The 57,045-nt window shown below is 38.9% G+C and overlaps 1 protein-coding gene across 3 annotated transcripts; it reads right to left on the bottom strand.

Moving 5' to 3' along the window:
• Positions 1-8,620: 8,620 nt before the first annotated feature.
• On the bottom strand, positions 8,621-42,092 carry spats2 (spermatogenesis associated serine rich 2). 3 transcript variants are annotated; one of them, XM_039747331.1, is made up of 13 exons: positions 41,990-42,092; positions 36,550-36,900; positions 33,217-33,296; positions 32,106-32,214; positions 31,946-32,010; positions 27,700-27,958; positions 27,387-27,572; positions 26,344-26,479; positions 20,505-20,563; positions 15,533-15,642; positions 15,226-15,328; positions 14,928-15,100; positions 8,621-10,408 (listed from the first exon to the last, which is right to left on the bottom strand). In XM_039747331.1, exons 2-13 carry the CDS (start codon positions 36,572-36,574, stop codon positions 10,175-10,177), a joined length of 1,539 nt encoding a protein of 512 aa, XP_039603265.1. In that variant the 5' UTR covers positions 36,575-36,900; positions 41,990-42,092; the 3' UTR covers positions 8,621-10,174. The 3 variants fall into 3 exon arrangements, with proteins under 3 accessions (XP_039603265.1, XP_039603264.1, XP_039603266.1); XM_039747330.1 differs by having other exon boundaries at positions 41,924-42,077; XM_039747332.1 differs by having other exon boundaries at positions 31,961-32,010; positions 41,924-42,077.
• Between the last annotated feature and the right edge of the window lie 14,953 nt (positions 42,093-57,045).

Here is a 57,045-nt window from a genome sequence, read left to right as displayed (position 1 = left end):
ACATTTCATAACTAATAGTTAAACCCCTATGAACGATGAAAAACTTTAAATTATTTAAATGAGACACCCTGCACAGAAACAGAAGATAATTTCTTCTTCTTTCGGCTGCTTTCATTAGGGGTTGTAACAGCAGATCATCTTCCTCCACATCCCTTTGTCCTCTGCATCTTGTTCTGTCACATCCATCACCTGCATGTCCTCTCTCACCACATCCATAAACCTTCAGTTAGACCTTTGTGTTTTCCTCTCGCTTGGCAGCTCCATCCATAGCATCCTTCTCCCAATATACCCAGCATCTCTCCTCTGCACATGTCCAAACCAACGCAATCTTGCCTCTCTGACTTTGTCTCCCAACCGTCCAACTTGAGCTGACCCTCTAATGTACTCATTTCTAATCCTATCCATCCTGGTCACACCCCGTGCAAATCCTAGCATCTTTAACTCTGCTACCTCCAGCTCTGTCTCCTGCTTTCTGGTCAGTGCCACCGTCTCCAACCCATATAACATAGCTGGTCTCACTACCATCCTGTAGACCTTCCCTTTCACTCTTGCTGATGCCCGTCTGTCACAAATTACTCCTGACACTCTTCTCCACCCATTCCACCTGCCTGCAGTCTCTTTCACAATCCCCATTGCTGTGTACTGTTGATCCCAAGTATTTTAACTAATCCATCTTTGCCAACTCTACTCTTTGCATCCTCGCCATTCCACTGACCTCCCTCTCATTTACACACATGTATTCGGTCTTGTTCCTACTGACCTTGATTCCTCTCCAGAGCATAAGGATCAAATTCTCTGGAATTGTTGTGTTTATTATGTGTCTTTTAAGAAGTTGTTTTAGTGGTAAGTGAAATAATGTCACAGACTTCGTCTTTAATGTTTTCTGTTTAGGAAGTGGGTGCATATGGGGCAGGAGTCAGTCATAGATGCACTCTGAAGTGCCCAGCCCCTGCGTATTTCAGCGGACATGAACTGCAGGTACCCAGTATCAGGATGGCTGTCCTTTCCTCCTTAACCAGTGTGGGTGTGCGTTGCATTGCTGCTCCTCAAAGGCTTCTGTGCATATGGTTTGCCGCACATGAACACTCAGCGCTGAGGCAAAATAATAGAGGCTCATGGGTAGCTCTCCAAATGCTTTTATTTTCTCACATGGTAGCTTTGAAACATCAAGTGCATCATTGCCTGCGAGTTTGTCTTAGTCATTACATACCACCAATTATCAGAAACACACACAGAACTGTCTTATTAGTCTCCATGTCTGCATGGCCGCAGTTAGCTTCTCGACAAGGCTGTCAGCCGTGTGTCTTGCTGGAAAGTGTTGGGTCTGTAGAACCCTTCCCCACACTCAATATTTTATAAGGATTAAGTGAAAAGATGTTATTCATAAAGGTTTGCAAATTTATTCAAAGTCAAAAACTGAAATCCTCATTCCTATAAGTATCCAGGCCCTTTGCTGTGGTGCTACAAATTGTGCTGAAGTGCATCCTGCTTGCTGTAATTCCCCCTGACTTGTCTTGAACTTGATTGAAGTTCCCCTGTGGCAAGCTAAACTGATTGGACGCTTTAGAAAGGCACACACCTGTGTATATAAGAGCCCATGCTTCATTCATGTCAGGGCAAAAATGGAGCAAGGATGGCCAAGGCAATTTATGTAGACCACTGTGATAAAATGGTGGTGAGGTGTAGATAAGGGAAGGGTACAAGTCCATTTCTAAACCTGTGAGTGTTCCCAGGAGCTGGCCATCCTTTCCGAGAGGGGCCTTATTCAGGGAGGGGGATTGTGGACCAGGAACCTAGTAGTCACCCAAACTGAGATTTAGAAGCCCTCTGCTGAGATGAGAGAACATGTCAGCTGGAAAACCATCTCAGCAGCACACCACCAATTAAGTGTTTACGGAAGAATGAAACCCATATGATGTTGCCTTTAAGAGACTCAGTGAGTATAAGGAAAAAGACTATCTGGTCGGACTACACAAAAATTGAACTCTTTAGGCAGAACTCCCAAGTAAAGGGCGAGTCAAAATTATGTTAACAATTGAAACAATTTATTCACAAAACATGCTTCATATGTGCAAGATGATTTACAGGAATGTCACAACCTGTTCACCATCATGTGCAACACACAAAAACCAACGAGCAACAGTACCATGTAAAGCCCAGACACACATTTTGCGGGGAATAGATGATACCACAGTCCATATTCTGTCCTTCAGGTCATTGATATCACAAACTTTCCTACTATCTATGTGATCCTTCACCATACCCCATAACCAGAAATCACAGGGTGACAAATCAGGGGAGTGTGGAGGCCATGGCAATGGTCCACCAAGACCTATCCATTGTTCTGTGAAGGTGTGGTCGAGATAAAAATAATCCATTAGTGTTGACAGACTTTTGACTCACTCTGTACTAAATATAGAGAAGAAGAGGCACTGCTCATCGCCTTCTTCATAGCATCCTCCCAGTGAACTGTGGTGGTGGCAGCAGCATTATGCTATGGGGTTGCTTCTCAGCGGCAGGGACAGACAGACTGCCCAGAATGGAGGGAAAGGTAACTGTGATCAACTACAGACAGGTCCATGAAGAAAGCCTGCTGCAGTGTGCATGTAACCTCAGACTGGGGTGACGGTTCACCATTCTGCACGACGATGACCCAAAGCTTCCAACCAAGACTGCACTGGGGTGGATCTGGGACAAGTCTCCAAGTGGCCCAGCCAAACCCCATGGAACAGGGGTGGGCAGCATAATTCCTGGAGGGTTTCAGTGGCTGCAGGTTTTCATTCCAAGCCAATTACTTGATTAGAAACCAATCCTTGTCCATTTCAGAGCTTATTTAATCTGATGGCATGTTAGTTTGCAATGTAATATTCTTATATTGTAGATTTATTTTTCCTTTCCAAGGATATCATCCAAAAGACCTGAAACTTGAAATGGATCATCTCATTCCTCTTAAGTGTGTGAGTGTGATGAATCCACACAGGAGTAAATGGAACCAAGTTAGATGGAGAACTGCTGGCCCCATTGTCATTTGATAGATAGATAGATAGATAGATAGATAGATAGATTTATTAATCCCAAGGGGAAATTCACATACTCCAGCAGCAGCATACTGATAAAAAAACAATATTAATTTAAATAGTGATAAAAATGCAGGTAAAACAGACAATAACTTTATAATGTTAACGTTTACCCCCCCCCAGGTGGAATTGAAGTGTTGCATAGTGTTTGGGAGGAACGATCTCCTCAGTCTGTCAGTGGAGCAGGACGGTGACAAAAGTCTGTCGCTGAAGCTGCTCCTCTGTCTGGAGATGATCCTGTTCAGTGGATGCAGTGTATTCTCCATGATTGACAGGAGACTGCTCAGCTCCCGTTGCTCTGCTACTGATGTCAAACTGTCCACTCCGTGCCTAAAATAGAGCCTGCCTTCCTCACCAGTTTGTCCAGGTGTGAGGTGTCCCTCTTCTTTATGCTGCCTCCCCAGCACACCACCGCGTAGAAGAGGGCGCTCGCCACACCGTCTGGTAGAACATCTGCAGCATCTTATTGCAGATGTTGAAGGACACCAGCCTTCTAAGGAAGTATAGTATAGTATTGTTGCTAATATGAAGCCATTAAAACAGTGAGTGCAGCTGTTTAAGACTGAAATAAGCAAATAAGGGTGAGGACCCTTAACAAGCAACCACTTAAATGTCACTTGAGCAATAATTGACTTCTCATTAATCAACTTGTCTGGAGCACAAACCTGCAGCCACAGCTGACCACCCTTGCCATAGGCCATCTTTTTTGTGAGGCCTGAAGGTGGCAGTTTACGGACGCTTTCCCTCCAATCTAATGGAGCTTGAGAGGATCTGCCAGGAATAATGGGATAACCCATCCAAATCCAGGAATGCTAAGCTTGTGGAGGCTTATCCAGGCAGACGTGAAGCTGTGATTGCTGCCAAAGGGGGTTCTACAAAGTGCTGAATGAAGGGTTTGAATACTTACATGAATGAGAGATTGTGCCGTTTTTGATTTTTAAGAAGTTTGCAAACCTTTCATGTTTTCACTTTGTCATATTGAGTGTAGATTGATTGGAAATTTAAAATTAAATCCACAACCCAAAATGTGCAGAAAGTGAAGGGATCTGGATACTTTGTGAATCCACTGTGTATGGAAATAGTGGTAATGTTAGTCATTATGATATTCATTAGGTGTGATGTAAAATAAACATTACCTTCACAACATTCAAGATGTTTCCAATTTAAATTCATATTTAGATTAAGACCAACTATGTCCCACCCTGCACGGGGTGTTTTTCCTGCCTTGTGCCCTGTGCTGGTTGGGATTGGCTCCAGCAGACCCCCGTGACCCTGTAGTTAGGATATAGCGGGTTGGATAATGGACAGATGGATGGACAACTCTGTCCAGTATAAACTCGTGGCTGTGTTAAAACAGCAGTGGGTTTCAATCGCAAATGAATTTGTACACCTTGTGCTTTCCAAAAGTTCAAAAGCCCTTCATTAATTGTCCTTGAATTCTCTGGAAGACATTTGTGATTAAAGCAAGCGGCCTGTGCTCACCTCGTAAGCCACTTACTCCAGTATGGCACGTGAAACGTGACCCATCCTTGGATGTGCAGCCAGTCCGCCACTTTAGGCCAGTGGACCCAACCCAACATGGCCGCAGCGTTTCTTAATCTGGTCCTCATTCTTTCTTTCTGCCTGACCTCACTGTTTAGAGAGCAGTGCTTTTAAGACAGGGTTGTCAACAGACCTTTTAAAAGCTCACATTTTCTTTGCCATTTTTGTTTTAATCCTCCCTTCTTCCTTACTTGTAGCCAAATGCTGACAACTCTACACTCTAAAGGAGAGCGGTGACATTGCTGCCATATTCAGTGGTCTTGTCCAGCTTCAGAAACATCAATAAGCAGAGAAGTGACAATGGCAGTCAAGTCAAATGCCCCCGGTTTGGTATTCATTGTTGTCAAAATTTGAAAACACTTTATTGAAAGAGCAATGTTAAAAATAAAGCAAAAGAAGCTTACGTATTTAAATATATGGCAAATAAAACAAATATTTAGGGTTTTCTTCAAATAAAAGAACCAAAAAAATGGGCAGCTCAATAAACAGTTAAAAGTGAGAATAACACACCACTTCGTAAAATGGACTCGAGTCACAGGGGCCTCCTCGGACTGAACTCTGGAAGCCCCACACTGGGCCACATAATCAACTTAAGGAGATCACATGCCAGGACTTTTTATTTTTCAGTTGCAGGACCTCACTTATATAATCGCGGTACGTCCGAGACAGTCGTGGCACACCTCAGTCTGCAACGTGCTCGGTCTAAAGCCGATGTCCTGTTAACATGACGTCAGATGAGGTGTCAATTTATTCAAGAAAATCACTGGGTAGATCGAATTACCCAACGGGGTGAGGACTTCTCTGCACAGTTTCCCATTTCCAAAGTACCTCAAGCTCGTCCATGTTTCTGCCGGACAGCCAATTAGCAGTACGGCCCGTCCAAAGGGTTCAAATGTACGGTGAGTTTAGCCACAAGCTCTGCCCCCCTTTTTTTGGTATATAAAATGAGACAATGGCCAAGCTTCTCTTCTGTTTGTGAGGTCCAACATACCCACGTTCCTTATTCATCATCGCTACATTTTATGAATTGTATTTGTGGATGAGCATACATTGGTTGTTTGCACTATGACTAAAGGTAAAATAAAGCCAAGCCTGATGGATTTTGTGGGGACAAGTCATGGACTTCCTGGATTGGAGTTGCTGGGTATGTCGGACTATGGGACTGCCTTCAGGGGAGTGGGCCGCGACCATCACGCCTCTCAAAGATGATGGGACTGGTCGTCTAATGAGACACAGTGTTAAATCAGGCTCTTAAGTCATAGTGGTGGGCTCCGTGTATGTGTGTGTACAAATGCAAGAGTTGACAACCAACAGGCACTCGGCCAAAAGCACAATACAGATAATGCAGGTCCAAGGAACATGGATGTTTTGGAGCCGTTAAGAGGTGAGCGTAGCTGCAGCCTCATCTTTTACAAATGGAATAAAGAAGGGCCAACTCATGGTACCTGGACAGCAGCAGCAAGCAAGCATACAGCAATGGCCCTGTCAGGCAGCACACTACGACGTGTAAAAAGAGGGGACACGGCGGAGATATTTCAAAAAGGTGAAACTGTTCTGGAAAGGCATTACTTTTGTCACCCCAACAAGATTTCTAGTTCGGATGGTCTGATCAGCAACCACAATTGTCAAGTTTGACATCAATGTCGTGTAACGTGCCACTGACTTTACACATGCCAGGCATTTTTAAGAAATCTCAAGGCAGCCATAAGGAAAAGAACAAAAGATTCCATAAAGTTGGGACCGGGTATGCTAATTAACCAACGGAGCGACAGAGAGCGAGCCCCCCACGTCAGATTGGTGGCTTGCTTTTGTCAGGCCAGTGCTGTCAAGGTGGGCTTCAGCACCTGAAAATCCTCTAATCGAAAAGGCAGGTGGACCGCCTGAAAGAATGAGAGACACTTACTTGCATTAACTGTTGAGATGGTAGATGTTTCACAGGAAGGATGTTCTGCACACTAATTATGGTGCTGACATGTTGATTACCTTAGCGCGTGACAAGAATGAGCCGATAAACCGCCCACTTAAGGCCATGTCACACTACACACATTTTGCAGTGATTTTCAGTTACTTACGCAGGCAGTCGGTGTTTGCTCCCATGAAGCCCATCACATAATGCGACATGCTCATCAACTCGGGGTCGGTTTACACACGCATCATGGCTGCCATATGTTCCCAGCATTCTTTTGACACGTCCTCGAATCACATAGTCAGAAATGAACATGACGCGTTATGAAATGAGTGTGCCATGCGCGTGTTCAAGTTGTGTTACGCGACGTCAGCATCGTGGTTTACTATCAACATGTGACGGCTGGCTTACTGCTACGACAGGCTCAATCTGCGTGCTTCGATGTTTGATGAATGGCTCAATGCGCTGAAGCAAATTATCAAACTTAAATGCTGACATGCGGATGTATTCACGGTGCTCTTCTTCATCATTTCTCACACAGGCAATGCAAGCACCGCCTATCCCCCCCATCATCATGGTGTGACACATTTCAAGGTCTCACATACCATCTTCGGTGTCACGGTTCCCATCTTCATTTTTTTTCTTGCACCTTTGCAATAGCATCAGGATGCAAAGAATGTTTATTATTCACACCTTTCTTCCCTTAACTCGCAATGCAGTGAAACTGGATGTCGTTTTCTCACCGTGATGAACTCTCACACTGCCACCTGGTGGAATCCTCCAGATTTACTTAAAGTACGAGCACGAGTATAGAGAGTACACCATTTGCGTAATCACGCGGACGCATCGCGTATCGTTAAATAAAGTCCGAGACACAAGTTTGATTGTCTTTAGTCGTCATGGTGGGGGGCTCTGTGTGCATGAGAGCTGACAACCACCAAATGCTCATCGGAAAGTAAAATGCAGTGACGAGGACTAAGGAACGTGGGCGATTAGGACCTCGCAAACCAAAGCGGCTTGTCCGTCAGATGACACACCACAATGCAAAAAAAGAAGAAAAAGAAAAAAGCAGAGATTGCGGCTGAACTCAGTGTAGTGGTTAACACTTCATACAGTGCCAGCTGTGTCAGGCAGCACATTACTGCCCATCAGCAAAAAGGGGTGCACACAACTGCACTGCACGGTTGGCACACGATGGCTAAACGGGACATCTCTGGTGAATTTCGGTCGTTTAAATGGATATGGTCTGGCAACAAGGTCAACAAATCTGACTAGAAATGGCATAATGAGACATCGGCTTTAAGAGTGAGGACCTGAAGAAGACTACTTTTTAGGGTTTGGGACTGTTTATTTGAGCCAATCAGTGACGCCGTTTCATTTGGGTTGTGGCGGGTGGTCAAGATCCTTACCGAGAGAGAGAGAATTTGTGGGACACTTTCTCCCCCAGGCCGATAGAGGGCAGTCCCCTTGGTTTGCAGTGGGGCCACAGGTTAGGAGTGAGGTAGCTCAGCCCTGTTGGAATCCGTGGCCACTGCCAGGAGGCGCATAGACCTTTTCAGGGCCTTCTTTGGCCACACTTCCACCACCCTCAGTGGTGTGGCAGGAAGCAGCTTTTTAAGAACCTGGAGTCCTTCTGGATGCCCTATAAAAAAAGGCACCAGTCCCACCATACAGGGGCCAGATTTAGGAGGAAGGAGTGGACAAAGCCAGAGGAAGGGAATGGACTGTGCATTGTGGTGTTAGTGATTGGGCGACAAACTGTAAATAAGCACGGGTGTTGAGCTGAACCTGTGTCCTGCATTAGGGCGACAGTAGCCCCCTTGTGGCTTCTTCCAAAGCAGTACCAACATTTTACTGCGACTACTTAACCTCATTTAGAAGTGCCAATTCCTACAGATTAAACAAATCGTGACAGGTAACCTCAACATCCAAACCCGACTTCTGGGTACATTTCTACTTGAAAGCGACTCTCCCTTCCCACTTCATTTCCTTCTGAAATGCGATTGTAGGTTACGCACGTTCAGCCACCACCAACACTGCAAACCAAATCTCTTTACACCCTCCGCGCCCCACAATAAAGACCACATAGCAAAGGTTATCTGCTACTTTCATTTTATTAATAAACAAATCACATAGGAGGAGGACTGACTGACTGACTGACTGACCCAATTAATCTGGCACCGGCCCAGTTTTCTGGAAAACTCTTTGCAACACTAAAGGTCTTTTGAAGGGGGAAATAGGGGTCTTTGGTCCATGATTAAGGACATAAGGGCCAAGAAGACAAAAAAAATAAAAAAAATAAGAGAGACAGACAGACAAAAAGACTAAAGGCACTTTGAAAGTGAACGCTGGACCTGGTTTTGAGACAGTTCAGCTTCCTCCAAAATGGCATGCAGTATAGTATCTTCTGTCCAGTTACAGGATGAAGGCCAAGTAGTGCTGAAGAAGCTGCAGAGGACCCTGGACACTGCAGCTCTGCCTCACTGAGCCAACATGTACAGAGACAGGCTCATATTGAAATTCTCAAAATAAGGTGGAAGTTTCACATGGGAGCACAGAATGTAAACATGGAGAAAAATTAAAAATAAAAAAATACGCATAAGCAAGCAGTTGGTGATGAATGACAATGGCACCTGCAGCAGCCCTTTTAGACGTGGCCCGCCATGTACCAAAAAAAACAGCTGACCACCGGCTGGAAAGTTCCACTGAACCTCGCCAAGCAAGGCCATAGGATCCAGTAGAATTTTTTTTTTTTGCTGCCTCTGGAAACATTGAGGGGGCTTTCAGAATATTCTGTCATGAAGTGTCAGCTTCCAATATAGCATTTAATAAGCTGAAAATTAAATCAAGAAAACTGAAGGAAAAAAAAAAAAACCACAAACAAAAGTTTACAGGTGAAAGGAGAGCACAAAAACCAGTTTGGTTCCCATCCCCAAATGGGCAGGCCACAAACTGGAGGGTAGAGGTTCACCATTTTCAGGGTCAGTCTACCAGAGTTACGCCAACAACTGGTGCTCGATACCTGTAATAGACAAGGCACAGAGAAAGAGGCGGCGTCCACCCAATTCATTCACAAAGGCCATGCCCTCTAGCTAATGCAGCAGTAGAGAGAGGCTGGAGGGGCATCAGGAGGCAGGCTGTTCTTTTACAGAAGACAATGGGCTCTCAGCATCAGGGACGATATCACAAGCACTTGTTCCACTGGCAAGTTTGAAAGTCGAGCTTCCAAAATCAAAATTCGGCTAAAAATCGCTTCTCATTTTAAGCAAGATCCCAAAATTTTGTCGAGTGCTTTCCGCCTGGCAGACATCTGTACATTCACTTTGTCATTGTAGTGTGGCACCTCAAGGAGAGAAGTGAAGGAAGTGCTGGCACAGCCATCATCCTCTCAGAGCAGATTTCTCCCAGTACAGATTAGAGAGCAAAAAAATAAAATAAAAATAGATCAGTCTTCAGAAATCCAAAACTCTTCATGCAAACTAATCTGGAGGAGTTTGGGACAACCAGGCCAACCCAGGATAGCCCAGCTGGTGCGGTTTTCTTCATTTCTAGGTTTCACTTTTCTCTAGACAGCACCAGTAACGATACAGGTTGGGGGGGGAATAGAAGAGAAGGGGCAGCGGCAGCTGACAGATCAAGCAGCAGGATCTCAGGGGTCAGAGGCGGAACAGTTTGTTTGGACAGGACGTGGTGGGAGCCCATTGGGCTGATCTGGTTTGGATGAAGACACTGCAGTTCTGTTGGTAGGACTGTTGTGGGCTTGACTAGGGAAGCGGTTGCTAGTCCGGTTCTGGTAATCGGGACGGCCCTGGTAATGCGAGCCACTAGGCCGTGGACCGCGGGGCTGGTAGCCTTGACCTGGTCTCCTGTTGCCTTGGTAGCCCTGAAGAAAGCCAGAAGGAAGTATGGTCTGTTAGATGCAAAAGGTTACAGCCATTAAAACATTTAGCACTCACCCCTCTTCACTCATTATGGTAGGACTCGTGGGGTGCACAGAGAAGTACAAAGGACAAATCCTCATCCATTTTAATAGTGTATGATAATTTACACCATGTCTACAGTCTTCAGAAGGTTCATAAACCTTTCAGATATGAAGACAAGTAACAACAGGGAAAAAAAAAAAAAAAACAGCAGCCTGTTTCAAATAATAAAAAAAAAAATCTGTAGCAGTAGTTCAGCTTCATTCAATTGGGCTTTACGCTGAAAACAAATCCTAGAAAAAAGCATCTAGTTAGTGCCTCTCACAAAGGCAGGCTATACCTCATCAAGCGACATTTTGAAGCAACACATCCTGGAAGATTCTGGCAAAATACCCAGCTGTTCCTCAGGTTAAAACCCAATAAGTTTTTTTAGTAATTTACCACTTCAGTCGGTCTCTCTGTATAAAAGAGCAGTAAAACCACCAGGGCCGCATTTCCCAGAAGTATGATGGATCTTGGCAATTAAACAAGTAACCCTATGATGATGATGAAGCATGTACAGTGTGTATGGAAAGTATTCAAACGTTGTTGCGACTTATAACAGCCAAGTTAAATAGAGAATAGCAACAGTTCAAAAAGATTTAAAGGATTTCCCCCTCTCCTAAAAATATTGGTAAACTCAATCCAGTGTCAAGTAATCACCTTCTCCATTGCACACCAAGCTAACGGACTTCCACCTGATTTGTTTGGCTATTCTTAGAGAATTCCAGTGCTTGGTAGTGCAGCTGAAATCAAACAATCAACTATGGATGGCAAGGCACTGGCAAAAGATCTCAGGAATAAAGTTGTGTATAGGCACAAGTCAGGAGATGGATACAAAAAAAAAACTGCAAAGGCTTTATCATCAATCTCCAGAAGCACAGTGAAGTCCATAATCAAGAGGTGGAATGTGTCTGGTACTACTAGGACCCTTTCCGAATCAGGCAGGCCCCCAAAAATGGATGGAAGAGTCAAGAGGAAACTGGTCAGAGGGGCTACCAAGAGGCCTACGGCAACTCTGTAAACATGAGTGGCTAAATATTACTCTTGTCTAGATGGGCAAAGTTGGTAGAGGAGGATCCCAACAGTCGCAAGGTTCTATTCAAAGCTAAAGGTGGTTCCACAAAGAACTGACATGTTGGGGGCTATTCCTTTAAGCATATCAGTGATTCTGGTTGAGGTTTTATTTTTTCTGAACTGTTGCTATTTTATCTTTCACTTGGCTATTCTAAGTTGCATTGAGTAAATACAGCTGGAGATTTTTTTTTGTGTGTGTGTCTTCATTTCAGGCTGTAAACCAACAAAATGTGAATATTTTGTAGAGGGGGAATTCTTTTCTATACACACACTAGTAGCTGCTTTTTTGCACATTTCTGAGAATCCCTCTTAAGCATCCACTTATTATGAACGGGTATAAAAGTACTACTTTGTTAACTTGCCACCCTGAAAAAAAAAAAGAAAAAAAAAAAACGCAAAGTCAATTGAAAAACAAACCAATCTACTGACAGTAATACGATGATAGGTTTTCATTATTAGTCTTTCAGTGGAATGAAATAAACTTGTCAAAAAGTTATGAGGTTAACTTGACATTATAATGCTAAGAGTATGACAAAGCAGAAGTATATGTACAAAGTCTGATATGTACGGTTTCCAAGACAAACTGGAAAGACAAGAAAAATTGTGGACACACCATTATAAAGAGATAAAAACAACAAAAAAAAAAAAAAAGACACAATACTTTTACAAAGAAGTCAGCATAGTGTTGTGGGAGAGGATGCTGCTTGCCTTAAACAACGAGAAAAACAAAAGTTGTATGATACAAGGAGAAAAATAAATAAATAACTAAATAAATACCACCTGGACAGCCTGCTGGCAGTTTGTAAATTCATTGCGTATACAGTAAACCTAATTCTTATACCCTAACCCCCACCTAACAATTAAAGTAAATTCAGTTATAGATTAGACATTTCCCCCCACTCCTTTGGAGAGTATATTAAAATTGTTTATTTCTAATATTATACATTACATGGAATAACGAGTATAATACAATATAAAAAACCCACAATAGTACTTCTAAAGACAGTGGAAGCCCATTTTCCACATACAGAAGCTGTGCGTATGCCTTGCATTCCACCACACTACGTGTTTGCAGATGTGCTGTGTTGTATTGTTCTTCAGACACCACCATAGGGTTGGTTACAGGTGTCACCAGGCATGCACAAAAGCCATACCGACTACAGAAGGACTTGTCTTTCAACATACCTGTCAAATTGGCTTAGATGAAGACACCACTGATACTCCAGGGCATTTGGCCACACAATTTTGAAATCACAGCCATGTTCAATGCAGAGAACCTTTATGGCAGGTGTAACGAGACTACAAGAGGCTGAATGTATGAATGGGTTTCAGTTATATTCCACTGGCTTCATTTACATAATGTGTAAGTGTGGAGTTTGAGAGATGGTATTTAGAGACAAATACACAGAATTCAATGGATATTTTTCTTATTACAGCTACAATTAAGACCTAGTAGCTCTGTCCAAATGAATCGCCTCCAGTTTGTCTATAAGTATATAAGCATATAAGTATATGTCAGTCAGTATATATATATATATATATATATAAAAAAATGAATTGCAACACAGAAAAGGTTTCTGGGAAAGTAAAACTAGTTGCTATCTATCTTATAACACCAAAAACGTTTAAAGAACACAGAAATATCATCACCTTTAAACTTTAATTATTATTATATATTATTATAATTAGTATAAATTATTTAAATTCATATATCTATAAAATGTAATACTATGAATGAATTAGTGCATCTCACCATGAAAATGAGATCATCTCAAGTACAAATGTGTTCCAAGAGCCGTCATAATGTCGAGTTTAATGCATTGTGTGTGGCGCCCACTGCCTGGGCCTACAGACAGTACAAGAAGTAGCCAGTTTAAAAACGATAAGTTTGGTGTTTTTCAGGTCAAAGTTATTTCTCCACAAACATGTTATATATGCATGTACCAAGCAAATTGTGTTCTAAAATTAATATTTTTCTATCTTTTTAAAAAAAAAAATTTGCAATCTATGGGACATCTGCCACATAGTTGGTTTTGTTTCGATTTACTTCCGCATTTACATGAGAATTCGCACAGGTAAATAAAAAGAACCATATACTTTACCACATGGGGGGAAAAAAAAAAATAAAATATCAGGAATATGCAATACACAGCTGTCTTAGCTTCAAAAACAGACAGATTTTCCTCTGTGCCCCATGACCTCCACTGTATAAGCACCAGAGCAGGCAAGATATGCATTTTTTTTTAATTTATAGAAAGCACTTAGCTTTAGAACACAACTTCGAGTGGCAAATGTATAGTTAGCATGTTTATGAAGAAGTAACTTCAACTTGGAAAAATACCAAATTTCTCCTTTAAGAAGCACTGTGTGATTAACGATTAGGTTGGCGAGCACATAAAGCACGTTAAATCCTGCATAATCTATGTATGGTCGGTTTTGAGAAACTCTCAGTCGTAAGTTGGAGTTGACAATGTTATTTGTGTTAAAATGCCCAGATCAAGTGCACACAAAATCTCCCAATGGTCTCCTGTAGAATATACAAAGCGACAGTAAAAGCGAACATAAGCAGCTCGGGTGGTGAAATACAAGACTAGAACTTGCTTGACGATAATTTGATAAACTATAAAAAGTTGTCTTTTTGCCAAGTGGCAATCATAAACATATAAAAACCTAAGGAACCATAAAATAAGGGTGCTACTTTCTATTTATACCAAGAAGAAAAATGTTAAGTCCATTTCTCGCCAAATCAGCATTTATATTAGTAAACAAGAGGCAATTTCCAATAAAGACAACATCTCACCGTTGTTCTGGTGAAATAAGAGTCCTTAGAGGTCACCCAGTAGAAATAGCTCTGTGCAAAATTAAGGAATTGTAAAATGCAGTGGCAACCTTCTTCACATCTTCTGCTTTTTTCAGTGCCGTAATCATATAAATTATTGAAAAATTGAATCTATGATCTCAAACCCTGTGGCAAAGCATTCAAAGCAGAACCGATAGGACAAACATGGCACTTGATGTTTAAGACTGCTTTTTCTCTTTGATTACAATTGCTCTGTCTGATTTTAACTTTTGTACTTTACTTTTGTTCGTGGTCATTGAGTGTTTAGAAAGGTGCCTACAAGTAAATAAAATGTATTTTTATTAGCCTTTTTCCTTTACTTTTGTCAATAAAAATGTGACACTGGCGGCAATGGCCAGTTTATGCAACTTTTAGGTTTCTACCAACTTACTTGTGTTAATGCTACAGACCAGGAATTAAGTGGGTCATCTTGTTACTTCTGTTTGAACTAACAATTCAAAAACTTTATAAGATGGTTAACCCAGGAATTGTCTTGTCCTGTGTGCGAGATGATGCTTTTAACTCACCTGTCTCTGGTTATGCTCAGACCGCGGCCCAGCACTGCGGGGGCTGTATCCCAGGCCCTGGGGTGCAGGGGTAGGTTGTGGATGCAATTCTGGTATGCTGGGACTGGTCAGAGAGGTGGAAGAGGCTGAACTGCAGCGGGAACGACTGGAGTAGCTGGTGTTTGGGTGATAGACTACAGAAATAGACACAAAGTTGGACAGGTGGTTTAGAAGCTGAGAAAGATGGGGAAAATAATAATAATAATAATAATAAATTTCCAACCAGCCAGTAACTTTGCTCAATCAATCTTTAGCTCACCTTGTCCAAACCCCACAATTGCTTCCTTGACTGGCTCCAATTTGTACGTAAACTTGACAGCTCGACCCAATTCTTCATCGTATTTGCGTTCACTGACAAAATGCTAAAAGGAAAGTTCAATAAAAAAAAAAAAATTTAAAAACACAAGTAAAAACATTTTATAGAGGCATGACAAGTCTAAAGGGAATAAAATGACAAAACTGATCAACCAATGAAAAAAGAGCATAATGAACTATGGGAACTCTGAAATTAGCTACCCCTGAGGGCAAACTGGATTCACACTCTAAATCCATAACCCTTCACCAACCTTAATATCAGCCCTCAGCTCGGACAGCTGTTCCTCAGACATGGTACCCACTTTATCAGTGAGTCTCCTCAACTCCTCAGCCTTCTTTTGGCGGCCATTGAGAATTGCCACTAGAAAACAAGGAGGTAAAAACAGGTCTGAAATACAGCAACACAATGAAAGACAACTAGTCTTGCTCAGGAATATCTTCATTAATGGTCACTTCACATTATCACTACTATGTAATCTACAGGCATGTATTCGTTTTACCATTTTAATTAGAAATTCATACAGATAACGGGTAGTGCAGAAGAAAAAGGAAAAAAAAAAAAACTGTCAGATTATAGTCAAATATGGAAAGCACATGGTTGTGTGGAACTGTGGAATTATGGATCACCCAGATTAGCAGATATCTGGTGTTAAGTGAAATGTAATAAATGAGTAAATGCAAAAGAAAAACTAGATAATGGCCAAGAGCTGAAGTCTGGGTGATACACAACTGCCAATGTCAAATTACGTGGACCATTTGGGAGATGTGCAAAATGATTCATCCAAACTTTAAGGCAGACATCAAAACATGAACCCCTTTAAAGGATATAATAAAAAAGGCCAAAACTAAAACGTTTTGTTTCCCACCGTCCTCATGTCTTTCTAATGGACAAAGCGGACACATTTGGACAGAATATTATGGCAAAGTGAACCCTAGTGAGGGATGTCACCAACTGGGTTATGTCATCTCTAAAGAATTAGGCTGCTTTTCCATTAGCTCCCAGAAGGTTAATTTCTATCAGGTCTCCCCACTCCAGTCCCAAAGTCCTTCCAATTAAATGTAACATTTCTCAGCATGGTTACTGTGGTGGTGGCACAGCCCATATCATCGAAGTTTTAATTTTGGGCAGCTTCCTTAAACTCTCACTTTATTTGTTTGAATTAGTTTTGCACAATACTTTTTTTTTTTTTGCAAAATGGAGTAAAAATGTTCTATTACAACTGTAGGAATTTTAAAGTGAATTCACATGTGATGCACAGTAAAGGAGGGAATATTACACAAGTTAACCACCCTATTTGGAGCAAAAATGGTACAAAAATAAATAAATAAAACATGCAGTGAAAGAATCAATAGGGCAAAAGGGATGGGGTAATGCGGCATCTGCTACACACAACAGACATGGAACCAAACGGCCAGCCTCATCCAAGTTCCTTGTTACTAGTAAGAAGTCTTTCACAGCCAATACTCATGAAAGTATGCATATAATAACAAAATGACAAAGGCACCCTGATTATGGGGCTCCAAAAAAATAAGAAAATTGCATTACAAAGGATTGAGCTGAAAGAAAAAAAAGTTACACATTTCAAGCACAGCTCGCCAGAAGGCAAGTAGATAAGTGAGCTTCAGTTCAGAATTCAGTGCTTTAAATTAACCACATTTCTCTCAAGCATATTACTACACACACAGTAGTTTAAACGTGCAGATACATAGCAGAACTATTTGTAATTTGCACAGACTTGTGCAGTGTCACTCACAAATACACACATCTAGTTAGCATTTCAGCTCCTTAACTACTTGGTCACAATGGCTGCTTATTATAAAGCAAAAGCAGGGTAGCAACAGCATTATTGTGCAAGAAAATGTTTCTACATCAGGACCTTCGAAGACCCTCCAAGGACTGATGTATCCTTTCTGCATTTTAAGTACAAAGAAATTCTGGTACAAAACTTGCTGCAGTCTACTATAGGTAATGGCAAACTTAGTCTACCAGTGACCCAAAACATGCAGTCCAAATAAAATGGTACACACCACTGGAATGAGACAAAAAATAAATAATCTGAGATTAAGTATGTGGCAGGAGTTCAAAAAGGTATCCATTTAAATGAATCTAAACAAATCTGCAAGAAAAAAAAAAAAAAAAAGTAAGCAGATACACTTATGTACCTGCTTTTTGCTTCCCCTAGAGGTAGGCCTAAACTAGAAACACACACACACACACACACACAATGTATAAATATGTTAACACAATAAACCAAAAACTTTATGGGTCGGTCTGTCCATCCATCAGGCAATATAGTTAATTTTTGAAAAAGTGAATCCTACACTGCATTATAAAACAGACACCTCTCTTATTGTATATGCACAGTTTGTATTCTTAAATAGCTGAAATAGGACTCGATATTCTGAGTAAATTAGGTGAATACCATCAGCAAGATTGTTGGGCTGAGTAACCTGTTCCTAAAATTGTTCTAATGTTCTGACCAGTTGATAAGATGGGCTTTATAAATTTATTTATTCCAACACAAACATTAAATGTTTTTGTATAAAATCACCAAGGATTTGAACCGGTCCTCGTGTTCATGTTTTCTACAGCAAAGATGATTCTGTAATTAAGTTTCTATATTAGTCCTAATCCTGGGGTGTATTCTCCACAATATTACCGTATGTATTTGTGTAGCTTTTTTACATACTTGTTATTCACCTGTAGCAACATTCCTCTTAAGCAAGTACCATTAAAAGTGTCTAATTACACAACAATCATGACATTTCCTTTAAAAGACAATAGTCAGCATATGAATGGATTGCTCAACACGTCTTAACTCGGCAAAAAGAAAAAACGGCTATAAAGATAACGCAAGAATGTTGTATACGGTATGCAGAGACACACACAGAGTCACAAAACCATACATTAAAGTTATTAAGTACAAAATTAAGTTGCCCAAGAAGGGCCAGAGCAGAGCAGATTGTACTTTAAGGAGACTTGTGTCTTTCGATGTGTGCCGCATGCTGCTGCAAATGTTTTACCAGTCCATAGTGGTCAGTGTGTTGCTCTACATGATGGTCTCCTGGGGAAGCAACTTGAGCTCAAAAGAATCACAATTCCTGAACAAACTGATCAAGAAAACATGCTCCATCACGATGCTAACCTCATGGTGGGGATTTTTCATGATGACCTCCACTTTTGCCACCATCTTCTTTTCTACAAGAGCTTCCACACTGGAAACTGGAAGCCATCATGAAAAATCCCCTCCAGGAGGTATGATCTTGAAGCACTTTTAGCCACAGGCTCATTCCACCACGGTGTGCTAGAAAAGCATCTCTGGGGATCTTTTCTGCCTGCTGCTCTCAGGCAATTTAATGACAGACACTTTAGTTCACTTTGAAATTTCAGAACACTATACATTTATTTAACTGATTGACCGACTGCATTATTAGTCCTGCGACTCTATATTTTTATCAATGTTTCTGCTGTTGTATGCATCTTTATTTCCCCTTGGGTTAAATAAAGTTTTTCTAATCTAATACAAAGACTCGAGGGTTATCTACCAACATCAGTGGTATTGCCCACAAATGAAAAGCCCATCTGACCCAAAGCAAAGTGTTCAAGCTTATCCTGTTCTGCCTACCCAGTTTGCCATCAGTGGGTGTACATCATTTGACTGCTTACTTTACTTTTCTACAAATGCTTTGAAGTGCATATAGATTACATCAATATTATCTAAAGACTACTATGGGGAAAATGCTCTACAACTGAATGAAATCCTAACCAGTTCATTGCCCACGTGGTGTCTGTACATTGTTCGAGTTTTCTCTACCTACTTCACTTTCCTACATTTTCAAAGCATGCATGCTGGTTAATTGGACAACAAATTGTAGCTCTAGGAGTGAATGAGCGTGCATTTTCCATGCAATGAACTGGCATGCCTTTCAGGTTTTGCCAGTGGCTCCTATCTTCCTCCTCACACTGCTGTGAAAGGTTACTGCACCTTCTAAATCCTTGAAATTGATTATGGAGGTCTGAAACTAGATGGATGTAGATAATGTTAAATCCTCTTAATGCAAATTCAGGATAGAAGTTTGATAGAATTCTATAAATAAAGGGCACTAAGCAAGTGCTGGTTTTCGAACTCTTGGGATGTTGGCCAATAGATTACGCAGATTTTTTGGCTGTAGGAATATAACACAATGTAAAAAGCGCTAATGCACCGCAGACACAAACCCACAACACTTACAAATAAGCTCCTGTTCTGACACCAGGCTTTGTTTCAAAACGCTGCATGGTTAAAAAATATGAACTAAAACTGACTGCATTGTAATTTAAAAGTGTACTACATTCACTGTTGCTAAGCAATAAGAAATGTGCTGTACCGAAATAAAAAAAATAAAAAAATCAAATAGGAAATTAAAGGCAGTGCTGCCAAGCTTCTAAGATAATACAACGAGGAGCTCCACATGTCATTTTGTGATATAAAACACAAAAGGTTTAGCACAGGAGGCACTACAAGAAATGAAACTGGAGAAATCTCATATCAGTATTATAGAAACTTGACTTTGTACATTTTAGAATTATATGCAAACAAGATGCAATTCCAACATCGTGAACTCTGCCCCTTATGTAATGTCACAAATCAGCAGTTATCCCTGGTCACATGAAACGGGCTTTTAAATGGTGTTGGCTCCTCCCAACTTCAGGACCTTGGACCCTTCTTAAGGCTAAAGGTTCATTTACCAAGATGGTTAAACAATTTACAGACAATTCAGAACTGTATCACGGTTTCTGTATTTCAGGAACAGTCTTTTTCAAAACTAAACAGTATTGATTTAAAAGAAACACACAAACTCCCCCATTCGATCAGGAAAACAAAGATATAACCCTTCTGTTTACAAGGTGACAAGAGCAAAGATCCATTTGGTTACCAGTTACAGATTCTATGCCAAATGGCAGGAAGTTTTCCACCACACAATTTCAACTCCTTTTTTGTTTAGGTCTCATTGTAACCTTCTCACTAAAAAGCAGGAAATCTTGAGTATGATAATCAAGTCTAAACTGCCCTGACTGTTTACTCTAAAAAAAGATGAACGCCTCTCTAAATAAGCAAGCAAAGGGAACTCTGTTACAAAACCTAAGGAGCACGTCCACTGTTCAGGGTATACGTAAAAAGCACAGAGGTAAGACACTGCACAGCGCCAACAGCTGCTCCGGCAGACAATGTGGTCACTCACATGCTTCTGCTTTCACTTTGTCCATTTCACCAAGCAAGGCTACTTCCCGGTCCATTAGGCTGAAAAGGGAAAAGAAAGAACATCAAGTGTGTGGCACAACTTGTATGTTAATCTATAAAAGATGCATCAATGACAGACCCAGTGCTTCCAGGGTAAGGTGGCACAGGATTTCCAGATCTACTGATGTTGAAAAGGTTACAGTTTAAAAATAAAACAGAAGTGAATAAATACACCTCACACCATTTAGCCTCAGTTTTGTTGGAAATCATGGCAAACAAGCCATTAAGTTATTTAAACTATATGAGATTTGACCACTGATATACATCATTTTCATTGTTTTAAAGCACATGATGATGGCACACCCTTATCACATTAGGATATAGTACACTGATCTTATCATCATCTTCCTTTCCCACAAAAAGTTATATATAAAGATAATTAACTTCTGCCAAATTGCTTACCAAAAAAAATAATAATAATGACAGCCACAGAATGTGAAAATGAATAAATGTGAGAAGTAAAATGCCAAGAATAAGGCTGATAAAGATGAGACCTGGAACCAAAACAAATTGTGAATTGTTACCAGATGAGCTAACCCTCCAGACCCCCACCCCCATAACAGTAAGCCTTCCAACTGAATAAAATGAGACAGCAAGCCAGCAGGGCAGTAAAAGTGCTCCAGTAGTGTGCTCATAAGCCAACGGTGTTCCACCACATACTGTACCACTTGGAAAACAGTTCTAAAAGAACGGAGATTGGTGGGAAATTATTGATCCAGTATTGTATAAGGCAAGGGTACTGCTTGAACATGTGCCAAGGTAAACGGGTACTTGATGGACAACACTACACCCAAGAAGGGCCCATTCAGGCCTATGCAATAAACAATTTTGATCTGAATTATCCTCTGTCTGACAGAAAAGTGAGGCCCAATCCATTTTAAGTTGGACTGTCATTAAACTTTAATAAAAAAAAAAAAAAAAGAGAAGTAAAAAAAAAAATTGCAAGGTTCTGCTCCCAACACTACTTTAGACTTTAGACACTGTTGTTGTAAAAGCACTGGTGCCGGCTTTTCACATTACAAAGCAGTACAACGGACAGAAGAAATAAAACCTCTGTAGGGAGGAAAGGGAAGGTTCTAACATGAGTTTAATAAATAAAAGTCCTCTTTTTAAACAAAAGGGATAAGATTGACTGACAATGTATTCACAATGCTACAAGTATGGAGTATAAGGACTACTGAGTACTTTAAATCCTTGCCATATATAACCTTCTTAACTAAAGTGTAAATGACAGAAGCACTTCTAATTCAAAATCCATCCATCCATTTCCCAACCCGCTGAATCCAAACACAGGGTCACGGGGGTCTGCTGGAGCCAATCCCAGCCAACATAGGGCACAAGGCAGGAACCAATCCTGGGCAGGGTGCCAACCCACCGCAGGACACACACACACCCACACACCAAGCACACTCTAGGGCCAATTTAGAATCACCAATCCACCTAACCGGCATGTCTTTGGACTGTGGGAGGAAACTGGAGCGCCCGGAGAAAACCCACGCAGACACGGGGAGAACATGCAAACTCCATGCAGGGAGGACCCGGGAAGCGAACCCGGGTCTCCTAACTGCGAGGCACTAATTCAAAATATTATCAGCAATATCATCAGTATGATAATATACAGAATGTTACATCCCAGCTGCTGCTTCAGCACAAAGTCCTCCGAAAGCTTATTTGCTTAGTTAACCAGGTAAACTGTAAAGGTGTTGACCAAGACAAAGCCACAAGGACAGCACCCATCTTTGTTTGTCTGCCTGTTGTCTCATTAGCTCCACACAGGATTTTCACACTGCCTCCTTCACTTTAAAATATATTTATGCCTGAACAAAGAAAAGCTCTAAAGCAGTTTAAAATCTCACCCTATATATCACAACAAGGCATATTTACAGGGGGATACTACAGTCATCGGGGACATAACTATCCGAATATTAACAGGGCAAAACTTGTAAATAGAGTACAAGAGCAGCTACTATTTTTTTTTTAGCACAGTATGTTAAAGCACTGACGTGGCAGGAAGCTTGTCTGGATTTAGTATTTTGTAATAATCAGGGATAGAACTGAGGATGTAGAGGTCCATAATATAATAATACACTTATGTTTTGGAAGAGCACTGATGTTGAAGACCAAAACTGTTAAGTTTAGTAGGACAAATTTTCAACAGATACAGCAAAATCTAAAAGGGATAAACTGGGATAGGTTTTTAAGTATGGAGACAGTCAAGGTGCAGTGGAACAGGTTTAAAAAAAAAAATATAGGTGGAATAGGTATGAATGTTTTACATTTAATGCAGAACAGGTACAACCCAAAAATCTAGAATTACTAGAAAATTAAAAAACACACCACACAAACTATGCACTGGGTAATTAAGAGAAAAAGATGCTGCAAAGGGACTAATCACTCCAATGTGAATCGTAAGGAGTATGACACAATCAGAGTAATGATTAAGAAAGATATTAGGGAAGTTAGAGAGAAATGCAGCAGATAAGGCAAAAGATGACCCAAAGGAGATTCTTTTAATACTAAAAAACTGAAAGAACAGTCAAGAAGGAAGTGTATTAGAAATGGTAAAGGGAAAACTAAAATATACAAACAATGAAATATCAGATGCTCTAAACTTGCATTTTTATGAAGGCTTCACATGTGAGGAAGTGGATAACCTCACAATCATAAAAGGGACTATACTAAGGAGGCACAATTTGTAGTGGGAGAAGTACTGCTTAGATTAAATAGGCTGAACCAAGCAAAATAACTGGGATCAGATAATATTTACCCTTGAGTTCAAGTACATATATAAACCCTTGACATAGTATATATATATGACCTGAATGACCTGTTCTCACTCTACATTTTCCTAATGGTCTGATCAAGGAAGCACTTTGCTTTATTTTTGTAGATTACCAGTTATCCCAAATCAGGCTTCACCTTACCCAGTCTAGGGATGTTGCAATAGCAGAATTTCTGTATTTGATTCCCAATTAAGTTTTGATACCATGACAAAAACAGAAATGCCATTCAATAGTTGTATTAATGTACCTCCATTTATTGAAATGAATACTGTACCTTTTCCTGTAACACAATATATTAAGAACATCTTTAAAATACTGGCATATCCATCAATTGGATACCTCTAATTTATGCAAACAAGTATTGGTATGCCCTGCGGTGGGCTGGCGCCCTGCCCGGGGTTTGTTTCCTGCCTTGCACCCTATGTTGGCTGGTACTGGCTCCAGTGAACCCCCTTGACCCTGTAGTTAGGATATAGCATATTAGATAATGGATGGATGGAAGTATTGGTACTCCTAAATATAAAAATGCAATGCAAGGCTTGAATTTTAATGTGTGGCAGAGATGGGTATCCCCACAGTGCAATAAATCAGGGGTTTATAATCTTGGGGTGGATTTATTAAAAAGAAAAAAAAAAATCTATATCATGAACTACCTAATTGATCTTGGCATGTGCGCACTCTAAATTTAATCTCCCACATGCTCTATCCAGTAGCTGAAAAATACTGTTTTAAATACATAATAAATATAAAAACTCAAAACCAATTATATATGTACTGGTGAATTAGTGTGCTTCAAAATAATTCAATTTAAACCAACTCTTCAAAGCTGTTTTTGTAATATGTTTTTAAAGTCTGGTGTGTTAGAGGATCAAATCTGTCAATCTGCTATTGTAAGATTTACAGTACATTTACATCATTAGCTGGTTAAAAATATTACTAAAGAGTAATATTTAACAGTATATATATATATATATATATATATATATATATATATATATATATATATATATATATATATATATATATATATATATATATATATATATATATATCTCTGTTCAATCGTCTTGGGCCTTCTTTGTCGCACCTTCCTCTTTATGATGCCAAATGTTCTCTATAGGTGAAAGATCTGGACTGCAGACTGGCCATTTCAGTACCGGATCCTTCTCCTACGCAGCCATGATGTTGTGATTGATGCAGAATGTGGTCTGGCATTATCTTGTTGAAAATGCAGGGTCTTCCCTGAAAGAGAGGACGTCTGGATGGGAGCATATGTTGTTCTAGAACCTGAATATATTTTTCTGCATGGATGGTGCCTTTCCAGACATGCAAGTTGCCCATGCCACACGCACTCATGCAACCCCATACCATCAGAGATGCAGGCTTCTTAACGGAGCGTTGATAACAACTTGGGTTGTTCTTATCCTCTTTGCCACACTCCATTTTAAATGATCCCTGGCCTAGTGACAACGCCTGAGCTTGTGGATCTTGCTTAGAAATGGCTTCTTCTTTGCACTGTAGAGTTTCAGCTGGCAACGGCGGATGGCACGGTGGATTGTGTTCACGGACAATGGTTTCTGGAAGTATTCCTGAGTCCATTCTGTGATTTCCTTTACAGTAGCATTCCTGTTTGTGGTGCAGTGTCGATTAAGGGCCGGAGATCATGGGCATCCAGTATGGTTTTACGGCCTTGACCCTTACGCACAGAGATTGTTCCAGATTCTCTGAATTGGATGATGTTATGCACAGTTGATGATGATAGATGCAAAGTCTTTGCAATTTTTGCTGGGTAACACCTTTCTGATATTGCTCCACTATCTTTCTCGCAACATTGTGGGAATTGGTGATCCTCTACCCATCTTGGCTTCTGAGAGACACTGCCACTCTGAGAAGCTCTTTTATACCAATCATGTTGCCAATTGACCTAATTAGTGTTTATTGGTCTTCCAGCTCTTCGTTATGCTGAAATTTACTTTTCCAGCCTCTTATTGCTACTTGTCCAAACTTTTTAGGATTTGTTGACACCGTGAAATTTTGAATCAACATATTTTTCCTTTAAAATGATACATTTACTCGGATTAAGCGTTTGATCTGTCATCTACGTTCTATTACAAATAGAATATTGACATTTGCCATCTCCACATCATTGCACTTTTTGGAATCCGGTTTGTGTGTGTGTATATATATATATATATATATATATATATATATATATATATATATATATATATATATATATATATATATATATATATATATATATATATATATATATATATATATATATATTATATGCAAATCTGACCCAAGCACAAACTTGAACTGTATACACCGGTTAGAAAATGGATAGATGTTTGGACTGATATGCTCATTACAGTCTAAGATATGAATGCAAAGCCTCATTTCATATATTGGAATGGCTAGGACACTATTTAAATGTAATTAATCTCATCTTTTCATCTCTATGCTTATATAACAATACGAGTTAAACAATTACATCCAATTTGATCATTAATGCTGTTTCGCTTTCAAAGCGCACACAAATCAGTTTTTGAACTAATTCCATAATGGGATAAAAAGGTGTCAATATTACAAGCCTGCATGTGCATTTTTCTTTTTTTTTTTTTTAATTTAATGGAGGATGAAAAAAATCTTGCACTTGTGCAGTGAAAATCTCCTGAACAAACACAAAAACCATTTTCAGACATGCATGGTGCAGTTTTTTTTTTGGACATTTGTAAAAGTGATGCCATTTCATCACCATAATGAGATGTTATTATACATAGTTTTTATTATTTATTATTGCGTCTTCTGGACTAATTCATCTGCTTGCAGTCATACAGGTTTGCAGTTCCGACTTTCTTGGTAGTAACAATACTATAAAAACTGCTGGCACCATTACATTTTAGGAACTTTGGAGTCAAATTCCTTATCCAATCTTTGCAGTGGCACCTTTAGTGCTCCACAGAATCTATAAAAAAAAACACTAAAACATACCATGTCTGCAGCTCAGCAAAGATCTGCTTCATTCTCTTAATGGACGAGTCCATCTCCTCCTTTACTACAACTCGGTAGCGTGTGAGTGAGGCCATGCATCTCTGTAGGTCCTTGACAGACTTGTCGATATTAGATGCTATAAGCAGGAAGGAAAAATACCCAGAAAGATTCATGAATCTGTACACTAGATGAAACAAAAAAAAAAATCTTTTGATAACATGCTAAGATTTCTGCCCATCCCATTTTCAAATGACAGGAGGCTTTATCCTATTCAATCCCACAAATACCCAATTTGGAGCAACTCACTTAACCTGCTAGTATTGTAGTATTTTTTTATTTTATTTTTTTTTTAAAAAACAACAACAACTAGGGGGAATCCACTGCATTACGGCAATTTAATCAATTTTGCAAAATTGTCAACCACATAAATCCAAATCTATGACGCATAAACCATTAAGAATTAAAAGCAAGTAGCTCCATTGCATGCAAAATGCCTTAAAGCCCATGTTCAGTCTTTATGCATTATAACAAATTTGCCACATCTGTTTATAATAGGCCAGGCATGAGGCTGGATATTAAAATGAGAAGGTGGTTGCCAAAAAAAAAAAATTATATTATATAATACACACACACACACACTCACACAGCACTTTCCTTATTGATAACTGAAGACCTTTATAATTTACAAAGAAACATTATCATAAGTGTAATGAAATGTTCAGAGGTGAGCAGTGGAGCCACATCAGTATTTATTAGGCCTTAAAAGCAAATAAAAAAAAATACCCCAACAAAAAGAGAAAAAAAAAAAAAAATTTGATCCATCAAGCTTTGTTTGGCTTGCCAGCAGCCAAGTTGTCCTTTAAATGCCGATTAGAGGAGATACTAGGCCATCAAGATACCTTCAAAGTTATACTGCTTGTCCCAAATTCCCACAATCCTTTGCACAAACAAATGCTTGCGGATGTCAATGTTGTCTTAAGTTCATCCGTCCAGCCACTAGTACAGATGCACATTATTGAAAATGTCACAGGTTTTCAATTTACCTAGTTTCTTACTGCCAGAAGAACCAAGAAGCAAATCATCTGGCATTACCAGAAGCGGAGATGAAACTGGGTGGGAGCTCTGTCTTGACCTTGTATTTGAGCTCCTCTGAGGTTTGGAGCCCTGAGAGGTAACAGATGTAGTCTGTTGGCCGTGTGGCTCTACTGTACATGGTCCCTCCTCCTGCTCTATAGAAATAAGAGAAAAATTAACAAAATGTAGCATAAGAAGATATGTTATAAGATGTATAATGTCTTGAAAATCTAATTTTAACCTTGACAATAATCAATTTTGACACTTCTGAAGGCTTCCTACCTGTAGGATCAGATACCTCTGGTGTAGCAGACTCCGAGTCTTCCAGCTCATGGTGATCCACAGATATGGAGTCGAGCTGCTCACTGAGGGAGTCCACAGATTCCATGTCATTGAGGGACCCATTAGCATGGAATCCATTTAAGCCTTCCTTTTCTGAGGATGTGACAGACTGCGTTCCTTCAGTGTTAGTCTGGCTGGGCTCCACCAGACCATCATTGGCCGGTGTCGGAGGCTTTGGTTTTGGTTTCTTCTTTCGAGTCTACAAAACAGGTAGGGAGGCACATACAGAATGCTATTACCAAGTGAACACCTAAGATTGTGCAGTTAAAAAAGTCAAATAAACCACCAAAACACAAGAGTGTTTGACAGGGATGTTTAATCAGCAGTTTTCCTTCATCTAGCAGTTTTAACTGGTGAAGCCCAACAGACTGAAACAAATTTCAGTCCTCAGCAGGCTTAGATCAGTAATCAAAATCTATCCCGAGGCAAAAAAGGGAAGAAACATGGCATTCCATGAGAAAAAGGCTTGCATGGATTTCCACACATCTTGCATCATTGTATTATTTCAAATGATAACAAAATTATCTATCAACAGACGTGACCTGGTTACACAGTAAGAGGACGATTTAGCTAGATCAAAAATATATCTTCTTCATTAAAAAAAGCAGTATTCAATAAGCCCAAAACACAAAGATGGCAAAGATAGCCTCAGGCCAGATTTACTATAAACTGCAGGTGGCTACACAATTAGTTATATGTGCCGAGTACAGCAAACTGTACCACAGGCATAAAGCTTCCAAAATACAGGCCTGAAATCTAAAAGTCATAACCAACATCAGAAACCAGTGGACTATCTCTGTGCACAAAATACAACAGTAACTCTAACCTGAACTTCACAGTGTAGTAAACCACTTATTTGTTGTGCTCCTAAAGGAAGAGAGGAGGGGAGAAAAAAACAAAATACACCACACACACTTAAAGAAATGGCTTCAAGACAATCACATTAGTGGATCTATCCAGTCTTAAAGAATTGAAATTGTGTTCTCCTTACCACTGACATAGCAACAGAAGTTTATATTGTTTATGCCTCAAGTCTTTAACATCTTTATATATAATATGCTACCGTGGCGGTCTCTGTCTTTTCAGGATTTTAAATCACCTGTGGCTCGCAAACCGTTTGACCTATTGAACTGAAATTTGGTACACATATACTACTGTATGTGATGTCTACTGTCAGCTTTGGGGTGATGATTGATGTCCAAGGTTATTCCTCATTTTATTTTATTGTAGAATCAACTCTCAGCAGTGGCCAGCAGGGTGGTGCATGCATACGGGCACCGTTCTCATCCCTACCACTTTCGCCATCACTTCCCCTACACCTCTTCATATGTTAAATCATTCTTGAGGCAGATTGAAGACTTAAGTGAAAAATTAAAGAAAGCGTACTAAGTAATTGCAACACAAACACTGACTTAATCAGTTTTAAAACGTGAAAAGATGCCGACAAAGTATTTGAAGATGAAGGCTGCTAGGGTGGGGAAAGAACAGCTGCTCAGCAAGCAGCAAGTGCATCAACCTCTGAGCAAACGAATGCTAAACGCACAGAGAAAGAGTATGAAAACTATAAATGCTCAAGTCATATGCACTCTCTTGGTCATCTAGAATTGGTTTGGATATGAAAGATCCCACTTCCATTTTTCAGGTAGTTTATCAGTTTATTATGGGTTGGCAGATGGGTGTTAATCTGTTGTCGAAAAAATGCTAAATGAAAAATATAAAAGCACAAGGATCTAGGACAGTGGGCCAAATTAATAACATCTGCAGTTGCTACCCATTAAATTATTTTGATAGGTACACCACAGAATACTTCACAATAGAAGCTGAATCTCAATTCATATGAAAGAGAACGGATTTGCAGATTATTTAACTAAATAGTCAATTGGAAATTTCCACTAGGAACAATAATTTGTTGAGTGTAACAAAAACAGGCAAGTCCTCCTAATATTTGTTTCTCATTAATTAAAAAGTTTCCCTACTGTCATATGTGAAGTCTGTTGCATTTTCCGTAGTAGTGAGCTTTTCATATTATTAACTGTATAATTAGTCAGATTCTCATGGTTTGCTTCAGGAGAAAGGCATTTATGAAATAGCACATGGAACACATCTACCTTGGCAAAACAATTGAAAATTAGCTCAATAATTCCTTAAGTGAGAAGATAACCAAGCACAATGCGAGTGACATCAGGTAGTCCAAATATTACTCCATTCTCTTCCTAGATGTTAGCCATGATAAAACAAATGACATAAGAATTGTCATTGCATTAAAGGGCATGTGGGATTCCTTCCAGAAACCGAGACAATGAAGAAATTTAGACTTCTCTGGTCATATGACAATTGTGCCAATATGAAGGTGAAGCACAAAGGTGTAAAGGCCAGACTGCTGCAAAAAACTCCCAAGCTTTCTTTGGGTCATGTGTTGCCCTACCCTAAATGTAGTGGTAGCTGATGCAGTAAGAATTTGCAGAGATGCCATTATCTTCTCTGGACATCTGCAACAGCTTTATCGCTTCTTTTTAGCTGCACCTCAAAAGGTAGACTACCTTTATGAAACATGTAAATATCACAATACATGTTTGCATTGTGCTAGTTGGGGTCCCAGAGCAAATCCATACCTAGGGCCTCAAAATGATTAGGCCCAGCCCTGCCTGTAGTTATAGTAGAAGGAAGAAGCTGTCTGGTGTGTTTTGCAAGTGAAATGGTTTTTTTGAAGGAAAAGAAAAGAAATGTATAGGAATGTATAAAAGGAAAAAAAAGCAGAGAAGTAAAGAAAAATGCAGAGGTTAAGGAAAGGTCCCTGTGTGTGATGTGAAAGGCCCTGTGACGGCCACAGAGCAAAAAGAGGAATACAAATGTAAAATTAAATTTAAAAAAATACAGAAAAGTCTGCACAGAAAGAAGTTCTTATTTGCACCTTTTCTCTAGACGTTTTTCATTTACAGGAAAGATATGGTTGTTTTCTCGGTTTGCAAAATGTGGGCAACCTTCATTTTGTGATTTTTCTTTCATCAAGAATAGTTGAATGGGATTTCTATAATAAAACAACATTTTTTTCCCCAAACAAAAATGGCCACCAAAGATAATAATGAGATTTGAAAAATAAATAAAATACTTTCTGTTGCACCCATACTTTAACCGAATCTCAGCAACCCTGAACAGGGTGTCTCGTTAGACCAAAACAAAGGGAAAGTCTGCTGTGAAATTTCTGGTCTCTGGCAGTCTCGGCATCATGCAGGTATAGGTGAATTCTGAATCAGTGTTCCACTGAGTATCCACATGGCTAGTTGTGTCGTGTGGATACTGTAGTGTTCAGAGTTTCATTACACTTCTCAAAGTTTTCTTTGCAATGAACAAAAAATGTCAGACATGGTATAAGTTAACGCTGAGGAAAAAAACTTAAAAGTTTCTAAGAAAAAAAAAAAAGTTACATCTAACTTCTTATTTCAAATACATTTTTTTGCGGGTTTAGAAGCTCTTTTTTTCATATAAATACAAGTAAATCAAGCTTGGGTCACAGAGTTGCTTGAAAATACAGGTACTTTATTTTTGTATAAAGAAGGCAACAACAGTCTCAAGACTTCATTCAAAATAGGATCTGTTACTTCAGCAAGTACACAAGATAGGTGCCGCAACACGGTAGTCGCCCTGTTTAACTCCCATCTTCAGATTAAAACAACACCAGCAGTTCGGAATCACCGCTGTGGCAGACGAGGCGTTTGAGAAGATCAGGTCAAAGCCCAGTGGCAAATGTTCTAAACATCATGCGACAAACACATTACGTGGTAAGCCTAATCTGGCAGAAGACAACAAATTGCTTTGTCTTTGGTTTACTGTTTACCAGAAGCAGCAGAGCAGCTACAGAGCTGTCCTTCTGCAACTACCATTAGAAATGGCAAATCTATTATAATAAAATATCTTTATGGTTCCATGAATTTCATTACAACAGGACTTCACCTATATTTTGAAACAGAATCATTTTCAATATACTAGTAATCACATAGTGGCAGACTGGACAGCACCAACTCAAGCAAAGAAAAATATGGTTATTTTGTTGACCTAGTACACTCAATTCTGACCCTTGCTGATAAATATGTTTGCACAATGCTTTAAAAGGCACACAGTCAACAGTGACTAATTTGACAGAAGCCAGCGCATGCAACAAATGACATCACCACATGGTATATAGTACCTTATAAACCCATACCTTTTTCTTTCCAGTGACATTCCACTCCTTCAGGATTTCCACAGCACTGCCTAGCACAGAAAGCACATAACACAAATGAGGTTTAATAAAACACATACCTGGACCAAACGAAGAAGAGAATAGTTAAAGGAAGTATGCTACTTACCATCTACAAAAGCCTGCACAGCCTTATCCACAGAGTTATCATAGTGCTGAAGCACCAGGACAATCTCATTGTTGCTCTTGTTGGGAACAACAGCTCGCACAGCACTGATCTAAAAAAAAAAAAAAGGTACAGACACACACTAGTTACTTCTTTTTAAGGCAAGAACTTAGCTAACATCCTCATAAACAAGAAATAATGCAAAATATTTATTTTATTTTATTTATACTTACCTTAACTCATTTTTAGAAAAAATGCATTGGATCATGAACTCATTTAAGAAGATGCCCTTCTTAGCAACCATAATTTCAAATATCAGTATAAGACAGATACCATGCCAGTGGCCTTTGAAATCTGCAGCATTATTAAAGGGCCACTTAGGCTAAGCCCAACATATGTCCAAGTCTGTTAAACAAGGTACTATGCAATTATGGTGCCGTGGCATTGGATGGGAAACACCAAACTACATTTAGCTCTTTGTACTGCAAACACAATTGTAAGGAACAATTTAAAAAAAAAAATAAAAATCTGCATATGAAACTCTACTTTTCCCCAATGTGATTTATATAAAAAATTACAATTGTTAACATGTCCACACACAAAAATTACTGCAATGGCATTTTAAGTGACCTCTTGACAGTCAAATAGTACCCATCTTTGCAAAGGGATTTGCCAGCTTAAACATCCACTGAATTTTTACGTGGATGACTTAACATTTTCCTAGATCTATATAGATTTCACACAGTCAGTACCAGTTAAGAAGAAGCAGACACTGAAAGGTTTGTTGTTTTATGCATAAAGTTAAAAAAAAACAAGCCCCATTCATTTCTCTGAAGTGTCTCCACATTATGATTTCTGGGCCACAAAGTTCTGGATATCATCAGCCAATGACACCAGACCCTAGTGTGGTTGTAATTTAGTAACCCACGTCACCCTCCAAGCATATTTTCCCCTCAACCTATGTATCATCTGTTCATTTACTGTTCCTTGATTAATAAAAAGGACTAGAACCTGTCCACCTCTCTTTATTTGCTTCATGCAAAAAAGAGGCATACTGGTAGACTACTATGCCAAATTAAAAAAATAAGCCAAAATTTATCTTAAGATTTCTCACCTTCTCCTTCATTTTTTCAAATGTTCCACCCTGAGACATGACCATCTTGGACTGTGTGTCAAAGAAGACATCTCCAGAGTCTGTAACGAGAAGGAAATAAAATGAAAAGCAGTCCCAGTCTCCCTTCACCTTGCTATCTTGCCAACTTTACCCAGAAACGAAACTATGTACTGCACAGAATTGAAAGTGAAACCTAACCGCCTAACCCATGTGTACACTGGACATTAATTTATGTCCACATTGCAAGCAAGCAAGCACACAGTTTGATGATTTGATTTGCAAACAACCTTTTCTCTCTCTTAATTAAAGGCACTATATCAGCACAGTGATAACTGTAAAATGTGATTGAGTGCCTAGTAAGCATCAGTGCTAATTCCAACAGTGGAAAAGTAACAAGTACATACCCCAAGGAATGAATTTGGTGTATGTGTGTGTATATTCACAGATGTACACAACTGTGTGTGATCAGGGTGGGTCCAAAATGCACAGCAAGCAAAGTTCACCTGCAAGCACGTAGCATGCGCCGAGCTATTTGTGCAGTGCGGGTGTGCCAGCCTCAGAGCTTGTCACTTTGCTTGCCATGGCTGACGTCTCCGGGATGCCTACCACACAGATTATTAGAACAGGACTTGCTGAGCAATGACAAAAGGGCTGAGGAGGATGTAGGAGCAGCTGTGCAAAGCCATTACACAGCTGGCTTTTGTTATCCATTGGCCGTCATCAGCATACGCCCCAGGGCTGCACAGCTTTGGAGCCACCTGGCAACGCAGCAAACAAGTGGCGCCACTGGGGGGAAGAAAAAGAAAATTTCAAAAGGTGCGGTAAAGAAGAGAGCTGGATTCTCACGATCTATACAAGGAGTGGGCACTAATAAGCAATCTTGAATTAAATAAAAAAATAAAACAACGTAATAAAATATAGTAAAGGCAGAGGAGTTTTTCAAAAATAATTCTGTGTAGTTCTAATCCATAACTACACAGAAGAGCCATTTGTATTAAAAAGCACCTCTTCAAAAACTGCTCATAAGCACTTCCAACAATAGCTCACTCCACAGACGAAGGCATCTGAAGGCAACAATGAACAAATTGTAAAACAACTTCTAAAACGAAGGCTGATAAAGCATAAACCCCTTAAATAAATACAAGGCTGACAAGACAAACAAAACCTAAATCAATCTGTGCACCACCAAGATTTTGCATACTCAAATGAAGAATTTACCATGCAAAACTAAAAAGCACTCTTCTAGGCGAATGAGCAGCATACATCAATTAACTGAATGCATGAAATATTATAGCTATCATTTCATGTTAGGTTTAAGCAGTCTAGACGGAACTGTTTACTAGGGAGATAGCTTGCTCCACCTAAGCAAAAAACACTCCCCCTTTCCCCATCATCCAGAGGTCTACAGATGTCGAAGCCTAATATTCTAAAAACCTAAAAATATTCTATAAAATAGAATATAAGCATCAATATTCGTTATATATTAACTATATTATAGTTAGCCTTGTTCTAAGGTACTTTATATGCATAATGCAATACTGTACTTTCTAAATATATATATTCATTCATTTGCAAATCCAGACATAAGTGATCCAGGCTCCCACCTCACTCTGGATCCAAAAATCTGTCACAGACTTGTGTTGCATACCAGATTGCACCTAAACACAACACAACCCCCTTACAGCTTCCTCTGTAGCATGTAAGCCAACAGTGATGGGGCATAAACTCGGTCTACCGCCAGCAATTGGCCATTTCAAAACTTTTCTCCAGCATGTAAATAATGAATCTCTACAAGGGTTGGGGGTGTTTATGCTTTCTCCAGCAAAAAGAAATAATGAAGTAACATATGCTGCCTATAATCCCCCACCCCCCCTTACGTGGCAACATTGCAATAGTTCATTTCAAGAGCAAACCGAGGCAATGCACAGGAAGAAACACCAGAAGGCCAGGCAGATCCTAGCAAACTTTCCTTCAGAGTTGAACTAAACTAACAGACCACCCAGTAAACATCATCCCCCACCCCAAAATTGCGAATGGCAAAAGTCACATAAAAAGGTCACTTCCTACATGTACAAAAGCACACAAATAGTGCCCCTTGCTTCCGGTACATATAGTTGTACCAGTCCAGTAATGCTAGAAACTCTGTGCAGGGGGCCGGGGTTCAAAAGGGTGGAAACAGCATAACGTAGTAGTTTCAGAGTGAGGAAAAGGGAAAAAAGTATCCAATCAACGGCCTCAGACTTAGGACAGGGAGATCAATGGCATAGCAGCACACGCGCACAAAACAAGCAATGGGCAGCAGAAACATGAAAACATTGAGCCAAAAGAACAAATGCAGTCTTCACTCTTCACATAAGACAACTAACACTTATGGATTGCCCTAAATAAATTAAACATATATAAAAATCTGAAAAAATAAAAACAACCAGACATTTTTCTGGTTTTTTTTCTTTTGGCATGCTCACCTGTAATTAGGGCTATGCCCTTTCCACGTAATCCTACCCAGAAACTACTAAATTTTGAATTACTTTTTAGGTAGCAATAAAAAAAAAAAACATGTAGAAGATTATAACTTGTGAAGCCACCAACAAAAGATAATTTAATGGGAGATTTGATTTTACTGTACATATGTGACTTTCAAAGTATTGCTCTGGAGAACTGGACAGTGTGACCTGGTATTCAAGCCATTAGACTTTAAGACAAATGTTGCCACTTCAAGCCATAACAAAAAAAACACTGTGCAAGTAAAATAATCCACCAGTGCTCATAGTATTGAGGTATGCAAACTGTTGTGATTTGAAAGTTGCTTTGAATAACAGCATCACCTAAACATATGTTAGGAAGAGGAAGAGGTTGGGAGCATAAGAACTGCAAAAAAAAATGGAGGTGGGTGAAGAGACTAAATTCTCCAAAATCTATGATAGTTTAGCTAGTTCAAAGTAGTGTTTTCTTTTTTAGAAGAAAATCTACATAGATCTTAGAAGGGCGGAAATGCAAATACTATCCTACCAATCATAACACCAGTTTTTTTTTTTTTTTTTGTAAACTCCCAGCTTAGACTTTGAAAAAGTTGACTGCTGTTTGGGCTTATCAAAAAAACAGACCAGTCAACAAAAAGTATTCAACCCAAAAACCCCATTGCTTCATGTATCTGATGAAGGTGACATAAAAAATGCTTCCCAATGGGGAAACTGCTGCAGCAGGCTCATTGAACATCCATGGCAGCAGTGCAAGTCAGGTCCTCGCTCTCTCTCAAATATCCCAAAGAATTAGTGTGACAAAGTCACATCCAGTGCCCAAACACACAGAACCACTTCAAAATAGGACACCCACCTTTTGGACCGTGCTTTTTGGACATGTTCTCCTGAAGTCAATCCCCACAAAATGGACCACGCTGGTGGGGCAGGGATTGCCAGCACGACAAGGGATGAGCTCCTCCAGGCAAAAAAAAAAAATATATATATAAAGAAAGATAAACCCTGCAGCATAGGCAACCCTCTTGTCACACTCCTGCTTTCTCTCCCAGCCAGGTCTGGCTAACTTTCTATGTCCAAATGCTTTTGGGGCCCAGCCAGAAGTGGCTCAGGTTTCACAAATCTCTGGGCAAGTCTGAAATCACGTAGTGGCGGCTGCACAGATGTCAGAGGCCGAGTGTTGCATCTTCACCGCCGACTCCAAGAAGTTCTGTATAAGTTAGGGAAAAAGAAAAAATAAGTGCAGGTCATAGTCTTGATATACGAGCACCATCTATGAGGGGAAGTTGTGAACAACAGGCCCATTGGTACACAAAGTGCAAGATAGTAATAGCATTGGGCTGAATCTTTATACTGTCCTGCTTTAGATACACCGAAGATCTACTGATGTTTTGGGGGGCGGAATATGGAGGGGTGAAAAAGAGAGAAAACCACCCCCCACAAAGAACAAAGAGAAATAGTCCAGAATCTTTACTACCATTTCAGCAAAAAGTATTAGAATGTGGCAAGGACAAATAATCCAAAAAGCCAAATGGACAGACTTCCATTCATTCCTACACCTTGCCTCCAATAACAGCGAGGTTTCAAGTCTTAACTGGCAGACAATGTGGAAAAGTGGTGATGGAGTTGGATATTAAACTACAGTCAGCTTCCAATTCCTCCACAGGCCTACTGTACACTACTGAGTAGATCATATGCCTGCTATAGCAGTTCTGTATTGTAACTGTATAAATTTGCCTCTTGCAGATGTGGAATAATACAGGAACAATACAAAAATAACAGACATGTAAAGGAAGAACTTGGGTTTTACTGTGAACAGTTTTAAATACAGTATTCCTCATGAAGGGCAGAATGAGGAAAAGATTGCTTTACTGGTTTAAACGATAAGCCTGAGCCACAAATCTCAGAACTTTACACAATGAAGACAACTATTGCAGATCCAGTACTACACATAATGAACAGAGATTTGTAAAGTAAACCTGGTCAAAAACAAAACATTTTTGGACAACACCACAAAATATGGAATCCTTATGTTCAGCCAAGGGCCCTCAACCATGGCCGAAGCAAGTTGAAGCCACCAACAGATGAACAAATCAATATGCATTTGACTGGATCGGTTAAGTCAGAGACACACCATAAAAAGAAAAACAAAGCAGCAAGAATCAAAAGTGCATAGTTTCACCATCTTCTTAAGTTAAATTTGAGAGGCAGGAAGACTTAGAACTGAAGCTGGTCCAGGACATTGATACCCTAAACGTTTTCTGAGCCCTTCAGTAAATAGTAAATTTCCTACTCAAGTCATAAGAAAATTGCCAAACCAAAAGACACAGCAACATTGGGAAGAAAAAAGAAAAAAAAAAAAGGAAGAACAGCTCAGATGAGTAGACAATATACAATGCCTGCAATATGTAGCTAAGAGTCTTTCACCTGGAGGTTTCACATGCGTCTTCCCAGTGTTAAAAGGACCCTGTCAAGCAGCATGCCTCTAAAGGTTATTTAATTTCATGACGTTGGCCCAAGAAACAAGAAAGTTAAGAGGCAACACACCCCTCTTAAACATCTCTTGCGTCATAGCTGCTCTAGTATGTAGAGCAACATGCCGTTTGTGCAGTGCATTAGGGTTCACCTGTCAGGTGGAGAGCATTGTCAGTGTGCACATCTTGGACTCTGCTCTGAACCTGATGCCTAACACATGACGCTCACACATCCAGCTTAGCTTAAAGTTGCTTATTAGCTCAAAGGCACTTTCAGCCCAGAGCTGTCAGGCATTAGCATTTACATTGCCCAGTTATAAAAATGTAAATAAAAATGAAACTTAGACATATATAAATAAATTTTAGAAACAAAATCTATAAGAAAGAATGTGTAAATTGTTGAAGAGGAGTACAGCTAGCTTTTAACAGATTAATTGTACAATATTACCATGTCTTCTCTCCTGTGTTAAGGGTGGGTTTTAACTTTCTGCAGAAGTCAACAATTGCAAACAAAAAGAACATGAAAAAGCATGCATAAACCCAAAACAATTTTATTTCACCTGAAGTGACTTGGTTGTATGAGCACTGCACACATTTCCCAGACTTTTTCATTTTAAGCAAACATTATATAAAAAAAAAAAACACAACATGTGAATAATAGGACCAAATCCCCATAGGCAGGAAATTAAAACATCATCCCCACCAAATGCTTGTGGGAGTTCTTCTGGGTATTCGAGTTTTTCTACCAGATGCCAAAATATGTGCATTTTAGGTTAAATTGCCAATTCAATAAAGATTGGCCCTGTTCTAATCTGTGTGTGTGTACATGAGTAGTCCATGTGATGGGCTGGTGTTGTGCCCAGTTCTGGTTTTTGACTTGCACTTAACAACACTGCCAGGACCAGCTTTGGCATGCTGCAGCACCAAAATTGATTTCCCCCAAACCAGCAAGTATGTTTCACTTGAATTTTTACACTTGTCTCTTTCTCAAAAGGCCTCAAATAAATAGGTCTATAGGTGACATAAAAGACTTTTGTCAGAATGATCCTGGGAACAAAAGCCATTGATCCCAAGTTAACATTCTAAACAAAAAGGTTGTATAGGTCAATACAAAACTAAAGCAAGATATTAGGAGTTCAAGATTATACAATAAATCCAGCTACTTTTATTCCCAGTGGTCGAACACTGTCATTGAATAAAAGATAAAGAGAATTTTTTCTTGGAACATGGTTTCAAAAACAAAGAATTACACATTTATCCTACATGAAAGTGTCCAGTGTAGAATCTTCATCACATTTAAAAGGTCATCAGTAGTAAAGTCAAAGTAAAGACACCTACATTAACAGAATGTGGCATACACAACTTCAAGAGTTTACAACCTGGTTTTTAAAATGCTGGGAGGAGATTTCAGGATTCTGCAAGTCAGCAAAATTTTCTTCCCTATTAACAGTTATATACAGTCTACAAAACATCAAATGGAATCATGTTATCTTGTAAATCTGCCCTGTGATCAACATTAGCAGCCACCAATTCCAGCTAAAAAAGGAGATGGAGACAGACACTCAAATACATAAAGAACATTTCCATATATATTAATCTATTTTATACAGTGCCTTTCATAGCACATTCTCAAGATCAAATTTCTTGAAAGAAATTAAATATAGTGAAATTAAACTTGTGCATCAAACAGTAAAGAATAGTGCAAATTGCAAAGAAATTAGCAACGTGGATTAAATGAAAGAAAGTTATTACATGAATGCAGAAGAAAAGCAGCAGAGCTTCAGATGCAAAGTGCATGCAAGATCTCAAGGAACAATTTAAAATTAAAAAAGAAACAGGCTGGAAGTGAAACGAATTAGAATATTGTCAATTCCAGTTTCATGACAAAAAAAACAATTGCTTTGGTCCATGTAAGATGATCAGTGATAATGGGTATTGTATAAAATGTATTTGGCACTTTAACAAACCAAGCAGCAGGGTCTTGAAGAGGATTAAAAAGCAGACAGATCACTAAAAGTTGGTGTTGCCTAATAATCACACCAAGTATGTCTATAGGACTTGGACAGCCATAAGATGCCGTGCCCTGATTATGAGGATATGGAAGTAAAGAGCAACAGACTGAAGAACTCACATTCCTAGAGCAATACACATTTTTAATTCTGTAGATATGCTACTGAATTTGTAAATAGTTTGTGTGATGTTAAAGGTAATTCTTCTTCTTTGTACTAATCCTAAGTGTGTGTATTTATGATAACACTAATTTTCAGTCGTTATGTCATTGCTTATTTTTTTGTATCTGAATAACGATGCCTTGTACTTTCTACTACAAACAAACTTCCCTCTGGGATAAAAAAAAAAAAAAAGTTTGCCTAACCTGTCTGTATCCATTAATCCTCATTTTTTCATATTTTGCAGCCTGAGGAAGTGATAAGCACGTCATAACAGCCTGAAGGGCAGGAGCAAAGGCTCATTATCATTCATTAACCCAACAAAAATTATGCACCCACAAACTTGGTCACTAGCTTATGCAAAACTAATAAGAAATTGCCTTACAAACAATGACAGGCGGCCTTCAGTATAAACAAACTGTCAAAATTGCCTGCCTCCTTCTATGTCATTAAGTCAAAGTCATTGCAAAGAAAAGAAAAAAAAAACATGAAATCCTCCACTTTGTGCACCTCTGTGCCCATGTCAGCACAACCTGGTAAGAATGGAGGATTAGTGAAAAATAAATATTGCAAATCTGTGGAAGTTATACACGGCTACATTGGGGGGAAAGCCTAAAATCGAGACGCCAAACTAGGAATTTAATTGCTTACGTGTGCTGAAACTGTTGGGACCAAGTCGGGGGAGGTTGTCAAGTGGGACCTGGCAAAAAAAGTCTGGAGATCCACATGCAGATCACCATGGGGAATGGCAGGCAGAGTCAGACGGATATGTCTGTTTATTGGAGTAATGCAGGACAATTAACCTGTTGCTATTCTAAACACAGACGATCCCTCATTTTTCAAGACAAGAGAGTTACAAAAATTGCATACATCGCTCACTCGGAAATATGCAAAGCGAAGTGCACGTTCGTAAATGTCAGATAAAACAGCTGCACTGAAAGAGGAAGCGAGATATCTTGTCAAGATGCTATTTATGAAACAATACCGAAAAAAAGGGTTGGGGGCCCCATGTTCTCTTGTCTTACTTATGCTGACGACCGCCCCCGAAAATAAAGGGCTTTTACTCAGCGTTCCGCTACGTTACCGCATTTCACCATTTACCCATGCATCTCATGCATATTAGGCGCAAATCTGGGAAGGTTGGCATTGCATAATCAGAGAATATCTGGCAGTTGTTTTACGTTTGAGGTTTTTAAAAAAAATGCCATACAATCCAACACGAGTGGAAATCAGTGCATATGGAAAATTCTCTTAACTGCCAAGCCCTGTCGCACCACAGGGCTCTTCTACCGACCCGGACTCTTCTGAACCTAGCCGGGCCACACCATAAGAATAAGCGAACTATCTTGCCAAATCAAAGCTTTACAGTCTTGTAATTTGGCACCTGCCTTCTTTACTCTTTACGTCCTCAGCACCTAAAAATCATCATAGAAGGTCCTTGCTCAACAAAAAGACAAGCATCTCACTAAGAAACCACTAGTCCATCCAGTCTCCAGTCGCTTTTATTATTATCACTATTATAGCTACCGCGCCGGGATGCTTACCTACAGATTTCTTTCCTAAAAGCTTATATTTTAATAGTGACCATTACCTCCACTCAGACCCTGAGTCCTCAAAAAGCGCTTCGAGAGGCCCGATCCCGACACAAAGCACTCACTCAACAGCTGCCGTCCGCCTGTCCGTCAGTCGGTCAATCTGTCCAGCCGGCGATGCCGGCGTCACTTCCGCGCTCCTGCTTTAAAATGCCGGCGGCGCGTCCACGCGGCGGTCCCAGTCAGCGTTTGTTAATTTCCATATGGGTCCGCCTTCTCCAGTAAAAACACCAATCACTAGCCTTCATTCTTTCAGTGGCTCCCAATCCCAACCAATCATAAGACAGTCTCATTAAAGACTGTACTCCCGCAACTTGAGACGGAGGCGGGTTTATTAGGTGGCACGGTGACCGTGGACCCGCAGCCGCGTATGCGTTGCTATTGCTGTTAAATGGTAACTATTAAGTCCGACTGATGCTTCCAAGAATTATGCACCTCAGTTCACAACGTAGATATGCCGGCTTTAAGTACTGCGTCACATTTTTAATATCGCCGTTTTTAGGAAGGTGGGTTACTTATCGATTCACCTTACACTGCCACGCGAATCGACGTGGCCGTCCGCTTAAATGTCAAGTCGAGCCCCTTTAAGTCCACAATCTTTTTATTAATACTGTGTGCGTGGCAGGGCGTGGCCTGGGATTCTGGTTGCATTATTAATGAGTTGGGTGGAACGGATTTTTCTGGAACGGGCATAGATTTAATTCCGCGAGTTTTTGTTTAACTTGAAGTTTATATATTCCATTGCCATAAGGTGGCGACAGTTCTCTTCGTATCGGAGAGACTGCCGCCATTATCATTAAAAAAGGTACTTTTCAGATTCCTATTCCGTCCTCCACTGCAACCATTGTCTCCTTCAGAGTGTTACGGCACGATAACTCATAAAATTATTTGTGCACTCAGTCATATGTTGTTTAGACGAAATTTATCATAAATAATATAAAAAAGAAGATCGGTAGTTTGAAGAGAACAACCATTCACCTGAACTGACTGTCAATTTCTAGTCATGTCATGTCATTTTCTGGCACAGGTCAGGGTCATCTTAATCTTTACATAGACTCTTTCATGGTAAAGCTCATTGCAACATATTTTAAAGAAACTAATGCGATTCCAAAAAAACTTGATAGCAAATATTAAGAGCACTGTTAACATGTATCAATATCAAGGTGGAAAAGGTGAAATATTAAGATTAGGCATTACAGCAAAGCATGATTAAGTTTTCAAACACAGTAGAGAAAAAAATTTGACCTTCTGTCTGAATTTTAAAATTATGGTGAATTAAGGGTTTAGGTATGCAGATGTGTGCATAATTACTTTAGTGTTTTTGATACTTTTCTAAATTAGGAGATGTCCCACTTGTATTCAGCAGGGCCTGCTTAAAGTATGGGCACGCTAGGCAGTTGCCCGGTGGCCCCATGAGTATAGGGGCCCCATGCTAATCTATGATGTATGTTGTGACTTGCAGAGTGGTTGTGTTGGTAGGGGGCCCATAATGCTGTTAAGACGGTCCTGGTATTCACACAGATACAGTGGCAAATAAAAGACTCTTAACCCTTTGTGAAAAATCACATTTATGTATAGACAGAACATATATCTATATAAATAGTTAAAATAACAGGCAAACATAATCTGTTTTAAATAGTAACACACAAATTGATGTGTTGTTCTTGTACATATTGGAAACATCATTCAAACATTCACAGGTGTAGGTTGGAAAAGGTACAGTATGTGAATCCCTAATCCAGTGGTTCCCAAACGGTCCTGGGGATCCCCTGGGGCTGCAGGTTTTTGTTCCAACCAGCTTCTGTTTTTAATATGACTCATAGCCTAATTAAGTGAGCTGTTATTCCTCAGTTTCTGTGTTTTGGGACCAATGAAAGAACTATTTATTTAAGCTCATCCTGATTCTTTTAGTAGGTTTGACACTGAAACAGTTGTAGACTTTCAATTAAATTAGTACATTCAAAGTCAACAGTCATTTCAATTGTTTTTTTACTTTGGCACGTCTTTGTTTCATAGGTTATGCCAAGTTGACAATTAATACATTGGCTTTGTTTTCTTATTGCCTTTGTTTAAACTTGTCTTTTAGGAAGGTAGGTTGTACTTGCTCAAGTAGTATTTTGTTAAAAGTTCAGGTTTAAGATCATTTAAACTATGCTATTAATTTTTTTTAATCCCTTTGTGTTGATTCTATATTAATTTTGTGATTCAATGTGTATTTACTTCATGGTTTATGTATTAATTTTATAATTACATGTTTTAATGTTAGATGGGGACAAATAAAATGTTAGATGGGGACAAATAAAGTTCCACCTATCTATTTTGGAAAGTCTAGATAAATAGAACAGACGAGTTTGTTGTGTTAAGTGGCATATTCTTGTCACAAGTGTTCTAATGTTCTGAAAGAATTTCACTGAATTCTGTAAAGTGTGGCAATATACAGTAACAATAATAACTACTACTACTTTATGAGGGAATCTTGTGAATCACTTTAAGCTTTGTTCACAATAAGACTTCATACCAAAGTGATTTAAAAGGCTTTTGTATCCTGGATATATAAGCTACATTTTGGTAACATCTGTACTGGCAAGCTGGCAGTTTACACATTGCACTGGTTCAATTTTTTACATATTTATGCAATTAGTATACTGGAAGGCTAAATAAACTCCCTAAAATTATTGTTTCTTTTAAAATATTGTATGGGGATAATAGGTTACTTGTTGCATTTATTTATTCATCAAATATTGATGCTTTCTTGAGAGGTAGCAGCACTACTGTGCAGTAAGTTATTTGTTAAAATTAGATCATCTCAGTCTATACATATAACTGAAATGAGGATCAAATTTCCATATGTTAAAAGATACAAAATTCTTGAGGAATTGTGTTTACTTAGACACAAAACTACGGTCAGTGGTCTGTACTGGGCCAACACCCTTTTATTTGAAGGTTTAACATGTTAGTAACTAGGCCATACCATCTGCAGTAACAAATGAAGAGATTTCCATTAACATAAGTGTGGCCACACCAGGAAAACATTGTTGCATACTCTGCATTGTTTATGTTTTCACTGTTGTTTTGTTGTATTTCAATGCAAAGTTTGCATTTTAACTATGCTATAATGGTAAATACTGTATATATACAGCTCTAGGCTTGTATTAAGAAGTAGGCTATATACAGTAAGAAATAAATTGAATAGTTTGGTCCGTTTAGATCTCCACTTCTGTTACAAGAAATGAATACCAGGGCAAAAGAATGTACATCTAAGAGAGTATGAAGATAGAGTGAACAAGCTAAATATGTCATTCTAAGCAAAAAATGAATAAAAGGATGCTTTTCTGAAGTAATTTGAATATGAAGGAAATGAAAGTTTGATGTCATTTGTTATTTTACAGTAAATTTCTTGGCATAATATGGGGCAATGACAATGATATACTGTATTCAATAGCTCATTACTACTACATACTAACATATAAATAATGCAAAGTACTTGAAAGCAGCACCTTGGGGACCTTCAAATGTTACTTTGATCTTCATGTACATTTTGTGTAATATATATATTAAAGAGCTATGGTGGGATAAAATATCTGTCCCTTTAAATATATATATATGAAATGTGTTTTTCTAATATAAATATATTTCCTTATAAGATAATGAAGTACTACAAATATTGCTATTCTTTTTCTAATATATTGTTGAGTAAGAGCTTAATGATGCTGTTTTGAACACACTCCTCTATGTTATGACTTCATGCATTTGCAATACTATGTGTGAAAAAATGTTGTGTAATAGGCATCCATTCATTTCTATTTCAGAGCATTCCTATATACATTAACAAATCATTTTTTAAGAAATTAGACTTAATTATTACATAATTTATCTAGAATTCAAGACTTCCTCTCATTTAAAAGGTGACACTACAAATACCTAAATCAGAAGGTGGCATGGCACTACCTAACTTTCAGTTTTATTACTGGATGGCACATATGCAAGCTGTAAAGACCTGGAAATTGACACCAACTGATTAATATACACAATCCTTGTCTGTAATAGAAATAAAATCTTGCTGCACTTCTTTATATGCCCTGCTTTGTGCCCCAGTAAATACAAATTATCATCAATATACCAATAATCCAATTGTTTATCAGTCACTCACAATATGGAACCAATGCAGGATGAACTTTAAGACAGAGAGGCTTTTATTTGTTTCTCCTCTACATGATAATCACTTTTTTCAACCCTCTCAAATCAACATAGTATTTAATATTTAGAAAATATTCAGGATTAAAATACTTAGAGACCTGTATATAGATTATGTTTTTGCATCTTATGAACAATTATGCTTCAGATTTACCTTCCTAGCTGTGGTGCAGTCATACTTTGTATATGTGTTGGCAAATACTTTGTGTGTCTTTATGTGTAAGCAAGACATACCAATTGTAATTTTAGTATTTCATTAGGCTTGGTATACTTTGATATCTAACTAATCAAGCCCAAGTCTTTAGGACTGACTCAGAATGTGAAATTAATTGCTGGGTTGCAGTGAGGTGCCTCATGTTTGGCAAGAGGATTCTGTGCAGAAAATTCTATGAGACTTCCCACACAGGAAGCTGGCAAGCTACAGCTAAACAAATGGTATCCACTACTTGAGGGCAGGTGTGAAAAGGCAATGTGTGCACCCATTGGTCTGAAGTATGGTTGTTTGAGATTGGATTGAATCAGAGAATTTGTACCACGATGCCCTATGGCTTAAGGGTATGGATGGGAATTTACAAAGTTGGATGCTTTACCCCTCCCCCTCTCTCTGTCACACCATGGCCATGAATAGAACACAATTAGGAGCACAACTCAGCAGCCATATTGAGACAGGTATGTGGTCTGTCCTAAAGAACGCTGACTAGATATGATTACTTGACCAAAGACATTTGAGTAACTACAAGTCTGTGTGCTGCCTATGTTTGCCAATAGTCACATGTACTTTTCTTCATTATTATTTTTGTATTATTATATTATCAATAATACATAGAATGTGTAACTTAACCCCAGCTTGTACTTTTACTCCATGTAATTTCCTGAGGTTACAGATGTAGAAAGGAAGGTGGGGAGAACCGCTAAAGCACAATACCTTTTAAACAAGTGTTAAGTCTTTGGGATTTGAGGCACTCTGATAAAGTGTACACAATAAAAAGTACAAAAGGGGAAAGTTTAGCCAAAAAGGAGCCTACCCAGACAAAACATCAGTAACACAAATTTTCCACTATTTTCAAATCAGAAATTTTGCTAATAAGAACCTACCCAATTTTCCACTCCTCCTATTCATTTTTATTCCAAGACTGATCATTCTTGAAGACTCAAGACAGCACCTCAACAATATATAAAAACACCTTAAAGTATCTCCCTTTTAAAGATCCTAAGGGTCAGTGGGGAAAGGACCTTTCACTTAATATCTCAGAGGAGTAGAAGGCAGTCATGCATAGAATACACTCTAGAACATTAGACATGTCTAGACGAGAACAGGCCATTTAGCCCAACAAAGCTTGCCAGTCCTATCCACTTATTTCTCTCTATTATAAAAAGAAATCCTGTCCTGGAAAGCAAAAGCAAGGCTACGATACGTGATCTTCTCGAAAGAAATTTAAAAGACCCGCAAGACCAAAGAGACTTGCCATGGGGCATCTCGCGGGGACCGTAAACATGAGACATTTACAACATGAGCTTCTTGCAAGACACATCCTACTTACAATCTATCAAATATGACAAAAGGGCAGCAAAACATTCAGTCTTGTGAAGGATTTGAGCACATACAGATCTAGGGTCTCAGCGCATATAAAGCGTAGAAGGACATACGTTATAAATGAAACATGGACAAATAAGCAAAGAAGAAATCAGCGCAGAGAAAAGAGACTCAAAAGCGTTGGAAAGGAAAAAGAAAAAATAATCTAGGTGCAAATTCAGAAAATAAAGCAAGTAATTATCAGCCCGTAACAAGTGGAAATTAAACAAAGCACATCCAATTGGGCTCAGAATTAAAAGACAGAGTAAAAGACAAAGTAAAACTTCATAAAGACGTTCACAAACGTTGGCGGTATACACATGCAGAGCAGATTATGAAAGCAGAGCATTCGAAAGGCTAAAAAAAAAGTATGCGCGATTCAAATGTGGAGAAAGTTAAAGAATATGAAAGTAGGAAAATTAGAAAGTATAAAAAAAGAAAGTAAAGATCGCAGTAGCGCAAACAAACGGAAATTAATACTCGAAAAAGGGAAGATAATCACCACAGACCAGGGGCCTCATGTATAACGCTGTGCGTAGAACTCGCACTATAACATGGCGTAAGCACAAAAGCCGAAATGTGCTTACGCACAGAAAAATCCAGATGCAGGAATCTGTGCGTACTCCAACTTCCACGTTCTTCCGTTACATAAATCCCGATCAGCGTGAAAACTAACGCTCGTGTACGCGCATTATGTAACGCCCCAAATCCTCCCAGAATTACGCCTATTTGAATATGCAAATCAATATAAATCGCCCTTAAGCGCAGCCTTCTGTGAAAAGACAATGGGAAAAGCACGGGGAAAATATAAGAATTTCAGCGAATACCAAGTGGAGGCAAAGGAAAAACATACTATTTGTTCAAATAAACCGTGGTATAATCAACAAAATGAAGTTGATCGAGTGACATAGCGTGTTGGAGAAACTTGAAAGCTCACATTCACAAAATCGCACAGTGCCGGAAATAAAAAGAAGTCACATATCAAAGTTGCCGTGAAAAGAAGAGTTGTAAGCCCACTGTCTGAGTGTCATATGAAAGTTTATTAGGGTACAGAGAAGAAAGGCACACGGTGGGGGAAAAAGCACGAAATGTCAACTTTAATCTCGAATTTTCCACTTTAATCACGTAGTTTATTTTGTCATTTAGTAGAACATTATAAACTTCATCTTAAAATCGTTTAATTAACCAGTTTCTCAAATCACATCGTAATTAAAGTAGCACGTTAAATGCTTTGTTTTGTATTTGATCTTCTACTGTATGTGATCTATGTGTGTGAATCACTACTTGCTTCTTAAACTGGCTCTCTTCCTCCAACTGGACACAGAGTCCATTACATTTGTGATATTACAGCTCTCTGAATAACTAAAATACTGAGATGTATACGTGATGTCATTTTCATGATGATAGGAGCTAAAGCACATTATTAAACATGTGTTTCATGAGCCTCGTGCTCATGACAAGCATTTATCTTTTGTCGAAATTTGTCGCTGCGTTTTTAGCTGTGTTGTTATTTTCTCTTTCTGTTTTATATTCAGTATATATTGGCGTGGCCGCCCCAAGAGTCCTTGCTTTTCTTTCCCCAAGTAACCGATCGCCATACAATCAGCTCTGTAATAGACGTTAAGCCATCTGTAAGCTTAGCGCCGATTCTTCAAAACGCTTAAAGAACATTGAAATATCTTCGTAGTACATGTTTAATTATTCTATCCTTCACGACACTCCCAGTGAAGAATATAGATTATTTAAATGAAGTTAAAGTTTTATGTGTATAATTTAACAAACATATTTTGCTTCATTTCACCTTAAAAATGATATCGTCATCATATGTAAATACGCGCTTTATAAAGTGGCTCAGGTTGTGAGATATTATAACTGTAGTGCAAGTTTACAGTGGGGTGATTGTACTTATAAGTACAAACCGTTCTACAAGGAGCAATTGATTGAGTGCATTTAAAGTTCTTGGGATTAAACTGTTTCTGAACCGCGAGGTCCGTACAGGAAAGGCTTTAAAACATTTTGCAGTGGCAGAGACAGCGTGTGCTTAATGCCGTATACCGATAATTCTCTTTCCGATCAGCTGCTGCTGTGATTCACACTCAGATACAGTGATATAAATACTCCGAGTCGTGCAGTGAGAGAAATATGGAAAAAGATGATCCACTGTGGCAACTCCTAACGGGAGGAGCTGAAAGAAGAAGAAGAAATAGAAGTGAGAGTAACAACGCTAAAGCAGTTATGGTATTTAGAATACTATGGCTGTTCCCTGGACCATTATATTGTTATGAGTTAATTACAATCAGATGCATTACACTAATAAACAATATGCGGTTAGTTTCTGTGTATTTATAAAGCGCGCCATGAAAATAATGAGTAATCACACAAGAACAGTACCATTGCTTTGACGCTGGGTGCCGCCAGTTTGCAAAACCGAGCGGAGAACTTGCGTACGACAAGGCATGAGGTACCGTGGAAAAGTGTGTGGCTTTACGCCAAGTGTAGGTTTTATACATCGCGATTTGAACGTGGAAAAGTTCTTACGCAACATTTCTGTGCGTACGCACCGTTTATACATGAGGCCCCAGGTGTCATTGAAAAAGCAGGACAAAGCGAGGTCAGAGATAAAAGACAGAGTAGAAAACAAAGTGAATGGTCATTAAGAGGTTAAAAAACAAAAGGGCCAAACACTAGCAGAGAAGGTTAGAGATAATTCAGGATAGGTTTCTCTGTTTGGAATTTCAGCACAGACAAAGCGATCTACATCATCAGCAGTTAATAATTTTTTTTGCAAAGTAACCAATAAATGCATGTGAGGTAAAACACGTTTTTGAAATTCTCTGACTTAAACTTCAAAGCCTTACAATATTGACATACTTCTGACATATCACCTATGTCCATATATTTGATCTCTATTCGCCTTTTCGTTATTTCTCCGAGTAATAATTTCTGTTTTTTTGCGCTAATGTGAAGTTTAGTTTTTTTTTTGGACACTTTCGTTTTTTTGCTGCTTTTATATTCTGTATCTTGCTCTGCATGTGTTTCGCGCCTACGTTTTTTTGGGGTCTTTTGAATTCCAGTTTTCATTATCTCTAACCTGACAAAATCATTAAACACATGTCTCATTGACCTCATTTAAAAGATTCCAAATATTGTTTTTACAGAAGTTCTGAAATAAAAGTGAAACTAATGAAATAGCAACAATTGAAAGAAAAAAAAATCTTAACCAAACATGGGGGTTGGCGAGCGAAGCGAGCAGGGGGCAAAGCTCCCTAGTCTTCCAAAAAAACATCAAGTCCAGTTTTGAAAGTCCCTAAAGTCTTACTGTCTACCACACTACTTGGTAGCTTATTCCAAGTGTCTATTGTTCTTTGTGTAAAGAAAAACTTCCTAATGTTTGAGTGAAATTTACCGTTAAGAAGTTTCCAACTGTGTCCCCGTGTTCTTGATGAACTCATTTTAAAATAAAATAATTTTATTGATCCATTGTTCTAATTCCCTTCATAATTTTAAACACTTCAATCATGTCACCTCTTAATCTCCTTTTGCTTAAACTGTATAATATTTCCTCATAATTCAACCCCTGTAGCTCTGGAATCAGCCTAGTCGCTCTTCTCTGGACCTTTTCTAGTGCTGCTATGTCCTTTTTGTAGGATGGAGACCAAAACTGCACACAGTATTCCAGATGAAGCCTCACCAGTGCATTATAAAGGTTGAACATAACCTCCTTGGACTTGTTCTCCACAGATCGTGCTATATAACCTAACATTCTGTTAGCCTTCTTAATGGCTTCTGAACACTGTTGGGAAGTTGATAGCTTTGAGTCCACTATGACTCCTAAATCCTTCTCATAAGGTGTACTCTCAATTTTCCGACCGCCCATTGTGTATTCAAACCTAACATTTTTAGTTCTTATGTGTAATACTTTACATTTACTGACATTAAATTTCAACTGCCACAAATCTGCCCAAGCCTGTATGCTATCCAAGGCCTTCTGTAATGATATAACAGATTCCAAATTATCTGCTAATCCACCGTTCTTGGTATCATCTGCAAACTTAACCAGCTTTTTACTTATATTCCTATCTAAATCATTTATATATATTAAAAATAGCAGTGGCCCTAGCACTGACCCCTGTGGAACACCACTCATAACATTGGCCAGTTCTGATGACCATCACCCTCTGCTCCCTGTGTCTGAGCCAATTCTGCACCCATCTAAAAACATCACCCTGAACTCTAACTTCTTTTAATTTGATGCCCAGCCTCTCATGTGGCACCTTATCAGATGCTTTCTGAAAGTCCAGATAAATAATATCATATGCTCCACTTTGATTTTATCCTTTTGTTGCCTCCTCATAGAATTCCAGCATGTTAGTAAAACACGACCTCCCTCTTCTGAACCCATGCTGACTGTTCAGAATAACTCCTGTCCTTGCCATGTGTTGCTCAATCTTATCCTTAATAATTCCTTCCATTAATTTTCCTGTGATACATGTTAAGCCTGGCCTATAGTTGCTTGGATCTGCCCTGTCGCCCTTTTTATATAACAGGATGATATTTGCAATTTTCCAGTCCTTCTGAATCTCTCCAGTGTGCAGTGACTTCTTAAAAATATGTGCCAAGGGTTTATATACTGTATGTACTCACAATCCTCCTTAAGAACTTGAGGGTAAATATTATCTGGTCCTGGTGATTTGTTTGATTTCAGCCTATTTAATCTGAGCAGCACTTCTCCCTCTACAATTTCCAAATTCCTCAGTACCTCTGTAGTAGTCCCATTTACCTCTGGGAGGTTATCCACTTGCTCACTTGTAAACACTTCAGAAAAATGTAAGTTTAGGGCATCTGCTATTTTAATGTTTGTATCTTTTAATTCCCCTTTACTATTTCTGATGCACTTGACCACCTCCTTAACTGTTCTTTTACTACTAAAATACTGAAAGAATCTCTTAGGTTCTTCTTTCACCTTATCTGCTATATTCCTCTCCAACTGTCTTTTAGCCTCTCTGATATCCTTCTTAATGGTTGCCCTCATGTTCTCATACGCTGTATGATTCACTTTGCAGTCATTAGTCTTATATGCCTTATAAAGCAGTTTTTTCCTTTGCAACTTCTTTCTTAAATCTTTATTAATCCACGGTGGAGTTTTTTTTAGTTTCCTATTAATTCCAAATTTAGGTATGTATCTGTCTTGCATTACATGTAAAACATTTTTAAACCTGTTCAACTGCTCCTCGACTGTCTTCACACTTAAAAGCTTATTAGTTTTATTCTCTACAATTGAATAGAATTGAATATGTCTGCTAAGCCCAGGTCACTCAATGGAATGCCTCCAAAAACCTTCCATTGAAACTCGTGAGGCTTTTGCTATATTTTTTAATCACAAAATTAATGATATTAGAAATAATATAGTACATCTCCCCAATACTGATCCTCTTAAACCCCAGTACTCCATTTTAAACAAATTAAATTCTTTCACCAGGATAGATTTACCTGATTTATATCAAATAATTTCTCAGCTGAGACCCTCCACCTGCGTCTTTGACCCAATACCAACAAATTTTTTCAAGGAAGTATCCGGCGTGCTAATTGATAGTATTCTTGACATTGTAAACTCATCATTAGATATGGCGGTCTTCCCAGACTGTCTTAAGACTGCTGTAGTAAAACCCCTGCTCAAGAAAAATAATCTTGATTCCTCTGCTTCTGAAAATTATTTGTAACCTGCCTTTCTTAAGTAAAATCCTAGAGAAGGCAGTCATTATGCAGCTAAATGACCACCTCAATAAACATGCTATTCTTATTAAGTTTCAGTTGGGTTTTAGAACAAGTCACAGTACAGGAACTGCACTCATTAAAGTAGTAAATGAATTACAGATAAATGCAGACAGAGGCCGTGTACCTGTTCTCATCCTCTAAGATCTCAGTACCGCATTTGAAACCATCAAGTACCGCATTTGATACTATCGATCACAATATTCTTAGAAATTGCCTTAGTCAATGGGTGAGCCTTTCTGGCAGTGTCTTAAATTGACTTGAGTCTTAGCTGGCAGGTAGAAAATTCTTTGTTAGTTGTGGTAATTATACTTCAAAGGCCCATGATATTCTATATGGTGTTCCACAAGGCTCTATCCTGGGTCCACTGCTCTTTTCAATCTCCATGCTTCTGTTAGGTCAGATTATCTCGGGGCATAACGTGAGCTACCACAGCTATGCTGATGACACACAATCGTATTTATCAATATTTATACACAATGTCTTACTTCTGTTTGTGAATTGATGAGTAGTAATTTTCTGAAACTAAATAAGGAGAAAACAGAAAGTTTAGTGATTGGCAAAAATGTATATAATGAGGGTATTAGAAATAAACTTGATCCATTAGGATTAAAAGTCAAGGCAGAGGTAAAGAATTTAGGGGTAACTATTGACTCTGACCTAACTTTTAAATCACATATTAATCAGATTACCAGGACAGCTTTTTTTCACTTAAGGAATATAGTAAAATGTATATCTCTTATAACTCTGCAAGATGCTGAGAAATTAGTTCACGCTTTTGTTTTCAGTTGACTAAATTACTGTAACACACTCCTCTCAGGTCTGCTCAAAAAAAGACATCAATCAATTGCAATTAGTGCAAAATGCAGCTGCTAGAATCTTAACTAGGAAAAGAAACTCCGAGCACATCTCTCCAGTTCTGATGTCACTACATTGGTTACCCCGGCAAGTTAGAATTGACTTTAAAATTCTGCTTATGGTTTATAAAGCCTTAAATAATCTCACACCATCTTATATTTCAGAATGCCTTTCACCTTACACTCCAAATCGTAACCTTAGATCTTCAAATGAGTGTCTGCTTAGAATTCCAAGAGCTAAACTTGAAAGAAGTGGTGAGGCAGCCTTTTGTTATGCACCTAAAATCTGGAACAGCTTACCAATAGTAATTCGCCAGGCTAATACAGTGGAGCACTTTAAAAAAATTCTAAAATCTCATTATTTTAACATGGCTTTCTCATACTTCATTTTAGTTTAGCCCTGATATTCTGTATATGCATTTAATTATCATTATCATTCTTGGTGGCTCTGAAATCTGTACTAACCCCTACTTTCTCTACTGCTCTTCTTCCTATTTTCTGTGGTTGGAATCTGCACCACCTCCACCCGATCAAAGCACTGTGCAGTCCCTACATTGATGGATTGAAGGCTAGAGGTCCACATGACCATCATCATCAAATTCTTCCACATAGAGCCTGAAAACCATGAGGACTGATTGAGGTCATTTATGTTAGGTAGAATGCCTAGAGGGGGCTGGGTGGTCTCATGGCCTAGAGCCTCTGCAGATTTAGTTTGTTTTTTCTCCAGCTATCTAGAGGTTTTTTTTTTTTTTCTGTCCTCTCAGGCCGACAGACCTTACTTTTATTCTATGTTAATTAGTATTGCCTAATTTTATGTCTGTATTTTGTCTTTTTTTCTTTTTCTTCATCCTGTAAAGCACTTTCAGCTACATATTTTGTATAAAAATGTGCTATATAAATAAATGTTGTTGTTGTTGAATTCTGTATTGTTACATTCAACTTGATTGTATGAAATATTATTTTTGTCCAATAAAATTAAATAAATACATACATACATACATATGTACATGTTTCTGGTAACTGTGGGTCAGTCCTACACATCGGCTTGGAGGAACTTTAGCCCATTCTTCCCTACAGAACTGCTTTATTTCAGTAATGTTGGTGAGCTTCCTTGCATGAACTTCTTGCTTCAGGTACTTCCACAATGTTTCCACTTAAACTTAGAATTCATATCAAAGGTGGCAAGCCATCTTATTCTATGGGAGGGAAAATGGGCCCAAATCATGATACTGCCTCCATCATGTTCCACAGATGAGATAAGGTTGTCATGAGTGTTTGATTTTCACCAAACATAAGCCCTTCTCATTCAATCAAAAGTTCCATCCATCCACAGAATATACTCCCAAATAGCCTTCTAGCTTATCCATGTCATTTTTAGCAAACTTTAACTTTAGATGTGCAGCAGTGTTCTCCTTGAAGAGAAGTGGCTTTCTCCTTCTGATGGTAAACTCATGAACCATGACATAGAGTCATATATGTTACCCTGGGTTCTTTGTGACCTCCTAGTATGCTATATGCCTTGCTCTTGCAGTGAACCTTGTTGGTGGAACACTCCTGGTGAGGATAACTTTGGTGTTGAATCTCCTCCATTTGTACATGATCTGCCTGACAGTAGACTTGTAGAGTCCAAACTCTTGATTTTATCAAGTTTTCCAGCCTGATGAGCAGCAACCACCTTTTTTTGCTGATGTCCTCAGGAATTTCCTTTGATCGAAGAGGTATGATACAGATTTATGTTTGTTAAATAGGGCAGGGCCTCCAAAACTCATACCTGATTGTCATTCCATTAATTGAAACACCTGACTATAATTTTCCCTTTAAATAAAATGATAATCCTAATAAATGTAGGTAGATCCCTCATTTGCTCTCCAAACACAAAAACAATTCTCTAAGACATGTACTCAGTGACCATAGGTGTCAAAAATGTGGCACACTATGCTGGTCCATGTCAATTTCACTATATGCTCTGAATATTGTAAATTACTTAGTGGAAAACTTATAATTCTAATACCTTGTACCATCCCATTCAACAAATGTTAATTTGGATTGAAATCTTGTTTCTTGTTGTTGACTCCCAGGATGTTTTTTTGCCACATCTTGATCTTTCATTACCATGATTCTTCAGATCAGGTCATGTTTTCCCAACCCTCCAGTGTTTCTTTTTGTTAGCCTACTGTAACCACATTTTGTTTTTCACCAACAACTAGAACTCAGTTAGGTCTTTGGCTGTCGTATCCCATTTGTGACAAAGTTATACATGATGAAATTACTTTTTTACTTGATGTTACTCTACACAAGGTGTGTCACCCTTTATTAGCACATTTCTGTAGGCTGCAAGCTTTATGAGCAGTGGAGTTTCTCAGAATTACCCTCTTTTTCTTCTTAATTGCATTCAAGCATGTGCATAATGGTGTGGCTCAATGTGTTGTGTCTGCCACCAGCTTAAAAAAAAAGTTCTCATGTGCCAAATTTGAAATTGTGTGGCTTAGGGACTTTATAGAAGAAACGTCATTTACACAGGCAAAGTCCAACCACTAGAGGTCAGTAAATCATTCAGCAAGAATGAATGGAGATCACTGAATTCAAAGCTATCACAAAAGTGAAAAAGATACTGATAGAAAAAAAGCAGATGGAACTCTTTTGCCTAGCTGAGTCTGAACCATTAACCAGTCCTATTTTTTACCAAAACCAAATTTCAAAACAAAGATGTAATCAGAAATTTGAA

The sequence above is a fragment of the Polypterus senegalus genome, chromosome 3 (genome assembly GCF_016835505.1).
Source record: "Polypterus senegalus isolate Bchr_013 chromosome 3, ASM1683550v1, whole genome shotgun sequence".
NCBI classification, from domain to species: domain Eukaryota; kingdom Metazoa; phylum Chordata; class Cladistia; order Polypteriformes; family Polypteridae; genus Polypterus; species Polypterus senegalus.
The sequence above is the reverse complement of the archived record's forward strand: the minus strand, read 5'-3'. Positions and strand labels throughout refer to the sequence as shown.

Coding starts and splice junctions, on each gene's coding strand:
- spats2 (XM_039747331.1), bottom strand. CDS start 36,574: ATGTCCAAAAAGCACGGTCCAAAAG. Junction 33,297..36,549: donor CAAAAAGCACGGTCCAAAAG/GTGGGTGTCCTA, acceptor TTCTCGTTACAG/ACTCTGGAGATGTCTTCTTT. Junction 32,215..33,216: donor TTGAAAAAATGAAGGAGAAG/GTGAGAAATCTT, acceptor TTTTTTTTTTAG/ATCAGTGCTGTGCGAGCTGT.